The following is a 71101-nucleotide window of genomic DNA, read 5'->3' on the forward strand; positions in this document are numbered from 1 at the left end:
ACAGGCACAAAGAGCTAAACGTTCATAAATATCTGAATTAGCTGTTTATTGTAAACTCAAACTTACCAGGGATTGAGCTTATTTACTTTGCACTTAACTAATTTTTGGCAACAAAATAAAACTAACAGAAAATTGTTGCAATGTTTCAGTCTAAAGCAGAAATTTAACAATAACCCAAAAGTTAAGGTTTTTTTTTTTTTTAAATAATAATACAAATAATAATACAAATGAAACTTTAAAATTGATTAAAAACTCTTCACTCTTGCTCCTTAAATAAACAAATACCAGTGCTGGCCAATTCAAGTTAAGTAACATTCAAAGATTCCAAGGAAGAAGATTTATAACAAGGAATCTCTAGAATGTTCGCCACTCTGTTTGACACACACCCACATGCATGATCATGCAATGTCGTTCAGCCTTTTTAAAAAGCCAGACACATCCTAAAAGATTCTCAAGGACTCCAGCGTGCTGAATGTCGGGCCTTGAATACACTTCTACTGGCACTCGGAGCCGATAAAGGCGACGAGGTTCTCGTTTCTTTGTGCACGTGTAGCGTACGTCATCACGTGTGTCAAGTCAATGACCTTTGGGTTTGTATCTAACAGGATAAAAAGAAAGTGTGACAGGATGTGATGAGCGTTACCATCTTGATCTAGTGCCTTTCCATTTAGTTGTGCCCATTGCTTTGGTCCACCGGTGCTTGTGCTCTGTAAAGAAACGGAGCATGAAGGTTAATACGTCCCTCATGTTTTTAAGTGTGGATTTGAAAAGAACTCTTTACCATGAGAGTGGTGTGTGTTTATCAGGGTTCCTCTCAGAATAATAAACCCCAATAATGTTTTTTATATTAAAAATACAAGATAACGTTTAACCATTGCGCTCTTTAATAATTCTAATGGAGTTCCTGATCACCTTCAAATTAACAGAAATAATATATCGCAGCTCTGTGCACTGTAATGGTTTCATTTTTTACCTCCTGGCTGGCTGCCACTGTAGGCTTCTGAAGATTGGAGACGGATTTCTGCAAAGGCAGCGGCTGCTGCAACTCCGGCGGCTGTGCTGTCAACACAACGGAACTGAAACGGAAAATAAGCAGAGACATGATTATCTTCACCGAGGTGTCGACTCTGCTAATTAGAGGTTTTTATTTACAGATCCATTTATGATCATAAAGCATCATCCGAACAAGCATAAGAAGAAATATCTGACATGAAGGATTAGTAAAGTTTTCTCTATACACACACACACACGTGTGTTATTATCAAAACTCCATATCATCAAAGTCTTAAATTATCTTTCAGTTACTGAACAAACCTGGAGCTGCTGAAGAGAACAGGGCAATTTATCAAATAAATTTAATTAAATATGTACACACATACACCAATCAGCCATAACATTACGACCACATTATGTGAAGTGAATCAGACTGAGTATCTCCTCATCATGGCACCTGTTAGTGGGGGGGATATATTAGGCAACAAGTAAACATTTTGTCCTCAAAGTTGATGTTAGAAGCAGGAAAAATGGACAAGCGTAAGGATTTGAGCGAGTTTGATGAAGGGCCAAATTGTGATGGCTAGACCACTGGATCAGAGCATCTCCAAAACTGCAGCTCTTGTGGGGTGTTCCCGGTCTGCAGTGGTCAGTATCTATCAAAAGTGGTCCAAGGAAGGAACAGTGGTGAACCGGAGACAGGGTCATGGGCGGCTGAGGCTCACTGATGCACGTGGGGAGTGAAGGCTGACCCGTGTGATCCGATCCAACAGACGAGCTACTGTTGATCAAACTGCTGAAGAAGTTAATGCTGGTTCTGATAGAAAGGGTTCAGAATACACAGTGCAGGACGGGTCAGGGCTGTTTTGGTAGCAAAAGGTGGACCAACACATTATTAGGCAGGTGATCATAATGTTAAGCCTGATCGGTGTACATACACTTATACAGTATAGTAAGAGATAGGAGACATAATACACATCATGATAAACAGAACTGCTGTGTTTCATCTTGACACTTAATTTACACCTCCAAAAATAAATCAACATTTCCTTTTCAATGTTTTTCTTCAACTTCAAACCACAGACACGGCTCACACCTTCTGTAATTTTTGATCACAGATGTCTGATCTCCGAAAGCCCATTCTCACAAAATGAACCAAGAGGGCTTTTTATTCATTTGATTCTAGCCATGTAAAACAAAATAAAAATGAAACTAAATTAGCAGGAATAATTGTTTGGGACACATGAACAGCGAGGATGGTCAGATAGTGGACGATGAAAAGAAAAATGAAGGGAAAAAAAATAAAACAGCTCTATTTAAACAGCAAATCACCAAGAATTCTGTCACCCTTCTGAGTTTAACACACCGAATAATGTATATGTTGCACTTACATTTTGCCCTTGAGCTGCCATAGTACATGTCCCCTGACCATCACTCCCATATGTGTTTCTGCCCCAAACTGTTACCACAAAATCTGAAGCACAAAATTGTACAGAATGTCCCTGTATGCTTTTCCCTTTACTGGAACTCAAACCCTGTTCCATCTTGACGCACACAGATCAGGTCCATGAAGACCTGGTGTGGAGGTGAAAGTTGGAGAAAGTGGAAGAACTTGAGTGTCCTGCACAGAGCCCTGACTCTGCCTCAACCCCACTGACCACCTTTGGGATGAACTGGAACTGAAGTCTCCTCAACATCACAGTATGATCTCACTAATGCTCCTGTAGATGAATGATCACTAATCCCCACAGCCATGAAGTAGAGCATATTATCCACTTATTAACAGCAAAGGGGGAAAAACTGTGCTTGGAAATGACTGAAGCATCATCAACTGCTCATGGACCGAGGAAACTGCTTTGTTGACCGGTTAACAGTTGATAAGTAATAACCTGAAACACTGACCAGAAAATTGGGGATGAACTATCTATGCCAACACCCAAAAAACCCCAATACATCACACATCCTTAGAAAAGTTTAGTGAGACACACACTATCACAACTCAACAGTCACACAGCATTACCTTGAGCTTTCCTATTTATAATCTCTCACACACAGTTTCCTGTTCTTCTCACACACACAGAGTGTGGTCCTTCAGCTTGGGGAAATGCTCGCATGATGACGCACCTCGGTTTCCAAACCAAGGACAAGAGAGGAACACACAAACATTTCTGAAAGTATTCTCCATCTTTAGACCCAGCTCTCCATTCATACGTATTTCACCAGCTCTCTCTATTCATATCTCTCTGATTGAAAAAAGTCAATTAGGAAAGCTCAAGAATTTTTGTAAACCTACAAGGGGCAGTGAAAATAAATTAATAAAGATGGAGAAGAAAAATAAGGCAGACCTTCTATATGGAAATAACTCCACTCTACACAGTGAACTAACCTAGTTAGTGAGTTGTTAGTGATAGTGCTACCATTATAGGTTGAACATGGTGTGAGCTGTTTTGTCCGTTAACGTTTAGGGAATTCTCTGGCTAACGCTTTGAGAGAGAGAGAGAGAGAGAGAGAGAGAGAGAGAGAGAGAGACACTGCCCACCTCTTTTGATCGGGTTGTTCCTGCTTGTTCGCCCATCCTGTTCCGTCTTTGGGCACAATAATCACGTTTGGATCGTTTCCTCTGTTCTCAGACTTCAGGCTCGGCAGGTGAGCAGGCGGGGGCATGCGCCGGGCAGCGGCCACTTTACCAAGACTCTGTAAGCCATGTCGAGCAACAACTGCAGTGGGGAATTAAACACCAGTTAGTGACCACAACAAATGAACACAGTGCGCGCACACACACACACACACACACGTGTCAATTAGTTTTTAATGGTATGTTTTAATAATAATACTAATAAAGTGTGTTTAATACTTCAAAATCTTAACATTTGTGCGTTTTTATATAAAGTTTCTATAGACTTGTGTAAACAATTAAAATGCTGACCCAAGTAACACCACAGTGAGAGGGAAAAGGAACCACAAATAAAAAAATTAACAATAAAAACACAAAATCATGTAAAACGTAAAACACAAAATAAATTTAACAATTTAAACCAAGAAAACAAGACAAATGACAAAACAAATAATATAAAAAGTAATAAGTACTAAATGTTAAAATAAAAAAAGCAATAAAATGGGAAAAGACAATAAATATAAATTCTTTTTTAAATAAAAATAACTGAAGATTAAATAATAGGTTTAATAAAAACAAAGTAAAATAAATAAATAAATAAATAGGAACTACAATAAAAAAAAAAGTGTGTAAAAAGAAAACAGTGAATATAAAAATAAATGTGCAGCAAAACCAAAAAAAAGAAAGAAAAGAAAGAACAACATTATAAAAAAAGATAGATAAGACAAAAAATAAAACATTAAAATAATGAAAATGAATAGTTCAGACTGTAAAAAGAAAAATGTAATGAAACACACCAGGTGATGTACAGCAGTGATGTGTACAGTATCCGTGCCTCACCTGTGGTTTTCTGAGTTTCTATTGACTTTCCCTTGTACTTGTCAAATAGGCTGAGCGAGGAATACTTGCTTTTCCCATCCTTGGACTTGGTTATTTGCCCCAAACGATCTGACATTGCGATGAAATGTCATCGAGTATGGAAATTTTTCTCTGCGCCTCTTCCTCTGTACCGTCTGTTTCTGCAGAGACACACACACCGCATTATAACACATTATTAACACATTCATTCTCTATAACAGCAGCTCTAACTCAGATTTAATCCATGTCTCTCTGACTGAACTAAAAAAAAAAAAAAGGATGTATAATTGTCATCGTCCTTCTGAATTCTCCTCATCACCTCACACATGTTAAGGTCTCTCTGCTAGAGAGATAAATACAGTTATTAAACATCAGTTTAGCTCTTTGATGTCTAAAAAATCTAAATGGACAATACTAAAGAAAAAAAAATAAAGGACAGCCTGTGTGTGTGTTCACGAGTTTACAGATGTGTATGAATTTAAAATTTAACGAGTGTTCCTCTGTGTTCTGATGGAAAATCAGGACCTGTGATGTCAGTTTTCTCCCTCTCTCCCACACACACACACTCCGTAACAGACCCCATGCCTGCTCTCTGCCTCGGTGTGGTTCTTTGCACAGGTAAGAAAACAGTAATCACACTCGCTGTGGCCTCACTCCTCTTCTAATAATAAAGTTATTTCACTCAAGCAAATCAAACCTCAAGTGTTGTTTCTGTAAACCTTAAAAATTGTAATTCTATAACTTTTAAAATAATCTAAATTTTAAGCATTAAAGTCTAACATTATTTTAAAAACAGAAGACAGAATCAGGATACCAGTGATATCTCGGTGTAGTGTAACAGAACGTTTCTCATGATACAGACACTACGCTGCCGTATCTCTCGACCCTGCATCAGAACTGGGAAAACAAAACAATCTTTCTGTTCTAGCTGAACGTCAGAGCTTTTCTGCTCATTTTTAATAAAAAGACACGACCACGAGGATGCGCTGCACAGTGATTGATTCTGACAGACACCTGACATCAATAAGCTGGTGCTTGATAAATCATTTGTTAATGATAGAAATGACTAATAACATCCAAAATATCTTTTTTCCTCGATTTAAACCTCCAGATCACTCAGCACTGCTTCAGCTCTGGATGGAAATCTTGCAGTGAGACAAGATCACTTTCTCACTAGGAATCAGACCATGGTCACTTCAATCGGAAGCTCTAGGACCTGCGTGTGATCGCTGTGTTGAGCCTAAAGTACAGCAGAGAACTCATCAGAGCTCCACTGTGAGCAGACCAGAGGAAGTTGAGAGAACAGACTTCCTGAGATAAACCTTAATAGGAGCCACACTGTGAGGAAGCCATCCTCTTCAGGGTGACACCTGATTATAACCCTTTTCAGACAGGATTAAATCTACACAGGAGGTTCTGGGTCATTTCATTGTTTCACTCTGTGATTTTATTTCCATCCAGATTGGCCACGTCAGGGTTTTCCTCCATCTTCCACTGAGAAAAGCGACATAGACATCACATCGTTTAGCTGCTCGTTGGTTTCTTGTATACATTGCGATTTTTGTTTTATTGTATTTTCAGACAGTTGCTGGAAATCTGGTTTGCCCCAACCATGAACGAAGGTCCAGAACCTCTTCCCTCGACCGCAATTACAGAAACACACAGATTTGTAGAAAACATGACCTCCTAGAAACTCTCTCCTCCTGCGCTCATCTTAATGTGAGAGTTTCCTCTCTGAAATATATTACCGCCATCCCTCTGATAAGTTACACTAAACTGAATACAGCTAAACGGAGCTCCCAGAAAATAAAAAATAAATAAAATAAGAAAAACCACATGTTCATCTTTCGTCAGCAAAAATCTAATGGTGACAAAAACACTGACACTAACAAGCCTAAAGTGGATACTTTTTGCAGTAAAACTCATGCGTTTGACGCTGATATTCCAGGCGAAGTCACTTGCTGAACTCACGGACCGTCCCAGCATCCTAAGCGGGAATTCAGAGTTGCCGACGCGTTTTCTTTCTTTAGTTCTATGCAAAATTCCTAGTTACTAAACGCTCGGGTTCCAAGCTCGATGCAGGGATCAGGAAAAGGTTTAACATCTAAATCACTGGTGTAGACGACAAATCAGAGGTCAGTCCGTTAGATTTGAGTGGAGGCGATGTCACTGTTCATCAGACAGAGATACGGGACATGAGAGTGTCTGGTGTAGTGTGTAGGGGGGGAAAAAAGGGAACAGGAGATGTACATAGGTTTGGGACACGACCCTTTAACTCCGTGTAGCCCACAAAATTCTGCTTTGAAGGAGAAATACCATGTGTTTAAAAACCGTAACTTAACATGTTAAAAACCGACTAGTTAAGCTTTATAACCAGGTTTAGGTTAAACACTGAAATATATATATATATATATAAAATAATGTGCTGCTTTTCATTTCAATGCCTAGATTCACATACACTCCAGCTAAATATAAAAAAAACTGTCAAAAAAAAAAAATAAGTTTAATTATTTTCACTTGCTTAAATTTAGTTATAATCTTTAAAGCGGTGTTTCTGTGCTCGAGGCCAAACTGCAGCGCTAATGCTAGCTAGCTAGACTAAATATACAATCACAGACTGAGCACAAACTGGTTAAAATCTTAAACTGGAAAAACGAAATCTTAATTTTTATCGATTGTTTTTAAAATAATTACTCGATCAAACCGACACAAGCTCATCATCATGAATATGAGCTCGAGCTTGCTAATTAGCTAGCAAGGTTTGCTAGCAAGCTGCCAATTTGCTCGAGTGGCAAAAGGAGAGGAAATATTTATACGACTGTATTGTCAATTTTTTAAACAAAAAGAGAGATCGTTTTTAAACAACAAACAGCACTGATCATATTATTATCTCACAATCACAAGCAGGAATGTTGTATGCTATGCTAATGCTGCGTTAGGAGTGAATGTAAACATGGCTAATCACAGGATGCTAGTTAGCATAGCTAGCAAAGGGCTAATTTACCGCGATGGAAAAACAGAAGCGCAGAGATGTGATCTTAACTCTGATTTACATTGTGTTATATACACTCTTCAACATCAAACATCCGCATTACTGACATTGTGAGACTTCATAAATAACGGTCATGCTAATCATCATGCTAAAGGCTAATTTTAATAGATACAGCCCTTTTAGAAAATACAGGACCGTGACTGGAATATAGCGGCGGTGAATAAACACTCGTGATCAATATATATATAAAAAAACCCGGAGAAGTGATGTTTTAATCATAAAAATGGATAAATGTTGCACCTTCACGTCAGCGTCAGTGTGTTTAAAAAACGGGGAGATTAAAGATGAAAGATTCAAGATGGCTGCCGCTCGGAACAAAAGCAACAATAAAGTCCGGAGCTGAAGAGCAGAAAGGGGAAAAAAAGGTTGATTTTAGCATCAAGATGGAGATCAAAACTCACCGAATCAACGTGTCGCGTTCAATTTATATCAGATATTTAGAAATATTTCCACCTGCTGTTAAAATCTAAAAGGATGGATGAGGATTCTCCGGGACAAAATTTGTTAATCTGGGATTTTTTTCTTTCCCGTTTTTTTTTAATGTTGCCTGTAGCTGCGGCTCGGCCTACTGAAATCTGTCGGAAGTGACGTAGTAGCGTGCAGTAGGCGTGCAACAGCGACGTCTGGCGGCTATTTTAGATCATTACACTCCAGCTTTATAATCAGGAGTTTAAGTACTTGGGGTCAACAGTCCAGAGTAATGCAGGTTGGAATGGGTGGAGAAAGGTGTCGGGAGTTCTGTGTGATAGAAAAATATCAGCGAGAATCAAGGGGAAGGTGATACAGGACAGTGGTGAGACCGGCCATGCTGTATGGTTTAGAGACCGTGTCACTGAGGAAGAGACAGGAGTCAGAGCTGGAGGGAGCAGAGCTGGAGATGTTGAGGTTCTCTTTGGGAGTGACACGGTTGGACAGGATTAGGAACGAGTACATCAGAGGGACGGCTCATGTTGGACGTTTGGGGGACAAAGTTAGGGAGGACAGATTAAGATGGTTTGGACATGTCCAGAGGAGGGAGAGTGAGTATATTGGTAGGAGAATGTTGGACATGGAGCTGCCAGGCAGGAGGCAAAGAGGAAGGTCAACGAGGAGGAATATGGATGGAATAAATGAGGATATGAAGCTAGTGGGTGTGTTGAGGATGTAGAAAAGGGATAGGTGGAGAGAGATGATTCACTGTGGAGACTCCTGAAGGGAAAAGTCGAAACAAGAAGAAGAAGACACTCCAGCTTTACAATATATATAGTGTTCAATTTTTAGTGTTCAATTTTTTTTAACATTTTACCATGACAAAAAATATGTATATTTTTCGATTAAAATCTCTGTATCTGTATGTTGACACACAAAAATATGACATTATCACATTAAAAGAAAAGAAGAATCGAAAATTATAGTTGCTAAATAAAATTACAATAAAATAATAATTTTGGTGAAATACGAAAAGTAAATATTTTAAAGCTGCATTTGAGGTTAACAAGCTTTAAACGTGAATTTTATTTTGTGTAGTTTTGCTCCTTTTGTAATATTTTATTTTTCGTACTTATATCAGTATTTGCTCTGCGTTAGCTGTGTTAGCTTTACTGCTCCACTAGGGGGCGACAGACCTACATCAACACACACAAACCTGCTTAATGCTGATGCTATGTGCTAACGTAGAGACTGGAGGCGGTACAACTCACACAGGAAGCTAATTAACGACGGGAAACAAAAATAATTATTTAATGTAGGGTTTATGACATAAATATTAATATTAAGTGGAAACATGTTTGTGGTGGTCTTCTTCAGGGATCAGAAAAATAAAAATATGTCAAATTACTACTGATTACTGATCAATCATCTTTGCAATTTAGCTCCCTTTTGTTTCATTTTTTTTGCTCTGTAAACCTTTGTATGGGTCAGCAGGTGGCGCTGGTGGTCCATGTTGTCCAGTATCAGAGCTGTGATACTCAATGAGAATTTAATTTATTGTTCTTTCAATTACAGGCTCAGAGGCTGCAGCATCTGCAGGTAACTGATTGAAGCTTTAAATGAACCCCATACTGAACAAGTGGGGTTTAATAAGATGGAGATTAATGTGGAGTTTGAGATGTGGTTACTGCTGTGTTACACTGAAATACTAAAGTTTTGTGTACAAAATATTGTGTGGATGACCAGTAGAGGTCATTGTCCCAAAACAGCTTTACAAAAATACATAAATTTGAGATTATACCCTGATCAGGCATAACATTATGACCACCTGCCTAAAATTGTGTTTGTCCCCCTTTTGCTAGCAAAACAGCCCTGACCTGAGGCATGGACTCCACTAGATCCCTGAAGGTGTGCTGTAGGATCTGGCACCAAGATGTTAGCAGCAGATCCTTTAAGTCCTGTAAGTTGTGAGGTGGGGCCTCCATGGATCTGACTTGTTTGTCCAGCACATCCCACAGATGCTGGATTGGATTGAGGGAATCTGGAGGCCAAGTCAACACCTCAAACTGTTTCTCAACCATTTCTGCTTTGTGGCACAGAGCATTATCCTGCTGAAAGAGGCCACAGCCATCAGGGAATACCATTTTCATAAAAGGGTGTACATGGTCTGCAACAATGCTTAGGTAGGTGGTACGTGTCAAAGTAACATCCACATGGATGGCAGGACCCAAGGTTTCCCAGCAGAACATTGCCCAAAGCTGGACACTGCCTCTGCCGGCTCGCCTTCTTCCCATAGTGCATCCTGGTGCCAAGTGCTCACTGTGTATTGTGAACCCTTTCTCTAAGAACCAGCATTAACTTCTTCAGCAATTTGAGCAACAGTAGCTCATCTGTTGGATCGGATCACACGGGCCAGCCTTCGCCCCCCACATACAGTATCTCACAAAAGTGAGTACACCCCTGACATTTTTGTAAATATTTTATTATATCTTTTCATGTGACAACACTGAAGAAATGCCACTCTGCTCCAATGTACAGTAGTGAGTGTCCAGCCTGTATAACAGTGTAAATCTGCTGTCCCCTCAAAATAACTCAACACACAGCCATTAATGTCTAAACCGTTGGCAACAAAAGTGACTCCACCCCTAAGTGGAAATGTCCAAATTGGGCCCAAAGTGTCAATATTTTGTGTGGCCACCATTATTTTCCAGCACTGCCTTCTCTCCTCCTGCACTCTTCCTCTTGGGCATGGAGTTCACCAGAGCTTCACAGGTTGCCACTGGAGTCCTCTTCCACTCCTCCATGATGACATCACAGAGCTGGTGGATGTTAGAGATCTTGTGCTCGCCCACCTTCCGTTTGAGGCCCCACAGATGCTCAGTAGGGTTTAGGTCTGGAGACATGCTTGGCCAGTCCATCACCTTTACCCTCAGTTTTTTTAGCATGGCAGTGGTGGTCTTGGAGGTGTGTTTGGGATCATTATCATGTTGGAATACTACCCTGTGGCCCAGTCTCCGAAGGGAGGGGATCATGCTCTGCTTCAGATTTAAAATTTAACACACCTGCTCCCCATTCACACCTGAGACCTTGTAACACTAACGAGTCACATGACACTGGGGAGGGTAAATGGCTAATTGGGCCCAATTTGGACATTTCCACTTAGGGGTGTAGTCACTTTTGTTGCCAACAGTTTAGACATTAATGGCTGTGTGTTGAGTTATTTTGAGGGGACAGCAGATTTACACTGTTATACAGGCTGGACACTCACTACTGTACATTGGAGCAGAGTGGCATTTCTTCAGTGTTGTCACATGAAAAGATATAATAAAATATTTACAAAAATGTCAGGGGTGTACTCACTTTTGTGAGATACTGTACATCAATGAGCCTTGACTGCCCATGACCCTGTCTCCGGTTCACTACTGTTCCTTCCTTGGACCACTTTTGATAGATACTGACCACTGCAGACCGGGAACACCCCACAAGAGCTGCAGTTTTGGAGATGCTCTATCCAGTGGTCTAGCATCACAATTTGGTCCTTTTGGTCAAACTCGCTCAAATCCTTACGCTTGTCCATTTTTCCTGCTTCTAACATCAACTTTGAGGACAAAATGTTCACTTGCTGCCTAATATATCCCACCCACTAACAGGGGCCATGATGAGGAGATACTCAGTCTGATTCACTTCACCTGTCACTGCTCAGAGTGTTATGGCTGACCAGTGTATAATGTAACAGTATCCCTAATGAGCAAGTCAGAGGTGATGGTGGTGAGGAAAAACTCCCTGAGACTATACAAGGAAAAATCCTTGAAAGAAAGCAGACTCAAAAGGGAAACAATTCTCATCTTGGTGACACCAGAGAGTGTGATTATAAATCATTACTCTTCTATAACTGGGGACTATATGGACAAAAAGTGCAGCAGAGTCATTCCTGTTATAAGGTGAAGTCGTTCATGTTGAAGTTATCAAGTGTTCACTGATATAACAGCAGCCACCACACCATCAACAACCTGAGTGAACACACATCCCAGTTCACCAAAACACACATCCCAGTTCACCAAAACACACATCCCAGTTCACCAAAACACTCTATTCCCATGAACCCTCCAGATCTGCTCCTTTACCAGTGAACAAAACCATTCCCAAAAATCTTGACTAAACAAATGTGTTTCCAGTCTCAGCCTCTCTCTGAGTCTTTCCCCTCTCTAATGGACGACCCCACACTCCCCTCACACACACTCTTCACGCTCCTGCTGTCTGGAAAGAGGTACCGAAGCATTCGGGCCCTCACAACCAGACTGTGTAACAGTTTCTTTCCTCAAGCCTGAAACTATACTAACTCTCTCTCTCTCTCTCTCTCTCTCACACACACACACACACACCTGTGTGACCTGACTCACACTATAAATGTTTACATTTTATTTGCACTAATTTAACCACTGCTACTGTCTTGAAGTTTCTGATTGTGTGTTTATATAGTTACCTGTAGGTGGCACTACTCCTCTGCTTACTTCAAACATAGTGCACACTTCTAAGCAAATGGAATTGAAATGCAATCGAAATAATCTATTATAATAAATATCTTATTACTAGAATCAGACTGTAATAGACATTGCTGGGTTGTTAAAGGTCACTTGTTCAGTGTGTAATGTATGATAATGAAAGAAAAATGTTGTGTGTTATATGTAGGTATGTGCTGATGCGTGGAAGTGGATTTTGGACATGTGAAATATGCTTCACACACTGTCTCCATATGATCCATGAGATGTTTCTCCACAGGTTACACTTACCTTTTCACATGAACACATATCACACGTGTAATTGAATTAACACTCTGGAGTTTCAGGGCACAACATGATGAAATGCACTGTCTAATGTGTGTTTTTTTTTGTTTTTTTAACATGATCACATGTTCATGATTCACCTTTAAGAGTTTTTTTATCAGGGTTTAGACTTTGTAGAATCGCTCTCAACCTGTGAATCGTATTCTCCAATACGATTAAGAGAAGAGAAGAGAAGAGAAGAGAAGAGAAGAGAAGAGAGGAGAGGAGGGAAGGGAAGAGAAAAGAAATGTGGAGAAGAGAAGAGAGGAGAGGAGAGGAAAAGAGAAGAGAGGAGAGGAGGGAAGGGAAGAGAAAAGAAATGTGGAGAAGAGAAGAGAGGAGAGGAGAGGAAAAGAGAAGAGAGGAGGGAAGGTAAGGTAAGAGAAAAGAAATGTGGAGAAGAGAGGAGAAGAGAAGAGAAGAGAAGAGAAGAGAAGAGAAGAGAAGAGAACAGAAGAGAAGAGAAGAGAGGAGAGGAGGGAAGGGAAGGTAAGAGAAAAGAAATGTGGAGAAGAGAGGAGAAGAGAAGAGAAGAGAAGAGAAGAGAAGAGAAGAGAACAGAAGAGAAGAGAACAGAAGAGAAGAGAAGAGAGGAGAGGAGGGAAGGGAAGGGAAGAGAAAAGAAATGTGGAGAAGAGAAGAGAGGAGAATAGAGGAGAAGAGAAGAGAGGAGGGAAAGGGAAGGGAAGAGAAAAGAAATGTGGAGAAGAGAAGAGAGGAGAATAGAGGAGAAGAGAAGAGAGGAGAGGAGAGGAAAAGAGAAGAGAGGAGGGAAGGTAAGGTAAGAGAAAAGAAATGTGGAGAAGAGAGGAGAAGAGAAGAGAAGAGAAGAGAAGAGAGGAGAGGAGAGGAGGGAAGGGAAGGGAAGGGAAGAGAAAAGAAATGTGGAGAAGAGAAGAGAGGAGAGGAGAGGAAAAGAGAGGAGGGAAGGGAAGAGAAGAGAAGAGAAGAGAAGAGAAGAGAAGAGAAGAGAAGAGAAGAGAAAAATGTATAGAAGAGAAGAGAAGAGAAGAGAAGAGAAGAGAAGAGAAGAGAAGAGAAGAGAAGAGAAAAATGTATAGAAGAGAAGAGAAAAGTAGAGAAGAGAAGAGGGAAGGGAAGGGAAGAGAAAAGAAATGTGGAGAAGAGAAGAGAGGAGAATAGAGGAGAAGAGAAGAGAGGAGAAGAGAAGAGAAGAGAAGAGAAGAGAAGAGAAGAGAAGAGAAGAGAAGAGAAGAGAGGAGAAGAGAGGAGAGGAGAAGAGAGGAAAAGAGAAGAGAGGAGAGGAGGGAAGGGAAGAGAAAAGAAATGTGGAGAAGAGAAGAGAGGAGAATAGAGGAGAAGAGAAGAGAGGAGGGAAAGGGAAGGGAAGAGAAAAGAAATGTGGAGAAGAGAGGAGAGGAGGGAAAGGGAAGGGAAGGGAAGGGAAGAGAAGAGAAGAGAACAGAAGAGAAGAGAAGAGAAGAGAAGAGAAGAGAAGAGAAGAGAGGAGGGAAAGGGAAGGGAAGAGAAAAGAAATGTGGAGAAGAGAAGAGAAGAGAAGAGAAGAGAAGAGAAGAGAAGAGAAGAGAAGAGAAGAGAAGAGAAGAGAAGAGAAGAGAAGAGAAGAGAAGAGAAAAATGTAGAGAAGAGAAGAGAAAAGTAGAGAAGAAAAGTGAAGAGAAGAGAAGAGAAGCGGAGAGAAGAGAAGAGAAGAGAAGAGAAGAGAAGAGAAGAGAAGAGAAGAGAAGAGTGACAAAGAAAAGTCAAGATAACTTGAAATACTGCTGTTACATTGAATACAGAAATACAACAATATGTCTGAAAAAAAGATGTTCTTAGTCATTTTTTAAATAATGAATAGCTTCTGGTTATGACGTGGCTGTAAAGGCTGACAGAGAGAGAGAGAGAGAGAGAGAGAGAGAGAGAGACAGACAGACAGGGGTCTCACACCTCAACACTAAACTCAGAATAATGAATGCGGCATGGTGAAAAGAGGCCACGACAGTTTGGCCATCTCTGCAGCTCATGACTAATTCCCATATAGAAATGTGACGGAGGCCTATTTAACAGCAGCCAAGCGCACGTGATCACTTCAGAAAGACTTCAATGGCACCGAGGGTTCAGAGGTGATACGAATTGTTTAACTGTGTTCAAAAATCAATCAAGGAGGGAATTTAGAAACGTACACGACTCAAACACTGCTGCTGCTCAGCTTCGGCCAGGATTTAGAGACTTAGAGACTGCTTCTTTACCAGAGTCAACACTTCTGACTTCAATATTCCTCCTGCCCTTAACATTACTGCAGATGCCCCCCCCTCTCGCTCTCTCTCTCTCTCTCTCTCTCTCTCTCTCTCTGTATCATGCTGAAGAAAATTTCTCAACATCAGAGCATCTGAAATTATTCTGCATTAAATAATTATCCCAGGTTAAACCTGCACATATTCATTTAAAGCATTTATCCCGGGAATAGAAACAGGTGCAAATTTGCATATTTATGTTACTCACGTGTATCAGCATCAGCAAAAATGTATGGCATTTTGGCATTATATTATAAAACCTGGCAGCCTGCATGCCTGTGACACGTGAACATTTTGTCTCACACACGTTTCAGCATCAGTGTTCACAAACCCTCATAATAGCATATTTATGATTTTAGCTTTCTGCATGATTATTCCAGGTTTCTGTATATTCTTTTTACATGGTATAATTATACCAAGCTGAATATCTGTGCCATTTTACACACTAATTATCCTGATTTAATTTTGCATCATTATCACACTGAGTTTAATCACAACTGTCATGTGACATTATATGCTAATTTAATCCTGCATTAACTCTGGATGATTAAACCAGGATAAACTACACAGTCTTGTAACACTATTCATTTACAACAGTTTATTTAAACCTGTATTTTTGTGGTACTAGGTAAACTAGGATTTTTTTAAACTAGGATTTAAAAGAATTATTACTCATTTAAACCTGATTAGTTTAGTAGTTTAAAGAGGGATAATATCTATCTGTGGTAGTGGATGTTAAACCTGTATATAATTTATATTAATTATATTATGTAATTAGACCAGTTTAAGGTCACCTCTACAGTCTAATGATATTATATAACTGTTCCAGGATAAAACTGAAATATTTGTGGAAGTGGAAAGTTATACTAGAACAAATGTGCATGGAAGTATGATCCTGGGTTTTACACCTAGATGATCTTTTATCCCTGAATGTTTATGATCATTTAAACCTGCATGTTGCTGGTTATTACGTCATCGTGTAATGATACAGGAGTAAACATTGAGCATTGAGTTATGGAGTCATGTTATTATTCCAAGGTAAATCTGCATGTTTGTGGCACAACAGCTTATCCTTGCTAAGTTTTATGTAAATAAACTGCACGGCTCGAAATGTATTAGATCATCACAGCGCGTTAAGCATGTAAATCGGTTTATGTGTTTTTCTTTGGGAGTAAACTTGAGTAAAAAAGCAGAGCAGTGTTGCTGTGTTGTCGGGGTGGCCCAGTGGAAATCTGGGGGTGGAAATGCACTTTTTTTGGACAAGGTCATGATCGATGCCTCCACCCTGTCGGGATGGATTTCCTGACTGGATGCGTCTCCACAATCAGCGCTGAAAAGAGGCTTCGCTTTTCCACACCCAACTTACTGAGATGGAAAGGGGATCGTATTAAACAGCGGCGAAACGGCACTCTTTAACAGGTTTCCCACCGCTAAAAGACGGGCTTAGAAAGCAATTCGGCCAATCCGTGACAAAATCCTGTTTATTACTACAAAACCCACCTCACAGGCCGCGCATTTCTCTCCCACTTTCAGCCACTTATTAGCGCCAGCGGCCGCTGCTCCTGAAATGCGTGACGCTCTCTGGTGTGGAAATAAAAAAAATACATTCTCCATGAACTTGGCACATGCTACAGGCTTCAAACTTCACATAGAAAATGATATTATTTCAACATGAAGAGTCGTTGTGCATGATGGGAAAGGAGATATCTATGCCTAAACGTTCATCCAAAACATACTGTCTGTTTAGGAACTACAAACACTAATAAACTAATAAAACACACACACACACAGACACAAACACACACTAAGAACAAGAGAAAAAGACATCTTGTCTTAAAATGAGACGCTGTCAAAATATTTACAAATATATTTCATTTTTATACACGTAAACATCAGTACATCAAAACAGCAGCAACCTCCGTTTATATTCTTAATATTTTAATGAGTTAAAGTTAAAAGTATAAAGTTACCTACTTTAAATTTTTGCATCTATGATTTCAATTTCATTTAAGCTTTTTTTTTTTTTTTTTTAAAAAAAGAATAAAAGTTTACATTCGTGTCTTGTTTAAATTGTTAACAGGGTCAAGCAAAAGATCCCGTCTCAATTTCCATTAAATTACTATTTAAAAATGATTTAATTAAAAAAAAAAGCTATTGTTGAAGAAAGTTTGTTTTTAGTAAAGTGTAAAAAAAAATAAAGTTTAAAGCATGTCTGAAATGTGTATAGTGTGAGCTGCCACGCGAGTTGCAGGCGGCTCTCATTGAGAGGCCACGTGTGCGTCTCCAAAAAGCCTCTCCAACTTCAACCACCTCCATTGTGCGTCCAACCCACATGGACGGCGTCCCTCCACATAAAGGGATTTGCAATTTCAAGATATTCCAGCTTAAATGTTTTTGACAGTTCCCTCGCTTTTGCCTCGGCCTGCTTATTTTAACTGTGCCAAATGGGTCACCTTGGGTAGCTGCTCCGCGCGCAAAGGGGCCTTTTTGCGCGCATTCAGCCTGAATTATTTTTTTTTTCTCTCCCCCAACTTACTTTCCTTGACGGGGAAACCAGCTGCTGGTCGTGAAAAGACGGCTTATTAATTGTCCTTTGTCATGCAGAATTGCTTGATTTCTAAAGAAACGTACAAAGGCTCCTTTTTTTGCCAGGATTCAAGTATTTTGTTTCGTGCGCCATTTTCAAAACCCCATCGCATCAGCTGCACCGTCTACCAGACTCAGGTACTGACGGGCCCTGCCTCTTTTCTTTTCTTTCCTTTTAATGCTCTTGTAAATCGGGCAGACTGATTTGTTACAAGCTGCTCTTTTAAATCCGATAGATAAGAGACGAGTCTAAGAAAAGCCGTAAATGAAAAATTTAGTTGGAAAGAAAGGCGAGGGCCGAGTCTGCTAGATGGGAGCCCTGTTGACTCGAGGGTCACGTCAACAATTCGCCTTTCTTCTCTTAGAAACTACACTGTAGCCCCCTTCTTTTGCCTTCAATGAATTGATCGGCACAAAATTAAGAATAAATAAATTGAGCATTTTGAGCAGCAGGCTTATATTAAGCTCTCCCTCCCGCCCCGCTCCCTTTGCAGGGCGCATAGCCGAGCCGGGGGCTGCTGGACGGATAAAAGGACGCACGGAGCAAAACGGGACTCTATAGTGCAATTAACAAAATGCTCTAATCCCATATCTTAACAAATGCAAATATTGGAGTTTGGTTAAAAATGTTTAAGTGAAGAATTAAAGGAGAGTTTACAAGAGCGGCCCCAGCATGGCCAAAGGCACAATAACTGGAATAATTTAGCTCCTAAACGTCCTCAGTGGGCTCATTGTTGTCACCGAAGGCTGATGATAAATTGCCAGAGGAGTAAATACCGTTTAAATCCCATTTCAATAAATTAAATAAAGTTTTAACGCTATATAATGAACAGAGGGCTCGCTGCGAACTGAAACGCGGCGCATTTTTTGGGAACCTGCTTGTTTACGTGGCGATCCCAGACGCGCGCGCGCAACATTTAATAAATGCCTTTAATCCCTCTTAAATGTTCTACTGTACATCAAGGTTTCTTAAATGAAGCAATATTGCATTTTAGATTGTTTTTTTCCATAATGAAAAGATCTAGTGTATGCGTTTTAGTTAAAAAAAAATCCAGCGTCTCCAAATCAGAACATTTTGGATTCACGAAGTACTCAGGCTTCATGTTTATCTCAAATACGTGTAGATAAATAAATTTCAACCGTTTTACAAATTGACTGAAATTTCCCCCCAGTTTCAGTTAATCCCTTTTAAAGTGATATATGACATAGAGCACATTAATCGTATTGTAATTGATTTCCCCCCCCAAACGAAATAGAAATTCAGAGAGATGATTGCAGGACCTCGCCAAAGCGCGCGCTGCAATCCTTTTAAATAAATTTAAATATCAACATCGATTAATCTGTCCCATTGACTAGTATATTTTATTCATTCGCGCATTATGATCGTCCCCATGCATTAATAAACTGTGCGGTTTTACAGGGAGGGGGATTATCCTGCGTCCCTGGGGAAAAAAATAAAGCCACCGAGGATGAAAAAAAACTTGCCTAAATATGCACTTCTGCTCGAGACTGCTGGATGCTGATTGTTATCCGCGTGCGTGTTGTTGACGAGTAATAGAGTGTGTATAGAGATGCTATAAGACACTTAAGGCTCGCCTGACCTCCACCCTTTTCATTGCAAACACTTGACTCTGATTTTATCGCTTTTAAACGAAACGATACTCGGAGCGCGCGGATATCCGTCTGTTTTCCAGAAGAAGGGTTTAAGTATTTTAGAAATACTGGCTAGAAATTCACCCAAAGCATCATGATCCAAAGTTATAATATGGCTGTCTTTTTTTAAAAGCTCTTTAAGGTTGTAAAATGTTGCTAAAATCACATGATGTATATTAGATGCAATTTTGTTCTATTATTAAATTATCAAGTAATACATTCTTTGTTTCATACATTAATACTCTCTCTCTCTCTCTCTCTCTCTCTCTCTCTCTCGCTCGCTCTCGCTCTCTCTTTCTCTGCGTGTCTTTACCTCCGTATGTGGCTTTAAAGACTTTTTAAAAGCAGGTCGTGTGCGCGCCACACGCGCGTCTCCGCGTCTTCCCACTGAATCCTTGTCTTTGGAGAGAAATTCACTGCTGCGCTTCCACATGTACTGCTGAAATAAACAATAAAAGTTTTCAGTAACACACAAACACACACACACACATACACACACACACACACACACACAAACACTCACTATAAGGATTTCAAGAATGATCCAGCTGGGTTTTGGTGCGTATGTGTAGAAACAGAAAATATTCTTGCGCGCCTTTAGACGCGTCTCAGTACCGTTTAGTGTTAGATACACCAGATAAATCTGGGAATGAAATTAGCACATGGATGACAAGATCTGTCTCAACTGATATACTGATATATCAGTGTGTGTGTGTGTGTGTGTGTGTGCGTGTGTGTGTGAACAGAATTTGAACTTTGGATGAGGCGCGTGAAACTGTATCTTAACCCACATCACAGCTCATATAATCGTGTAAATGACACAAGTTTGGGCAAATTTACACACAACGTAGCTATAGAGCTAGAGAAATCGTCTAAACATGCCAAATGTATAAAATTATCATATATATTTATCCCAAATAAAGGTTTATAATGATTTTATGTAAAAAACTGGAGCCCTTTGGGTAGATTTTGGTAGCATAATGTTGGGATATTGTATTATTATTATTATTATTATTATTATTATTATTATTAAAGTGAAGTGTAACTTCACGTGCAGAATGTTTTTTGTCTTGCAAAACTGACACACAGAGCCACAACATATGACTAGAAAGAAATATTCTTTATTTTCAGTGATATCGTTTTAAATAAATAAATATTCTCATGACACCAAACATACAATCAGAGGTGGCGAGATGCTGAGAGGAAGAAACCTTCAGCCGTCACTCAAACATCTCGACTGATATGAATTTACCAAAAAAAAGTAAAAAGATAAATCAGAAAGGAATAAGGACAGACTATCTTCCATTTTCGTACAGATATCAAAACCTTTTGGGCGTACGTTCTTTAAAGAAAAAAATGAACTACAATCATACAACATCATACAACATGTATACAATTATATACAGCAGGATTAATGGAGTCGCTCGTGCGAGCCCCTAATTTATATAAACCTCTTTTTTCTCTCTCTCTCTTATTTACAGACTTTAGTACCTACACACATACAATCACTTTTTTTTATTTATATTCAGGGAAATATGTTATTAACTGATACTCCTCCTGAAGAGAAACAGAAAATCAGCATCATGGCTAATATAACAACTAGCCACTTTTCTTTCTTGAACTTCAGGAGGGTTTTGGTCATTTTAGCCACAGAATCTGTGAGGTAAAACCCTTATGTAGCTTCTCACTTAATTCATAAAGTTTTTAAAATGTTTTGGCACTTAGGAATTTTAAGAGGATGAAGTTAAGAAAACAGAGACATTTTGAATCAGATGACTTTGAGTCGGTCAGTTCGTAAAATTAGCAAGAAGATCTGAGTAGGTGAAGTGATTTAGCGGGCTTTTATATCTCTTGCTGGATGATTTGAACTTTTTCTCCACATCTAGTCCACAACTAACCTATATACATCTGACGCCATACAATAAAACTAGCAAGCAGAATTTATCTCAGTGCATCAGGAACCTTAGGAGAATTTTTAAATTGTTATGTGTATGATCTTCCAAATTAATTGTCCGGAATTTGTCCATACAGAGACGAAGAGCAGCCCACTATCAACTACACTCTCAGAAATAGCCTAATGGTACTAGAGTGTACTGTTACCTGTCACTGTCATGGTGCCATCAGTACTTTCGGACCTTAAGAACCACTGATGTAGGTTTATATATACCTTTAGTGTGAAGATACACACTATAGGTACAAAAGATATACCCTTGATGGTACTAAACCAGTGACAAGATAACGTACAGGTACAGGTGAGATTTGTACCAAACCAAATGAAGAGACAAGTTAGCTATTTTCATCCAGACAAGCCTAAACTATCTGACTATGTTTTCAGACATGCTAACGTTTCTTGTTTCTGGAGCACAACCCCGGCACACTCCAGCTCCAAGTCAAGCTCCAACCCCTAAATCTTAGCACCTGGTTTGGCTAATCAAAGAGCTAATTAATAACTCTGCAGGTGGTTTGCTATGGAGCAATCCCTGTATATTTATTTACTGAGAGTTCACGGGCTAACAGAAAGATCAGCGTCCTCCTTCCCTGACGATGAAGGTGACATAGGCGTGTCGTCCTCCTCCTCGGAGCACCGCGCGGACGAACACTTGCAGTGCAGAGAACCTGTTCTGTGGGAACCTCCCTTGCCTTCTTTCTTGTGCTTGACACGTCGGTTTTGGAACCAGATCTTGACCTGTTTCTCGGACAAGTTCAGGTAGGTGGCGATCTCGATGCGCCGCAGTCTGGACAGGTACATGTTAGAGGTGAACTCCCGCTCAAGCTCCAGGAGCTGCGTGCTGGTGAACGCTGTGCGCATGCGTTTGCTGCTTTGGAGTTGGCTATTGCTGTTATCTGTGAAAAAGATGGAGAAAGACACTGTCATTAGAAGGGCTTCTTGGGACAGTAGATGGTAATACCACAGGGTTCTTCAGGAGGTTGATGGTTTTATAACGTTACTTAAGGGTTCTTAGGGTTGCTAAAGTTGTCCTGGAAGAGAAACCCCATGTTGTAGGGTTCTATACAGACGTTTTTGAGGTAACAAACTTGTCACTTTATCACTATTTACTTTTGATACATAATGCTTAATAGATAATACATAATGATTAAGATATTAGTGTATATATTTATATATAAATTATTGATATAAACCATATAAACGAGTACTCACCGAGAGACATGCAGTGGAACTGCCGCGGGTCCGCGACCGGGTACGCGCTCTGGTAAAGTCCCGCGCCGGGGTTCACGTGCACGCCGCTGGAGGGCGAGTGTTGCCGCGAGAGCGCGGAGGGGCAGCACTGCGAGCCGAAAGCCGCTGGGAACGAGGCTGCCGCGGCCGCCGCCTTGAGCAGCGGGAGCGCCGGGGGAGCAGGGTGCAGCTGCTGAGACGCCGCGGCCGCCATGCACAGCGGACAGAAGCACAGCAGGCCGGCCTTGCGCGCGTGGCACGACGCGGCCGCCGCCGCCGACAGCCCGTGGAGCGCGTGCGATGGGTGCACCGTGTACGGCAGTAACGGCGGGGGCGGGTTGTTCTCGTTGCCTTTCTCGTTGGTCTCACGCAAAATCAACGAGTCCACAAGAAACGACCGTGGCATCTTTCTTTTTCTTCTTCTACTTCTTTAAAGTGAGAATTATTTTTTTTTTAATTGCCAAAAGTTTTTTTCTGCACGCGGATGAATGCAGAAAGTTTTTCAAAACAGGTCCAGTCTCTCCAGTGATGGACAGCAGAGTGATGCAGCAGAGAAACACCGAGGCTCTTAAATAAGTTCCAGACCACGCATCTCTCTCTCTCTCTCTCTCTCTCTCTCAATAGGGTTTTGTGCCTTTTCTCTGAGCATTCACACTGCACGCTTCCCTATTATTTCACTTGTTAACTAAATGAACTGCATAATGTAGTCCATTCTTGTCAGCCCCACCCACACCGCGAGACGCGGCACTGCCCCCTTTTTTGTTTTGTTTTTGTTTTTTCTTTTAAGTCCGCCTCTTTTTTTTTACAGCCTACTATTACTCTTTTAGTGTCATTTTAAACTTTATTATTTTCACCCCACCCATTGATCGCATGGACACTATTGCTCTTTTAATTTCGGATTCATTCACCTGGCCATGAGCTGATTTGTGGGAAGTCTGAAGTGAGACGCAGGGGAGGTTCACGCAGATGCACCTGCAGAAAGACAAACACGAGACGAAGTGTTTAAGTGTCAGTCAGCATGAATTTCAACAAAACACAAAGACTTACTCAGATCAGTCACAAACAATGTCCTGTCTTTAAATAAACCACAGCCTGTGGATCAGCAGCACGGAAACTTTATTTCATGAAAATAAGCGAAAAATATTCATTTTTCACATATTATAATATTCACATATTAGACTTGTTATTTAAATGTGTACAGCAGTATTCTGGCTATTCGCTTGAGCTGTAGAGTTTTCTCTTCCTATTCCTTGGACAAAGGTCCATTTATTAATTATTACTAATTATTAATTAGTTTTTGAGTTAATGAGATCCATTCCCTTCACTCTACTTCATGGAGAATCAGGTCTCTAGAATATGTTTATACTCAAAAGGTTTCATCAAATAAAACCAGAACACCAACATGCTCATGAAAATCTTCAGTTCTGTAGAATTATATAAACGAATTAACACCTGTGGTCAGTCAGTGCTCCTGTAACTCTTAGAACTCTTATAATGTTGTGTTATAAAGCTAAATTAACACAGTCACACAGGTTGCAGAGCTGAATTTAAATATATTCTGTTGAAATTCTACCCTCTGTCTGTACAAACTGAACACTGTGTAGAATTAATTCCTAATGAATGAATTGAATTATCCAAATCAATGACACTGTTTGTGAACAATAAACTCTGTCTGATTAAAGTGGAGTTAGTTAAGTGAAGCCCTTGGTTATTGGGGTTTGTATACAGAACCCCAGGGTTCTTCTAAAAGGACAAGCTCAATAAAGCTCTCATGGTTCAACCCTCTCCTGAATGTAGGTGTTTTTATAATCCTATGAAAGCTAACAAGAATTCAGCACTAGAAAACTGCAGTCAAAAGTTGTTAATATGATCCTGGGGATTTTATTCTGTGATTAAATACTTTCTAAGATTGTTTATAAACACTTAATTAAAATTCAATCAAAACAAACTGGATAAAAAGCTCTGACGAAGTGAACACTGCCCTTCTTCCTCACCAGGCATTTGTCTGAATATAAAATGATGAGAACCGGACGAGTGTGGCGTGTTGCTTCTGCCCAAGACCGCATGGTTGTGTGAGGCCGCGCGGTTAAACCGTGGTGTTTAATTCGTGCATGCGGGCCCCCACCGGCCCCAGGAAAGAATATATAAAAATAACCAGGTTTTCACTGCCTTCGGATTGAATTGAATGTCATTGTAGGGAGTCGTGAATGCCAGAGAAAAGAGGCTCGCATTAAAGTGTGTGACAGCGCAGGACGGACACACACAAAGGGGCAGAACACCCCACCCCCCTCCCCCCACACTACAAACACATACACACACACACACACACACACACGCACACACACACACCAGCCTGCCTTGCTCTAATTCAATTAAGCAATAGGAACATTTTCTTTCAGTTTAACGCCAACAAACGAGATTTTCATAAGGAAGAGAGTGAAAAACAGAGAAAGAGATTAAATGCTTTCTCACACTCACCTACAAATAATTAACAACTTATATAACGCTCCTGAAAAAACTGTCATTAGTTTACACTTGACAGTTAAGAATTTCATAAAAATGAAATTCCTGTCCCTCATTACGCAAATGTTTATATTTATTTATCTAAACAAAAGTTGATTAGCATATAATAAATGACACAGAAATGTTTGTAAAGGATCGTGTAATTCAGTTTGAATCGATTTGGCCTGGAGATACTTAAAATTAACAAATTATGTAAAATTTATATAGCATAAAGTGACTTAAGTGATCACACTGGATGGAACTTTTATATAATTTATTTATTTATTTATTTTTGGAATTTTTTCAAGTGGTAAACTTTCAACAGACTGACTAAGCTCAAAGGAAAACTTTAAATAAATAAATACATAAACAAACAAACAAATAAAGCTAATTATATTTTAAAGAACCCCATCATGTAATCATAGATATTTTTTATAAAGCTGTGGACGAATAAATAATTTAGAAGAGAAAGGCTTGGTTTGATAAGTAAAAGTGCGGAAACAGTGTGGAATAAACGGCCGACTGACCAGCGTCCTTTACGCCTATCGCCTCAGTGGTCATGCTTCAGTGCTGATGTAAGCCATGAATCCTCGACACCTTAAAAGAACAGTCCGGCCAAAAATGAAATGTCCACAATGTCCCCTTTCACCCTAAACGTCGATCAGCCAGGACGTGTTCAGTGTCTGAAGTTTGCTTCCTCTTGCTTTGCACTGCAGCTACCAGATGAGGGTGTTGATAATCCGGGTATGCTTGATGCTAAACTGCTAGCTGTAAGTGTCCATTATTAGCTTGCATTTCCAGCGTAAAACTACAGAAACAAACTTCAGACACCGAACATGTACACTGATCTACATTGATGTAAAAAAAAAAATTTATTCGAGAACGAAGCGAAGTTAAAAATGGATAAGGACGAAAAATGCAGACCCGCAGGTCCACTTCCTGTTCGGCTGAAATGACAGGAAAGTGGTGGAAAATATTTAGAGTGGAGAGATGCATGCTGTTAACATGCTTTAGCAGCAAAAGCTTTAGTAATGGCATTGAATGTGTGCGCACACACACACACACACACACAGACCAAAATCACAGTGGTGTGTCACTACAGTGCTCCTCATCAGTACGAGTGTGTGACAGTGTTTCCCTGGTGCTGATGCTAGATGTTCTCACTCTCACACCTGACTCCTCATGAGCATAAAACAAGTGTGTGTGTGTGTGTGTGTGTATGAGTGTGTATGTGATAAACACCTATAAAACAAAATTAACACAAACCAAAACACACATTATAATATCTAAGATTTAAATACCTATCTATCTATCTATCTATCTATCTATCTATCTATCTATCTATCTATCCATCCATCCATCCATCCATCCATCCATCCATCCATCCACCATCAATCCCAGAATAGTGTTACACTATCGATCTATCACAAATTCCTTCATCAAACCATCAATTTGTGTAGATCTGTTTATCTCGGATAAACACTAATATGCCTGATGATCACAGACACACACAAACACACACATGCAATTTTACATACACACATTTTCACACACAATCACATACTTTCACACATATGTTAACACATCATGTGTGTGTTAATGAGTGGATGAAGCAGGAGACACACTAAACTATAAAGTATTGGGGAAACAGTAGCTCAAAAACACACACACACATTCTAAAACACACACCTGTCTGACAGCCCCTACAATTAGGGCCACAGACGTTCTCTGGTTTTGCACACGATGCTTTTTCAGCGCAGAACCGAGAACCACTGTGTGCTAATGGCTCATTGAGTTCCGAACCGAGCCTTGAGCAGGTAATGGACTGCGAGACACGCTACAGCCATTTGCTTTATTCACTGAAAATGACCAGAGAACCCCGGCTATATCCAAGCGTCCATCCATCCACCCATCTACCCATCCCTCTGTCCATCAGCACATGGGGAATCACCACTCCACTCATAAAAGGGTGTAATTTGGTCGCAACTTTGCTGCGTCACATAATAGCAGGTCTTTAGCTGACAAATTAGAAGCAATTAAACCCTTAAACAAGCAGCAAGCAGGTACAGAGAGAGAGAGAGAGAGAGAGAGAGAGAGAAGAAGAGACTAAAGAGAATCAGAGAGAGCTGATACTGAGATGGTCAGATATGGAAAGGCAAAAACCGAAAGAAAAAGATAGGATAAAAGAAAAAAAGAGAGAGGGAGTGAAAGAAATGGAGAAAGAGAGAAAGCAAAAGAAAACTAGGTGAAAAAGATGTTAAAATGGAGAAAGTATAAAGAGAGGAGGAGAAAACAAATAGAGTATACAAAGAAAATAAAAGCAAAAAAAATAAAGTGAGAAAAATAAAGTGTGGAAGACTGAATGCAATGAATGAAGGAAAGAGAGAGCTGGGGAAAAAGAAATAGGAAGGGAGATGATAAGATTTAAAAAAAGGTATAAAAAAAGATCATCAAGAGAAACAGAGAGAAAGAGAAAATATGAGCAAAAGAAGACAAAGAGATAGAGGTCAGAGCAAGAAAGAGTGAAAGATTGAGAGATTGAGACAGGGAGAAGGGAGAGAATGAGAGACAGATAGAGAGAGAGAAAGATGGAGAGAGTGAGACAGGCAGAAGGAAGGGAATAAAAGACAGAGAGAGACAGATAGAGAGAGTGAAAGATGGAGAGCATGAGACAGGGAGAAGGGAGAGAATGAGAGAAAGACAGAGAGAGTGAAAGATGGAGAGAATGAGACAGAGAGAAGGGAGAGAATAAGAGACAGAGAGAGACAGAGTGAGTGAAAGATGGAGAGAATGAGACAGGGAGAAGGGAAAGAATGAGAGACAGAGAGAGACAGAGTGAGTGAAAGATGGACAGAATGAGACAGGGAGAAGGGAGAGAATAAGAGACAGAGTGAGTGAAAGATGGAGAGAATGAGACAGGGAGAAGGGAAAGAATGAGAGACAGAGAGAGAGAGAGACAGAGAGAGATAAATAGAGAACATTAATTTCAATGCCTTTGATTACAGATGATTACTTTGTTTACTGGAGAGTGAGTCTGTGTGAGGAAAGAGGGAAATGGTTCAGTCCGGCCTCAACCACTCCAAACACTAATTTACCAACAGGTTTTAAAGGTTCATTTAATCAAATCATCCCTTCATTTGGATTTAAAGTTAAACTGAATAACAAGCGTGAATATAGGAAAGGAGAGAAATATGAAAACACACACACACACACTGAGAGAGAGAGAAAGAGAATATCTGTGAAAGAGAGTGTGAGGTTGAAAGAGCTCCAGGAAGCTCATCCTCATTTGTTCTCTCAACTGGAGGCCAACAAATAGCTTTGACCTTGGCGAGGCCCAGGGACACTCTGCCCTCTAGAGGACAAGTCAAACACAGCAGATTTACCGAGAGGGAGGAAACGTCCAGCTAAATGTTTAGACACATATAGATAGATAGATAGACACATGAAGACACAAAATAGATAGATAGATAGTGAGAGAGAGAGAGATAGAGAGAGAGAGAGAGAGAGAGAGAGAGAGATTGAGAAAGAGAACAGGGGGAGACAGAGTGAGAATAAAGTATAAAGACAAAGAAAGAATAAAGAAAAGTGAAAAAAAACAGTGGAAGTGGATATATAAAGTGTGTGTGTGTGTGTGTGTATGTATGTGTGTGTACAAGTAATATACAATAGTAGAGAAGTTATAATGTCACAAGTTATGTTATAAAGCTCAGACCTTTGTACATTCTATATATTATGCCTAAATTTTTAGCTGTTTGTTGCACCATGAAGTAAGTTTCTAAAAACACAGACACACTGTGCACACATTGTAAGGGTCGTGAATGTTAATGGCTTAATCCCTTAACGGCTAGTTGCTTTGTATTGTTTGTAAAGCTGAAATCATTTTCAGACAATGAGTATAAAGACAGAAATTAAACAAACCTTACTATTAAATAAGGCATGTGAGGTGTGATGAAGGAAGGGATTTCAGATTTGAATCCGAATTTACATTCTAGCACCTAATGTTCTTCCACTGGAGTCTGCAGAGAGCGTGAGTGTGTTTGTGGCATGCCGCTGATCTGCTCTGCTCTGTGCCTGGAATGCAATTCGCCTGATTTGGGAGTCATTTGGATAAAACAGTGCCAAATATCAGTTCAGCAGAGCGCAAAAGCTCACATCCGACACCTTTCATCAACACCATGTAGGAGAAAATGTATCTCATTTACCAACTATTTACACTAAAAAGGTTTAAAATGAAGCCAAGATTTACAAAGAAAAAATCAGTAAACTTTAATTTATAGTTAATAAAGTGAAAAGGTAAAAGTAAAGGTTTCAGGTTATCTATTAATGTGTTATAAACTATACTACAATTAGGCAATATTTCTTAATTTTAACTCTAAATTAAAAGCTTAGCATTGCACACTTTATAAAATATACAAATAACTATCTAATTAATTAAATGAATAAATAATTATTGCAGCACTATTTACACATTTATTATTTCTATTTTTTTTTATTTTGTTGTTTGGAATAATATATCAAAATGTATTATTATCATTATTATTATTGTATTTTTTATAATAATAATTATTAATTATTAATAATAATTATTAATTATTATTATAATAATTATATCACCTTTAATTGTTTCAGCAGCTGCTATCAGACAGTCTGAAAAGCGAGTGTAAACGAAAATGGAAATTTAGACACTTTACATTCTATTTCCATTCTATTAGTAAGCAGGATGTAAATTCCGAGGTAATTTGAGAGTGAAGAGTCGGAGGTGATGGCAGAGCAAAGATACAAATCAGTTTTCTCTGGAAGTGGTGGCGTGATGAAGCGATGAAGGGTGTGTTTTATTCTTTTGTTGTTGTTTTTTTCTTTGGAAAGAGAAACGATCTGAGGCCCTGATCTCTATATATCTTTATAGATCTTTGTACATATTATTGGTTAGAGTTATTAAATGATTTGTTTTTGTTTTTGATTCTCACATCTTCTGCATTCTTCTCAACAGGATGCTGCCTGAATAGGAGGAAGGATTTTTGCACATCATTTGTGATAAATCAAATAGCTGCCTGTGGGATAAACCCATAAAATATCAAATGAAAATAATGTCAACAACTAGAGTAAATGCTGAGCGTTTATTTTTATCCAATGTAAATTCTGTAGTTTTTATTTTTAACTAATGTAAATTCTGTAGCTTTTACTTTTATCCAATGTATGTGATGGAGGTTGTACTGGGGTTTATGTAAATGTTTGCATGGTTTATGTAAATGTTCCCTGAACCTGTAATACAGTTCAGAGGTTTATATTCAAATGTATTTTACTGCATTATATTGCTGCAAATAACGTCAAACCGAGTGGCATCTATCTTAAAAGTTACCACAAGCTCACTTCTCATAAAAAAAAAAAAAAACAGTTGTGGTGAAAGCTTCCACCAAGTTTTAACCAAAAATACATTTCATAGAGCATCAAAAGTCTGATTCAGTTCTTCACTGAATCCCATTTTGAGATGATCTACAGACTTTCAATCAGGGCCTTGGGGAAGGTTCACTCAGGAAGAGGCTTGGAGAAGATTCCTTCAAGAAGAGGCTTGGGGAAGATTCCTTCAGGAAGAGTCTTGGGGAAGATTCCTTCAGGAAGAGGCTTGGGGAAGATTCCTTCAGGAAGAGGCTTGGAGAAGATTCCTTCAGGAAGAGGCTTGGGGAAGATTCTTTCAGGAAGAGTCTTGGGGAAGATTCACTCAGGAAGAGGCTTGGGGAAGATTCCTTCAGGAAGAGGCTTGGAGAAGATTCCTTCAGGAAGAGTCTTGGGGAAGATTCCTTCAAGAAGAGTCTTGGGGAAGATTCTTTCAGGAAGAGGCTTGGGGAAGATTCTTTCAGGAAGAGGCTTGGAGAAGATTCCTTCAGGAAGAGTCTTGGGGAAGATTCCTTCAAGAAGAGTCTTGGGGAAGATTCCTTCAGGAAGAGGCTTGGGGAAGATTCCTTCAGGAAGAGGCTTGGAGAAGATTCCTTCAGGAAGAGGCTTGGGGAAGATTCTTTCAGGAAGAGTCTTGGGGAAGATTCTTTCAGGAAGAGTCTTGGGGAAGATTCCTTCAGGAAGAGGCTTGGAGAAGATTCCTTCAGGAAGAGGCTTGGGGAAGATTCCTTCAGGAAGAGGCTTGGAGAAGATTCCTTCAGGAAGAGGCTTGGAGAAGATTCCTTGAGGAAGAGGCTTGGAGAAGATTCCTTCAGGAAGAGGCTTGGGGAAGATTCCTTCAGGAAGAGGCTTGGAGAAGATTCCTTCAGGAAGAGGCTTGGGGAAGATTCTTTCAGGAAGAGTCTTGGGGAAGATTCTTTCAGGAAGAGTCTTGGGGAAGATTCTTTCAGGAAGAGGCTTGGGGAAGATTCCTTCAGGAAGAGTCTTGGGGAAGATTCCTTCAAGAAGAGGCTTGGGGAAGATTCCTTCAAGAAGAGTCTTGGGGAAGATTCCTTCAGGAAGAGGCTTGGGGAAGATTCCTTCAGGAAGAGGCTTGGAGAAGATTCCTTCAGGAAGAGGCTTGGAGAAGATTCCTTCAGGAAGAGGCTTGGGGAAGATTCCTTCAGGAAGAGGCTTGGAGAAGATTCCTTCAGGAAGAGGCTTGGAGAAGATTCCTTCAGGAAGAGGCTTGGGGAAGATTCTTTCAGGAAGAGGCTTGAGGAAGATTCTTTCAGGAAGAGGCTTGAGGAAGATTCTTTTAGGAAGAGGCTTGGGGAAGATTCTTTTAGGAAGAGTCTTGGGGAAGATTCTTTTAGGAAGAGGCTTGGGGAAGATTCTTTTAGGAAGAGGCTTGGGGAAGATTCTTTTAGGAAGAGGCTTGGGGAAGATTCTTTAGGAAGAGGCTTGGGGAAGATTCTTTCAGGAAGAGGCTTGGGGAAGATTCTTTTAGGAAGAGGCTTGGGGAAGATTCTTTTAGGAAGAGGCTTGGGGAAGATTCTTTTAGGAAGAGGTTTGGGGAAGATTCTTTCAGGAAGAGGCTTGGGGAAGATTCTTTTAGGAAGAGGCTTGGGGAAGATTCTTTTAGGAAGAGGCTTGGGGAAGATTCTTTAGGAAGAGGCTTGGGGAAGATTCTTTCAGGAAGAGGCTTGGGGAAGATTCCTTCAGGAAGAGGCTTGGAGAAGATTCCTTCAGGAAGAGGCTTGGGGAAGATTCCTTGAGGAAGAGGCTTGGAGAAGATTCCTTCAGGAAGAGGCTTGGGGAAGATTCCTTCAGGAAGAGGCTTGGGGAAGATTCCTTCAGGAAGAGGCTTGGAGAAGATTCCTTCAGGAAGAGGCTTGGAGAAGATTCCTTCAGGAAGAGGCTTGGGGAAGATTCCTTCAGGAAGAGGCTTGGAGAAGATTCCTTCAGGAAGAGTCTTGGAGAAGATTCCTTCAGGAAGAGGCTTGGGGAAGATTCTTTCAGGAAGAGGCTTGAGGAAGATTCTTTCAGGAAGAGGCTTGAGGAAGATTCTTTTAGGAAGAGGCTTGGGGAAGATTCTTTTAGGAAGAGGCTTGGGGAAGATTCTTTTAGGAAGAGGCTTGGGGAAGATTCTTTTAGGAAGAGGCTTGGGGAAGATTCTTTTAGGAAGAGGCTTGGGGAAGATTCTTTTAGGAAGAGGCTTGGAGAAGATTCTTTTAGGAAGAGGCTTGGGGAAGATTCTTTCAGGAAGAGGCTTGGGGAAGATCCATTCAGGAACAGGCTTGGGGAAGATCCATTCAGGAACAGGCTTGGTTCTCCTTGGTTCATTATCCTGCTGAAGAATCCACTTCTGTCACTTGAAACATTTCTTCACTGATTTTTGCAGGTTTGTTCATTATGGCATCAACCACGGTAGTTAGAACAGCCCCAGAATCCTCCAGTCTTTATCTTATTACACCTTCATGCCCTGAGTGCAGTTTGGTTGGAAATCTTCTTCTGGTTTTCCCAACACAATCCCTCTACCATCTGAAACTTAGAAAGGAATGGTTTCTGCTGCTTTACTCTTGCTCTGGACTCATGCTCTTGATCCTGTTTTGAATAGCTTGTGTGCTACGTTGTATCTGGTCATTCTCATGGATGTCTGAATCAATCATTTCTGCTGTTTCTCATCTTACTCCCATTTATCCTGCCCACTCTGATAGTGGTCTTTCTCTGTGTCCTAAAGTGGCTTTTTCAGTCAAGTCCTTTATCTTGGAAATTTGGAAAAATCTTTTATAACCAATCATGAAGGAAGGAAGATTGATTTATTTTTGTTGATCAGGTGAATAGAGTGGCCTTCTTTGGGGGAAAAGATGATGTTAAACCTTTGTTTGCAATGACTTTTAACCGGCTTGTAATTTATATGGATGTATAAAATCAATTACATTCAATTTCATCCATGTCCCAAGTAGTTTACCACATAAACTATAGATTAACTGTGACAAGCAGAGTGACAACGTGTCCAAAAGCTTTTTTTTGTCTAATTATAGTCCAAGTATATCTATTATTTTTTATACTCAAACATAACAATGTATTTTGAGGAAATTACTTGCTTGAAAAGTGAGCTTGTGGTATCTTTCTTTAAACCCAAATACCACTTTGATTGCTATTTACCAATGCAGTGATTTAAGTGTCCAGATTTTTCTTCATCTTATTATGGATAGTGGGCAGGGTGCATTATTATTATTGCTATTATTTTTAAGTTTAAGTGTCTAAATAGTTTTGGGTACAATATAAATCATATAATTATATAATTACATTTTATGTCTGAACATGTAGAAGACAGGAAAAAGAAGACAAAAAATGAAAGAGTGAAACAGAAGAAACAAACAGAAAGAGAGAGAGCGTGCAAGAGAGATAGCGAAATAAATATGTACAAGAAGACAGAAAAACAGCGAAAAAGTCTGAGAAAAGAAATACAAAGAAAGACAGACATTATTTTCACGCCTCTGTATTTTGTTGTGACTCTGTTGCATTGCAGCTGCTTCTGTCTCACTTTCTGTTGGTCTCTGTGTCTATCGCTCTCCCTCACACACACACACACACACACACACACACGGTTAATAAAATGGAATTAAGTGAGCTCTGTGTTCATCGCTTTTGGGAGTCAATGGTTTCCGTATGGTGTAAATTATTCATGGCTTCGGGACTCTATGGCAGTGCGACAGGTTGAAGTGCGCTCTCTATGGAAAGGTCTGTTGTGTAACGGGATTTAAGGTCCCACTGGGGCTGGACACGGCGGTTTGACCGGGGCCTTCGATGGGTCCCCCTCCTAATCCTACCCCGGGGGCAACGGCACAGATTGCAGGTTCCCCCTCTTTTAGAAGATTGAACGCTGAATGGTGCTGATTATCTTTCATACGCTGAGCAGCCACCAGCCTCGGCAGATGACACTGTTACAGCCATCACGACTGGTGATGTATTAAGCGTCAAGTGTGTGTGTGTGTGTTGGGGGAGGTATTAAGGGTTTAAGTGCTTTACAGCTTCAATATAACTGGATTAGAGTTTGGAAAACAGTCAGTTAGAAGGTGTGAAATATGCTTTTGGACTCACATTAAAGATGATGTGCATCACAGCTCCAGACTGGACCAACAGGTCTGAAAGAAAGCAGCTCATGAGTTGTGGCACAATTCTGCTGTTTCACAATATGATGGAAGTGTAACAGATTCTTCTCTTAGTTAATTTCCCAAAATGGTAAAGTGAAAGGTTGACAATCCTGAAGGTTCTGTCTCGTTTCCTCTGTCACTGTGTCTTTACATGGTCATGGTGACAACAGTGAACACATTCCATTATTTCTAAGCAAAAAATTTTTTTAAATATTGAGTCAGTGATCCCTCCAGATGCTGGTCTGACTATCCACCTTTTTTTGCAGACACGTTTAAGGGGCAGAATCAATAAAGAATAAATAAAAAGCTAGCTAGTTTGCTAACATTCATTTAATAGCTAATTCAAAAATGTTAAAACAATTCCATTATTTCCATCATAAACTTTCAGAACTGAACATTTAAACAGTGTAAACAATCCTCATGCCAGGCAGCTCAGTGGAACGTCATGTTCCTAATGTTCCTGATCGACTTTATTTCTGATGGTGATTACATTTATTATAGTTAAAGATGGAATCTTTCAGGAGTCTGATGGGAACCTGTGATGTTTTTTCCACGTCATTGAACTGGATGTTCTCGTTTACTTCATTTACAGTGCTAGTCTATAAATATGAGAAATTTATGTGGAACATAAAGACATGAAACCCGAATGCTGAGACACTGAAGTGACTCACTGCTGCCTTAACGCCAGAGGAAAAGGCAGAGGTAATTTTACTATTAATGCTTACTTTTATGTTGCTTAAAACACGATGAATCATGCAAAGCTCTGATTGAACACACTGCTTTAACATTTTGCGTCTTTACATCGACTTCGTATGCAATAATACACTATAAAACACACAGCTTGTCATGTGACTGAGAAGCTGCAAAGAAGTGTAAACTCCTCTGTTACAGCTTTACCTTTGACATAATGTATGAGAACGAGTGCATTAGTATAAACCTCATTCATTAACACTCAAGTCTGTTGTACAAATGCAATCAGCCTAAACACTGAGCTTTCTGATTAAAGAAACGAAGACAGTGTGCACTTCAGTATCTGGGCCAAGGTCACTCTGACTCCTGGAGAGTTGCGACTTTTACGGTCCATGCAAAAGAATTTCCAAAAGCAAACGTCTCTAAAGTTGACTTATAACCTCGGAAGCCAAAGCCCCGAGCGCTCATTAGCTCGTCCGGACTCGTGAGTCTGCCCGGCTGATAGATGAGCCTCAGAATGCTTAATATCATATTGTGCATCTTGAATTGGCTTTTGATGTGAATCCATTGGTTATGGTACAGAAACGATTGAGAAGTCGCCCTTTTTCTCCCTATTTCGCCATAAAAAGCTTTGACGTTCTCCTCAAAAGGGGTTTGTCCTCCCTCTATGGAAGTTAGTTTCCAATTCAGTGGACTTTTTGGTCTTTCAAAAACGCTGGGTCAAACTAATGAATTTAATGAACTCTCCCCGACACAAAAGGCACCGTTTTGGCATTTGAACTTTCCCAAAAGCAGACGGGCAGGTCAGCAAACTCTTTCAAGCGGTTTGTACACAAATGTGACAGAGTGTTTAGAGCGAGGCTCTCTTCAGCGTACCCCTACTGACAAGTTTGTTCAGAGTGTTGCTCCTCACAGCTATTGTTCGCCCATTCTCAAGCAGTTCCTCTTTCACTCCCCAACACACTCCCTAACAACAAAAGTGGAAGAATGTGAGCACATTTTCACCAACTTTTCACACACACACACAACTGCCTGCCGAGAGCTGGCCTGGCAGTGTGTTATTGCTTTCTTCTCCTTCCTCTTTCCTCCTACTCTCTGTCTATACCTTTATCTACATCTCTGTATTGTCCCGTTCTCCATCTTTGCCGTCTCAGTCTCATCCGAGAGGGGCGGAGAGAGGGTTAAAAAGGAGAGAAGCACAAGACAGGAAGAGGGAGGGATGAAGGGAACAAGGCTTGAAGCACCTGCTGTCTGACGTCTGTTGCTTTAATGAATCAATTTCACTCGCTGAATCAGAAGAGGAAAGTCCGAGCAAACAAGCTCCTCCCAGCGAGACGCCAAACTCATCTCTTCAGTTTTATTTCAGCAGCCAACTTCTGTACATTTCCTGAATACTGTACATTTTACTCTTAACATCTTAAAAGAAAAGACATTTTAAATAAAAATAAAACAATTTCTCCTCCTTCTTCATCAGCTGTTTATTTATACCCTTCTTCTCTATTTCAACTCTTCTTTTTTTTTTTGATCATTTCTTTAAGTGTTTTTCTCTCCTCCATTTACAATTTTTTGATATTTCTGTCATTCCTTCTATACATCACTATATTCTTTCTTTCCTTATACCTTTCCCTAATTTTCCCTATTTTTTTTTCATTCTCACATTTTGTCCCTCTATTATTCCATCTAAATTCCTTCCTTCTATTTTTCCTTTCATTTTGTCTTACATGCCCTATAAAGAAGTGGAAAAAGTTCCAGCCCTTAAAAACCCTTAACTACAGCAACATGCCTTTTTTCTAAGATCAAACATCTCTTCATCATTTCTTTCTTTTACTCTTTCTTTCATCTATTCACTTTTTAGTAACATAATGATCTCAACTTTTTCATACTTTCAACTCAACTCTCTTAAAATCAAATCAAATTTTCTATTGCTAAATTTAGTTATGGAAAATCTTACTACTACGACAATACACAGCATTTTTTTTAAGTCTTTTTTAAAGATATTAAGTGTAAATCTGACATGGTCTTTGATGCTCAAGCACACACACACACACACACACACACACAGTAGAGTAAGCAATAATAAAGCCATCTGTGTGTTTGCACTTCATCAATAACACATTTATTCCTACTTATTTAAACATTTAGTCACCGGGATTCCAGCTGTTTGATGTTGACATCCAGGTCACAATTAATGAAGATTAATGAGTCAGTTTGTATTGAGAGCATCTGACTGAAGCGCTAACCGCATTAGCCTTTAGCATCATAAGAGCGCGGTGGGCCGAGTTTGGCGTGAGAGACTGTACTGGCACGAAGCGAAAGAAAGGCAGCGTTGTCACAGTGAGAACTACACTCACAGGGTGATGAATAAAAAAATCCCCCCCAACTCTGAGAAAAAGGGTGCATTTGCATGTGCAAGAGAAGCGGCCTGAATCATTTTCATAACCCAATATCCCCTTTTCTTCCCAAATCTCTATGGAGTGCTTTGTGTTTTGGGGCTACCTTTTGTTTAAGTTTGCGTTTGATTTTCTTTTTTTTTCTTTCTTCCTCATTCAATCTTGCATCTGACTTCTCTCTCTTTCTCCCCCCTCCATCCTAATGACCGGGTGACCGTTCTCATTCGCTCTCCCTCTGTCTTTGTGTGTGTGTGTGTGTGTGTGTGTGAGACGTCAGTCAGCTGAGGGCACTGTGCTCAGGGTATAAAATTTGTTGGGTGTGTTTTTGTGGATGGGTCACTGGGCATTAACGGCGGCTCCCAGCCTTCCTGCAGATGCAGCTCTATTGAGACGGACGACACGCGGCGGGACGTATCCCAATTCCCCCTCCTTTCCCTAACTACGCACCCTAGAAACCAGCTTTATACAGAAGTCACTGCTGGTGCTGTGTTGTATATATATATACATATACATATACATATATATATATATATATATATATATATATATATATATATATATATATATATATATATATTTCCAATACAACACTTACAGTACCGTCCAGTCTGCTTGTAATGCCTCAGCATTACAGTCAGTAATGACGGGCCTAATAAATTGAACCTGGACTGAACCACCTCAGACGTCCACTGTCCCGTTTCGACTCGATCTGTCTGACAAAACAAGAACTGCTAGGTTTTTATAAACAAATGGAGTGCCCTGCTGGTGCCACTCCCACGCCAAGACCACAAAAAATAAAAACCCAGAGACCACAGAAAGAGAAAGAAACGCTTAAAAACACCACATGCAAGTGACAATTACAATTACCATTGTGCACTGATGACTCTTAACACATGCAAAAAAAAATACTTTCGAATTTTCCTTTTAATAGCCATGATAAGCTAATCCAGTTTAATGTCACGCATTTATCACTTTATTCCTGAATAACTGCAGATAATAAATAATAATTTAACAAAGCACAGGAACAAACTACAGTGGTGTTAGAGAGTTAGACAGGGTGACGGTGTTGGAAGATAGCAAGGTATTATCTTGTATAATTATAATTATACAACTATTAAAAATGTGAATGTTAGAATAAATTAAAATAAACTGTTATTGTTCTTAGTTACTTTTAGTTATTCTTGTAACATGAATAAATTTACATGTAGGGAAAGAGTTCTACTCTTTACATTTCCATTTCAACTTTCCAAACACTCTGTAAACATCTATTATATTTTTTATATCATGCTTGCACAGGTTTCTGACGATTTATGTTAAGGATTTTCTAAATCCTGTGATAATAATTCACGTTAGTGTTCGCTCTCTTGTCAAGAGATCATGAGATTGGACCCTGGCGATGCAGCAGCCATCAGTGGTTGGGAACCAAAGGAAACTAAAAGACAGAGGGCGGGTCTTTACTCTCTGTCCCACTGTCAATCACAGAGACACCCATCAATCGTGTGCATCTGTAAGCTTGTGTGTGTGGAAGTGGACAGATACCGCTTTTGTTCTAAGTGTGTTACACAGCAGTTCTAAAACATTAGCGGCTAGTAGCCGTCGTATGGTAGTAGAGAGCTGGCTTTTGGAAGGGAAACTGGCAGGTGACCAGTTGTGGGAAGAATAAAATCAGTTACAGTTTACTCACTACCTGAGAACAGGTGACCCGGAGATTGCATTCAAAGCTCAGGTTACTGGCTTTTGGGACCTCCCCAAACATGGTGGTTTTGATGGATCAGCTACACTAAATTACCCCTGGGTGGGAATGTGATGTGTGTGAGTGTGTGCAAGTGTGTGAGTGTGTGCGTGAGAGAGCATGGTGCTATGTAATGGATGGGCGTACCATCCAGGGTGTATTCCTAGGATAAGCCTCAGATCCACCAGCACCCTGACCTAGATAAAGCGCTGACTGATGATGCTAAAGATGAACGGATGGACGTATATTATTATGAGACACAGATGAACACATATGTATGCTTTACCTCTACTGTGGTGTTCTTCGAGGTCAAATAGTCAGAGAGCAGCATTTCTACTCCCTTCTAAACACACACACTCCCACACACTCACAGGCCAGGCAGGTGCAGCCCCTGGGAGAGACGGGTGGAGGCCCCTCATCTCTCCCACCTCTTCACGCTGTTCAAGCTCAGAATAAGAGGGGTGTGAAAGGGTGCTCTCCAAAAAAGCTATCACCTGCTCCCTGCACACACACACACACACACAGCTGAACAGTCAGTTAATCACATACATCAGTTTATCCAAATCCAAAGCCAAGACAGTGTGGCCAAGTTATAGACACACTTGTGTTACTATCCTTATGAGGACCTTTCACTGACATGAACACGGAGAAGCTGTGCTAAACCACAATCTAACACAAACATTAACCTCAATAACAACAAGAAGTTTTCTCTGCAGGTTAAGCTGCAAGTTTTCCTCATGGGGACCAGCAAAGTCTGATATTTCTATCCTTTGTTCCACAACAAGATATAAAAAGACAAGCAAACACACAAACACACACATAAAGTGTGGCCAGGAAAAGACAATATCAGGACACACAGACAACTGGGTGCAATTAAAAAGCTGCGTCAGCTTTTATATCATTCTCCAAAATTTTAAGCAAAGAAAAAAATGACACAAAAACAAAATGAAAAAGAGAGAGAGAGAGAGAGAGAGAGAGAGAATGCCTCAGGGAAAGAAAAAGCTGCGTTTCATTGCTGGCCTGCACGCTTTGAGTGTCAGAAACCGACATTGGTCATGGCCATAGAGAGCAGTGAATTGGCCAGGGAGTGTGTATTGATGGACAGAGAGAAAAGAGAGAGAGCGTGATGACAGAATGAGCGAGAGAAAGAGAGGGAGAGAGAGAGAGAGAGAGAGAAAGAGAGAGAGGAAAGTTGTGTGTCGACTCCCTGCCCCTCCCAGCACCATTGTGCGCCTGAGTGAGTGTGTCCTCCGCAGGAATGTATCTCCTCCATCCTCCTGATGGATGAGGCCTTGTTCTTCACTCCTCCGCCCCTCCCTCTGAATGCCTCTTTCTCTCTTCTGTCTCTCTTTTCGACCCGCTCCTGCTTTCATCCCGTCCTTTTATGGCTGCACCAATAAAAGTCAACCATCCTTCACCCTTCTTCTTCTTTTTTTTTTGTTTGTATGTATGTGTGTGTTGTGGGTTGAAGATGAGAGAGAGACAGGGAGTTGAGGGAGGGAGAGGGAGGGGCAATTGTCTGATACGACACACACACACACACGCACACGAAAGTTATTCTATTTAATAAACTCCAGGATGTAAAAAACTAGACAAAAAAAGGCTTTGTATACACTGTGTGTGTGTGTGTGAGAGAGAGTCAGAGAGAGAAAGAGAGAGAGAGAAAGTTGTCCACTTTGACTCTGCTTTGTATCAGAAGGATTGATGTACGTGATTAAAGGAGCTTTCACACCTACTAGTCCGACTGCTGAGTCTGAACCAGAGAGAAATGTTATACTTTTGATTAGTTACTTTCTCGTTTCTCTCTCTCTCATTTCTCTCTCTCTCTCCTTCTCTCTCATATTCTCTCTCGGTCTCATTCTCCATCTCTCTCTCTCTCTTTTCTCTCTCTCTCTTTCATTCTCTCTCTCTCTCTCTCTCTTCAGTGTGAAAGGCTGTTGATTAGTTTCTTATCCCAGCAGCTCAGGCATGGGTTTATATCGAAATTTGTTTGTTTTAAAAAGTTTACCATGATGATGATGAGGAGGTGTTTATGTCATGTTTATGGAAAGAGTCTCCAGTATCAGTGCTTTGTTATTTTAAATGTTCCTCTAAAAAAAGAGCAAAATCAGATACTGAGAAATAAAACAATTCTAATCGTTGGTAAATTGCAAAAACTTGGGGACATGCTGTTATAGAAAAATCTATAGTCTCTCCAATTCAACAGTAAAATGTTTTCATAAGAACATCACCACACAGAGTTAGTTTGTCTCTGTGAGGGAACAGCGAGGTTAGTCGTGTGGTAAGCGACCCTACGTTTATGTTGGTATGAAGTGGTTTCTTCAGGCTGGAAAATGCTCATAAATCACAGCTCAGCGCTGCTTTAATGCGCTGCAAGTGTTTTAAAATGCTGTTTTATTGAACAGCGTGTTCGTTCTGTCTGTGTGGAGAAGTTTAGAGAGCGCTGTTTAAAAACTATTATTAGAGAACAGTTACACAACATGGCGCTAACGCTAGAGACCTTCCTGCCTGCGTGAAATCTCACTGAGTCACAGCAAACACACACACACACACATACACACACAGAGAAATATGACAAGTTAAAAGGGTCTAATATGTCACGATTTAATTCTTAACCCTTTACTGGTATTTAGTACATCATTAAAAGCTAATTCTCCAGCTGTACCATGTTAAATTAAAAAGATGTTTGCGTTTCCATAGAAACCACTAATTTCCAAACATGAGGAAATGAACAGCTCAGCGTAGTAGTACCTTCTTTACCAATTCTTCTGGCATCACAGGTGGGAAACACAGTGAACCATGGATGAGGTTTCAAACTAAAAACTCAGGCTGGTAACTAAAAGTACATTTTGTTAATTTATTTATTCCATCTTAAACATTTTAACAATGGTTGTGCGTTTGGCATTTTCAGGCTGTGAGGTTTTTATAAAGCTTTTAAAGTTTCATTTAAAATAAATGTAGTCATTTAACCCCCCCCCAACACACACACACACACACACACACTTGTCTGAATCTGAATATCAGATAGAAATCTAACAAGCTAGTAATTGATATTAATCCCCACAGATTATGTAAATCTAAATGGCTGTGTAAATAATTACATTACCTTCAGTTACGTGCGGCTCGTATTAATAATCCTACAGCATCAAATTCGGCGCGAGTCAAGTGGCCATCGCTAGTGCGAGAGCAATCACGCTAGAAATGTTCGAGATATTTTATGAGAGCGCAGAGTAAAGCGGAGAGGGTTTTTTTTGGTAATGTGTCCGATTTAAATGAAGTCTCAGTGAAAAGTGGGGAAATTCCTGCAGTCCTTTACATAATCACTACTACCAGCTTTGTAACGACTCTTTCCATTAAAAATTAATTGCTTTAAATAAATAAATAAATACATAAATACATACATGAATGAATGAAATTTCTTCTTCAAACAACACTAAAATTCTTGTTGTATTTTTTATCATCAAAATACATTTAACATTGAAATTTAAAAAAGCTGGGAAATATATATATACTATAAAATATTGTGTTGTGGATATACTATAAAATATAAGTCAAATTCTTTTTTTTAAGTCATGGTCTTTAAACTCATACCGTCATGACTATATAAAGTTATTCGTAGCTATGTTTCACTAATTCTGAAAGCTATTTCTTTTCACAATAATTCATATACAATCGGATCAAAGGAACAGACAAAACTAAAATGTCCTGTTTGCTCCAGATGGATTCAATCAGTTGAGACATGTATGTATGATGTGTGAGATTAGTTTATATCTGTTGAGGTTAACGTAGCTAACAAGTGATCATATGAACTAATAAAAGGTCTTTGTTTTATCAGAGTGCACTATGTGTTTGATATCAGACAGGTGGAGATTGAATATTAGAACTAATCTGTCTTATAATATAGCTAACAACTTTAGTCACATAGATTTGTTTTTATTTCTGCTGTAATGAATTCTGCAATGTTTCTGAAAAAATTTCAAAATAAACTAAAAGTATTACCTGCTGCTGATAAACTACATTTTGATTTTTTTGGCTGTTTTGGCCGCATCTCTGAATGACTCTCTGAATGTTTATTGCCGGCCATTTTTAATGCACCAAACTTTCCCATTGGAGTCTCGCTCCACATTCCAGCTGAATTTAATTACATGACTCTTGGCTATATTTTAAAAAGCCACTGGGCTAAAAACGCTACCTCCCGTCTGCTCTCCATGCTGCTGTATTGTTCCGAGGTCGCTCTCGGTGCCCGCCGGGTTCCACCGCTGCTGGCTTCCACTCCTACGGTGCATAATGAACAGGCAGTTAATTAGATAATTAGCACTATTACAATCTGCATTAAGATTCAATGGCGGTGCAATTAGACCAATTAAACAGCTCATGGAAACATGTTATATTTTGCATGTTGCATTGATAACACAGTGATTATGGTTTTTGGCAGAGAAATTAAAAATACTACAGGAAATGACTAGAAAATATTTTGTAGCTCGTTCTATTTAAGGAGGGAAAAAAAAATTAAAAGTGAGTCAGGATTATATTTCACTTCTTTTTCGAGACAGGATTCAGGTGTTTGGATGGTGGATTAACATACACAAATGGATGTACATACTTGGCTGCTTAAATATTTGCATTATGCATATTCAAGGCAAGAGCCTTGGAACACAAGCGCTCAAGACAGGTGATGTACCTTATCCATCAGCACAACAACAAACATAGCCTGTGTGTGTTTTTGTTAAGGTTAAAGCAGTCAGGAATTCTATAACAATATGGATCAACAATTACTCATCAATATTATTTCCAGTACACTAAAGGAACAGCAGTAATGCTAATCTAGCTAACACATTTTTATACATAGCTGCTTTACATCATCATTTTTTACTCCACAGATATGTCTTCAAAAAATGTACACCACATTTACACATTTAAGTTAATATTCTGAGTATTCCTTAAACTGTATTACTCAGGCTATAATCAGTTATCAGTTACCAGAATAAATTAGAAAAATGTTTATATTTCCTATATATTTCAAACCTAAAATAATAATAATAATAATAATAATAATAATAATAATAATAATAAAGAGAAAAAAGCAGGAAGTTGTTTTTTCCAACAATTTAAACCAGCTTTTTTTCAAGATATCCAAAATACATTTATGTGTTTTAAGTTCTAAAAAGCTTTTAGCTATAAATTGACCCTAAAAGCAAGAGAAATTGATTAATTGATATCATGTCATGTCTGTCCTATTCAACTAAATTTCCTGAGGTGAAATCAGCAAGTCTTTTATAAACATCCACATAGTACATTTCACACTAAAGAGCTAACAAGGCTTAATGGTTTGAGAGACCTGGTGTCATCTTATAGCTCTTTACTGAGAACAGGAGAGTTTAATAGCCAATGTTTATTAATAGTAATGAATTAGAGGTTTGAGCAAAATGTTCTCTAACTAAATGCATGAAACTGATTTATGCGCTCACTCTCTCTCTCTCTCTCTCTCTCTCTCTCTCTCTTTCTCTGCGTGTGCGTGTTTTTACATGAACAACTGGATGAAAGTGAGTGCTGAAGCTGTTGAAGTGCTGCCCCCTATTGACACTTCAGAGAAGCAGCTGCAGAAGTTTGGACACTAAACATTCGCCTTACAACTGATCCTAAATCAGCTTCAGGTTCTGGTTTTAGTTTTAACACAAGGCTGAGTCAAAAGAAAAATCTTAAATCCTTAAAAAATTGTGATATATGTTGGAGAAAAAGTACATTAAATCTGTAGTTGTAACACCAACCATTTTGTAAACCAGTTCATTCTTTTCCATTACCCCTTGTCACTGCTACACTTGTGACACCTGTTTTCAATAAACGATGGGAAAAATAAGATTTTCATTCAGCTGACCCTCTTATTTTAATAAAAATGTTATGGTCAGGTTAAAAAATACTCCAAGGGGAAAATCACAACATCCCTTTTTAGCCGAAAAATATCGATCAGCTCAGGGAAGAAATGTCTAAGTACCAGACACCCATCTCACACAAAACAGCACTTGGTTAAGACTTATGTCTCTAAAACTGAGAATGTAGGTGAGCACTAGAACATCATGATGGCATGCATGTCGGGCAAACTTAATTTTCTTACTTTTTATATTGCTGAAATCACTCCATCCTCAATGTTCTGACCACGAGAACATGAAGAGTTAATTGGAATGGAGACCTAAAAGTGACTCATTTTAGACACACTGGACGGTGCAAACTTCCATTACTTTAAATATATATCCAGTCCAAAACTCTACTCTAATTTAGAGTCTAACTCTAACTTTACATCTGAATGAGATGTGCTCAGTGACCTGTGCAAATAGATCAGCAAATGAGCACCTGCAGATGTGTCTGCTTGTGTACCTCTGTCAGAATTCATATTATAATACATATATATGTGTGTGTGTGTGTGTGTGCTTTGCATGACTGTACAAGCATGCATAATGTGTGTTTCTGAACTCACTGGTAGGACGAGGAGTTTTGGTCCTTGTGTGGCCACTCAAATCCGAGAGGAACAGACTGCGTGTATTAGAGACGTAAAAAAAAAAAAAAAAAAAAAGGCAAAGAAGGGCAGTAATGAATTTGGGGCGAAATGAGTGTTAATGGCACTGGCATTACTCGTAGTCCACATAACAAATTATTGGAAATTTGACAAGCACACCAATTTATCTCTTGATGCCCGGTGGGAGCGCGCTGGAGTCCTCTTGTGCTCGCCACGGCAAGACAATTTCGACTCATTTTCCTATTTATAACAATAGAACCAGCCATTAAGACAAATTAATGTCATTATCAAGTCGCCATGAAAATGACAACTAGCGGCGTTTCGAGCGGGCTTTAGTGGGCCATTCACCATAATGAAATCCGCTGTACAGCAACTGAAAAGAAACACTCCAAGTAATTATTTTCTAGTAGCTTGTTTGTCTGCCGGCCGTTCGTTTGCTTTCAGCCCAATTATGGAGCGAGCCGAGCCGCGGAGGCGCGCAGAGAGGCCTAATTGGGCAATTAGCGGCCCGTTCCAGGGCTTTTAGCTCTGGTAGAGTGGAGAGAGAGGGAGAGAGAGAGGGAGAGAGAGAGAGAGAGAGAGAGAGAGAGGGAGAGAGGGACAGAGATGCTGGGAGAGAGAGAGAGAGAGAGAGAGAGAGAGAGAGAGAGAGATGGTGGGAGTAAGGGGGGAGTAGCAGAAAAGTGTTCTACAGAGCTACACATACCTGCTCACTCAAACACAACACTCCATTACACACAACACACATGTACAGGATACACACACACACACACATATAATCAAAAAAACAATCACAAAACCACAACCACACCACACACACTAGTGGCCAAATGTGGCTAGTGACCAATCAAGCTAAAAACTAGTTTAGAGTAGACAAGCACTTCTTTACTGCACCGTGTACCTTAAAGTTATCAGGCTGCAAAATAATGAATGATTAAGACACACAGGCTGACTACAAGCAGAAAATAAGCTAACTGCTTGCTAAATTTTTGAAGAAATCAATTACTTACATAATTTATATATACAATACATGCTGAAATACTGAAAGTTTTCTGAAAGGAAATGTTTATGTAATGTTTACGGATAGAGTCTCCAGTTTGAGTCAGCGGTAAGAGCTGTCAATTCTGAAATCTTCTGGACAGAGGAGTTTGAGGACAGAAGATTTTGAGGACAGAGGAGGTTGAGGTCAGACAAGTCTGAGGACAGGATTTTGAAGACAGACGATTTTGAGGACAGGAGTTTGAGGTCAGAGGAGTTTGAGGACAGGAGTTTGAGGACAGAGGATTTTGAGGACAGAGGGGTCCAAAGACAGAGGAGTATGATGACAGAGGTGTTTGAGGACAGAAGTTTGAGGACAGGAGTATGAGGACAGAGAAGTTTGAGGTCAGAGGAGTTTAAGTACAGAGGAGTCTGAGAACAGAGGAGTTTGAGGACAGAGAAATTTGAGAATAGTGGAGTTTGAAGACAGAGAAGTGCGAGGACAGGAGTTTGAGGACAGTGGAGTTTGAGGACAGAGGAGTTTGAGGGCAGGAGTTTGAGGTCAGAGGAGTTTGAGGACAGGAGTATGAGGACAGAGGAGTTTGAGGACAGGAGTATGAGGACAGAGGAATTTGTGGTCAGGAGTTTGAGAACAGAGGAGTCAGAGGACAGAGGAGTTTGAGGACAGGAGTTTGAGGACAGAGGAGTTTGAGGACAGAAGAGTTTGGGGACAGAAGTTTGAGGACAAGAGTTTGAGGACAGGAGATTGAGGACAGAGGAGTCTGAGGAGAGAGGAATTTGAGAACAGTGGAGTTTGAGGACAGAGGAGTTTATGGACAAAGGAGTCTGAAGACAGAGAAGTTTGACGACAGGAGTTTGAGGTCAGAGGAGTTTGAGGACAGAGGAGTTTGAGGACAGGAGTTTGAGGACAGAGGAGTTTGAGGACAGGAGTTTGAGGACAGATGAGTTTGAGGACAGAGGAGTTTGAGGACAGAGGAGTTTAAGGACAGATGAGTTTGAGGACAGATGAATTTGAGTACAGAGGAGTTTGAGGACAGGAGTTTGAGGACAGGAGTTTGAGGACAGAGGAGTTTGAGTACAGAGGAGTTTGAGTACAGAGGAGTTTGAGGACAGGAGTTTGAGGACAGAGGAGTTTGAGGACAGAGGAGTTTGAGTACAGGAGTTTGAGGACAGAGGAGTTTGAGGACAGAGGAGTTTGAGGACAGGAGTTTGAGGACAGAGGAGTTTGAGGACAGAGGAGTTTGAGTACAGAGGAGTCTGAGGACAGGAGTTTGAGTACAGAGGAGTTTGAGGACAGAGGAGTTTGAGGACAGAGGAGTCTGAGGACAGAGGAGTTTGAGGACAGAGGAGTCTGAGGACAGGAGTTTGAGGACAGAGGAGTCTGAGGACAGGAGTTTGAGTACAGAGGAGTCTGAGGACAGGAGTTTGAGGACAGAGGAGTTTGAGTACAGAGGAGTCTGAGGACAGGAGTTTGAGGACAGAGGAGTTTGAGTACAGAGGAGTCTGAGGACAGGAGTTTGAGGACAGAGGAGTCTGAGGACAGGAGTTTGAGGACAGAGGAGTTTGAGTACAGAGGAGTCTGAGGACAGGAGTTTGAGGACAGAGGAGTTTGAGTACAGAGGAGTCTGAGGACAGGAGTTTGAGGACAGAGGAGTTTACAGAGGAGTCTGAGGACAGGAGTTTGAGTACAGAGGAGTTTACAGAGGAGTCTGAGGACGGAGGAGTTTGAGTACAGAGGAGTCTGAGGACAGGAGTTTGAGGACAGAGGAGTTTGAGTACAGAGGAGTCTGAGGACAGGAGTTTGAGGACAGAGGAGTTTGAGTACAGAGGAGTCTGAGGACAGGAGTTTGAGGACAGAGGAGTTTGAGGACAGAGGAGTTTGAGGACAGGAGTTTGAGGACAGAGGAGTTTGAGTACAGAGGAGTCTGAGGACAGGAGTTTGAGGACAGAGGAGTTTGAGGACAGAGGAGTTTGAGGACAGAGGAGTCTGAGGACAGGAGTTTGAGGACAGAGGAGTTTGAGGACAGAGGAGTTTGAGGACAGGAGTTTGAGGACAGAGGAGTTTGAGTACAGAGGAGTCTGAGGACAGAGGAGTTTGAGGTCAGAGGAGTTTGAGTACAGAGGAGTCTGAGGACAGGAGTTTGAGGACAGAGGAGTTTGAGGACAGGAGTTTGAGGACAGAGGAGTCTGAGGACAGGAGTTTGAGGACAGAGGAGTTTGAGGACAGGAGTTTGAGGACAGAGGAGTCTGAGGACAGGAGTTTGAGGACAGAGGAGTTTGAGGACAGGAGTTTGAGGACAGAGGAGTTTGAGGACAGGAGTTTGAGGACAGAGGAGTTTGAGGACAGGAGTTTGAGGACAGAGGAGTTTGAGGACAAAGGAGTTTAATTGCTCTTTTTTTATTAACTGTATGTTGTCTATGTTGATTAATTAATTCACAAATTGTATTTATTTATAAATTGTAATCACTGATAAATTATTGAACACTTTAAGGTTTATATAATAAAGCTACTAAAATAAACACTAGTGTTGATTATTTTTCTATAGTGGCATATACTGCATTGTTTTATTCCTTTTTTTCCCTTACATAACACAGACACGGTGCGGCGAGAACTGCTCGGCTATCTGCTAGTGGGTCCAACAAACTGTGAGTGTGTTTGCATACTGAATTACACATGCAGGAAATGTTTTGTGTTCAGCTCACCTTTCTACCCTTCACCCCAAAGCTGTCCATCTCTCTCTCTCTCATTCCCCCATTTTCACATTTCCTCTCCATTGCCCTGCCTCTGCAACTACCCACTCTCTCTCTCTCTCTCTCTCTCTCTCTCTCTCTCTATTCCCCCATCAAACACACACACGCGCACACACACTCGCTCTCTCTCTGGATCATAGTGCATGTGTTAATTAAACACTCTTTCAGATCATTCCCTCTCTCAAGTGGCTGCAGAGGCAGAAGCCATTAGGCAGAAAGCTCCGCTATCTGCATTTCCACGCGCAGCTCGCCGTGTATTAAAGTGAAATTCATCCCGTAATTATCCGCCTCTGCGCCTGCCACCTGCCCCAGCGCGACACCTCCGCGCTGTTTCCCATCATGCCACAGGCCCAATTAGACCCTGATGGACCCTGCTAATTACGTTAATACAAAAAAAATCGCGCCTGCCTACGAAACAAGGGTCGTTATGTGCAAAATATATGGTAATGAAACATTAGCCTTGATTTTATTTGGATTAAAAACAGTTAGAGGCATGCTGAAGTGATAAAGTGACGATGTGTGTCACTGAGAGTGTGTGAGTGCAGTATGTGGGGCCTTTGTTCCACAAATACAGTGTGGTGATGCTCAAAAAAAAGGAATTTTCGTTCAGGAAGGACGGAAACCACAACTAACAAGACGATTGTTATGAGGAGAAAAGCCTGGCTAGGGTCACAATGGAATTGGAATCTATCCTGGGAATACTGGGTGTGAGGCAGGAATACACTAATGCCAGTCCGTCACAGGGTACTAACACACACACACACACACACACTAGGTGCGAAATAAATTGTAAATTAAAAGTAGGACCATGAAAAGTTGGCAGAAACTAGTTATTCCTATATGAAGTATATGCAGCATTGTTATTAATCTAACCTCAAATCCTACAGTAAAAAGAGTTCCTTCTTGAACTTGGACCTCTGTTTACATCCATAATTTTGTAAATTTTTGCAATTAAGAATTAAAGTTCACCCAAAGAAAATTGATCTGATGAATCAAACTGAGCAGCATTTCAATGCTGAAGCAAATATTTAATGATTTGATACCATACACCATATCCAGGCTGATGTCTCATTTTTTTCCGAATAAGAAAATCGAATTCTTTTCATTCACAGTGCTTATAATCTGGACTTAACCCGTACATAGCATTTATCATCGGAAACATAATTACATAACAGTCGTACTTCACTAAATTCCTCACCGAGGCTACACTCGACTAGAAGGACTGAAAATCTCCTTCACTAGCAAAGTAAAACCTGCAGTTAATTATTTAATTAGTTCACCATGTCATGTAGGGTGGAAAAAACAGTATTATAATTATTTCATGAAAGATGTGTAATTTCACAAGATGACATTTAATAGAAAATGACTTCTCAGATTATTGAACAATTTCCATACCTCACACTTCAATGTCCAGTGCTTCAGGTGTTCCAGTGATGCTTCCTGTAACCTGAAATTATTTAGTGTTAATGGATTTATAGAAACGTAAATATACTGAATTAGCTTGAATTCCTATAGCAGTTGATGAATGACTGACAAATAAAAATCAGTTCAGGAGTTAGATTTCTGTCATTATATTAAATGAAACAACCAAAACTTCATTTAGATAAGATAAATATATCACTGTAAGGCTAAGAAGGGATTTATAAACTATAAACTGTATACTTACCTCAAAAACTTACCTAACCTGCCTCATAAAAGTAAATTATTGAAAATTATTTACTATTATAACAAAAAAAAACATTGTAAAATTCAGTTAGTTTCAGAGAGTTTTAAGACGATTTTAGTCAAACTGTGCTGTAATGAATTAGCAGCTGTCAGTCAAGCTACCGGCTGATTTACTGTCTCACAATGAGGAAGAAATGTCTTTACAAACAGATTAAATAAAGATGAACAAGTGAAACTGCAGGGGAAAAGAGAAATGCTGTTTGGAGCTGTCAGTCAGTGTCTTCTAAAAAAGAAAACAGTGTGATTTATCGTGTGCTAAGTTAGATTAGCTTAGCTCTTTCTTTCCTGTCAGGTCGGCGGGGTGCCCGCGCGAGACAGAGCAGTGTCCTCGCGCTAATTAGCAAACGTACTGAGGAAGGTCGGGGGAACTGAATGCTCTTTCCGCGAGCGCTTTCTCTCTCTTTCATCGCGGTCAGTCAACCGTGTACAATCATCCACCTGCTCCAAACAAACGGTGCGCTTTTCTATCCTCTTTTTTTTTTGTAAAAAAAAGAAAGTTATTTAAATGGCGTTTTTATTTACTCGGATCATGACCCCCTCGCGCGCAACCTGACCAAGGTCTCGCGCCTGGCGCTGTAATGAATGGGCTCGAGCTCTGTCATTACGCAGTTTAGCTATCATTGTCGGTGTAATGGCCTCCCACGCCCGTAGCATACAAGCTAAACAGGATAAAGGAGGGGAAAAACCCGAAAGAAAAGAAAAGAGAGGCTGCAAAGCGAGGCTTGTATTTAAAACTGCATCTCTTTATATAAAGTTATTGAGAAACGGGGTTATTTTATACACATTGGGACAGTTTTGTTTCCTTGCTGTAATAAATCACACATTTCTGCAATAAAACAATTTCTAAAAACTGACTGAAAGACATTTTAATTAAGTGTTCACTGAAATTTGTGCCTTTACTTTCATTCTCAGTGACATTTCAGTGAAACCTCAGTGGTTCAGATGTTAAGGTCTTCACCTCCGTGGTTAAGATGAACACTCCACGGTTAAGATGTTCTGGAATTCTGATCAGAAGTTCAGATGACCACGCCTGACCATCACACACATATGTGCATGTTGAACATCTAGATTTATTCTCCTCTTTCCAGATCTATTTTCTCCTTGCTGTTCTTCTAGAAAAGCTTTCCACTAGACTAGGAGTGTGTCTGTGGGGATTAGTCTTCATTCAGCTACGAGAGCATTAGTGAGATCAGACTCTGATGTTGGGATGTTGAGGAGACTCCAGGTCCAGTTCATCCCAGAGGTGTTCAGCGGGGTTGAGTCCGAGTCAGGGCTCTGTAGAGGACACCCCAGTCCTTCCACTTTCTCCGACCTGAACCTCCACACCAGGTGTTCGTGGAGCTGTGTGCACAGGAACCTCTTCAGGCTGGAGCAGCGTTTGGGAATTGAAGTGAAGCTGTGCTTCTGAGTTTGTGGCAACAGTTTGGGTATGAAGCATTAATATAAATAATATGCCTTTATTGCCCTGATTTTTAGGATCTTTCATGAAAACACCATTCAACACACAGAAAATCTGTTCATCTAAATCCATGCATCCTTCACTCCTCTCCACAGACTGTAGGTTTAGTCTGCCTCAAATAACCTGAACCATGTTTGGTGATTTTGAACAACATGTAAATGATTCAATTATGTACATGACTGGAATTTAACAGTAAGATATTTTGTGTATAAATGCATTATAAATATGTGGAATGAATTCATTTTCTTTATAATCTTATTAAAATACTAAATAAAACATGTCATTTTTTCCTGCAGTAGGCTCACTAACATGTGTTGAGTTTCATTTATCAGAGCGTACTGTCCCATTTTACCTGAATCCATTGTATATTAAGTGTGTGTGTGTTTGTGAGAGAGAGATCATTATCACAGCCTAACCAAGATTTTTCTCATTATATATGTATTTTATGCTTTACATTTAATTGATAATATCCTTGTGTGTTAGAAGTAAAGGTCATCTCTCTCTCTCTCTCTCTCTCTCTCTCTCTGTCTCTCTCTTACACACACACAAAACACCACACACACAATAGTGTCAACATATCAAGTCTTTCTAAAATGAAATTTCTTTTTCCTCTGTGAGTTCACACGGTGACTGCCTTCGCCATGACCATTGACCCCTGCCTTTTCCTGTTCTGGTGGTGGGGGGTGGTCAGAGGCACCTGTAGATGCAGGCAGGTGACACAGAGACAGGGAAACACAGTCGCATCTCTGTGCTTCTGGGTAAAGGCCATAGAAGAAAGCACAGATTAGGGCCTCTTTTTATCTGTTAGCATTAAACAAATTAATCCATTGCTGCTCATCTGAGTGTAAAATCTCTAGGTTTACTGTTTCTATAGAAGCGAGGGCTGAGGTCACTCACACTGCCTCACCCTCTAAAGCCTGAAACATATTTTAAACCCTTTATTATTGCTTAATTATGGAGTCTATGGAAAAGGAGATTGTGCTTTGTGAAGGCGTGGGCAGCATGCCAGCAAGGGTCAATATAAACTCCACTGGTAAACATTACAAAGAAAGCAAACAACAAAACACATCGTCGCCTCAGACTCCGGGCCTTTAAGGGTGGCTTCCTCACACGGATGCTCAAAAGCACTTTTGTGCAGTAGTGACTGAGCTTTTTTATTTTTTTTGTTCATGGCTAAGCCTCGGCTAAACACACTAAGCAGATAAAAGAGTCTTTTTTAGAAGAAAAGCCAAAGTTCCCTTTAGAGAATAATTCAGGATCAAAGCAGCAAATTATATTTTAGGATTATTAATAATGGTAAAGTTTGGATACATATTGAACACATTATGCAGCAGGAGACTTTTTTATTGATTATTATTATTGTTATTATTTAAGAAATGGGCGGGGCAAAAGCAGGCCACAGAGCCACACGGTTCAGGTCAAACTGTGTCAACTCGAGTTAGGTACAGATGAGCAGCTTCTCTAAAACCCAACCATGCAGCCCCATGTTCCTTTCATGTCATTATGCTTCTGATTGTTCCTAAATTGAAAAGCTTCGAGTTTAAATGTATTTCTTTAGCAGGTTGTGCTTCTTATTTTTTAGTTTCATGAGAAAAAGTACAGACTCTGAAGTATCTTTATGTTAAAATGAAATAGAATTAGGTGTTAAATATATATAATTCTCACATTGTAGACATATAATATAATTAAATATAATAGGGATATAAATTAATTTATTAAATCAAGTATGTATACAAGTCACATACAAACAAATAAATAAATTAATTAATTAATTAAATACTCCATTATTTTTTAAAAAAATTTTCGTTTTTATTGTAATAATAAACTTTTTTTGTTTTTACAGCGTTAGTTTTTGTTTATATATATGTATATATATACATATATATATATATTTTAAATTTGCGACGGATCTGTAGTTCGGAATCTGTTGAGAAAACTACAAACGCAGAAGCAGCCATATACTGACGTCATGATGCTACGTCATCAACACGCGCCGATTGGCAAAATTCTCTCCAACCGAGAAGGTTCATGTTTAAAGACTGATTTGTTTTGCAGTGAAGAGGTTTGTGTTCTTCAGTTTGGTCATTTTTTAAAAACAACATTAATGTACTTCTCTCTTTGGAGTGTTTTATTGAGCAAATCGGTGGGTTGAACAACTTTCTAGCTTGTGTTTTGACAGGCAGAATTCAGCAGCAGGCTTTAAAACAGCGTGAAGACTCGGGAGTTTTGTTTACCTGGAGAGTAGCTTGGGATTTTTTTTAAATAGCAGTGGTAATAACATATACGTGTAGTTATATTAAAGCATGGAATTCTCCTCTCTTCTTTAATGCTGAACATTGGCTTACTTTATATAAAAAAAACTCATTTTCATTTGAATTTATTTCAAGTCTTGCTCCTTTTTTCCTCCACAGAATGTCTTTAGGTTGTCTCAGGCTGGCTGTGAGCCGTGCAGTGAGAGCCTCGTGTTCCTCCACAATCCCAGTGACGCTCCTCCTCCTGTATAAACCCCAGTACAGCAGAACCACATGGAGTTACCTGGGTATAAAGCTCCAGCAGTGGACGTTGTTCTCCACCGTAGCAGGTGACGATGGAGACGCTACCGACACTAACGAACCACCGGAAGGGAAGAAGAAGAAGAAAAAACAGGACCCAAAAGCTCGAATAACTATCAGTAGTGTGGGCAGGAAGATCCACCAGCGGCACCTGCTCCTGCTGGATGAGGAGGGCGAGAGCCTGGGGACCGTGCACCGGGCCGACGCCCTGAGGCTCATGGATGAAAAAGGGCTGAAGCTCGTGCCTGTGAACGAGAAGGCAGAGCCACCAGTGTACCGGCTCATGAGCGGGAAACAGATTCACGAGGAGCAGATGAAACTGCGGGAGAAACAGAAAACCAAGGCGACAGGTGAGTGTTGAGATCGGGGAGATCATTTTCATAATGACGCTCGAAAAATATATTTAAGACATCCAGTGACAGTTTAGATAGATTTCAGTATAAAATGTGATGTCCTTGAATCTGAAAGGCAGAGAGAACATGTCTTCTTCAAGTGGGTGGAGACCAGCATGCAGGAGGGACTTATACTGCAAATGGGTGGGGTTAGGTTCGTGTCTTTGTGTCTTTGGAGCTGGCTCCAGGCTGTAGATACATGTCTCCCATCTGTCTTCACTGACACATCTACAGGCCACTCTTCCTTCACTGGGACACACACAATGACCACAGCTCCTTTAGTAATACAGCCAGGCACTGAGAAGTGTGGTGAGACAGTGAGCTTCATCATGCGAGTGTGTTTCCTCCCGCAGGTGTCGTCCAGGTGAAGGACCTGACTCTGTCCTCTGATATCGCGCTACACGACCTGGACACAAAACTGAAACAAGTCACGAGCTGGCTGGAGAAAAAGCACCACGTGAGACTGATGCTGAAGCCGAGACGAGACCAGAGTGACCAGGCGCTGGTAATCTCACACACTGACCTCCTTATTACAGCTTTATCCATGCAATCTAACACACTGACCGTTATTACTAACAGCTAATCATGGGGCTATTATTAATCTGTACATCAAAATGACAGAAGAACCTACCAGACTTGGTAACAAAGGTTTAAGCCTTTTAATAAATAGAACTCACTTACTGGCTGAATTATTAAATAAGAATAAAGTATTTTATTTGTGAATCACTTTATTATAAACTGTTGAGGCAGTTACAGTTTAATACTGCATCAGTATGGAGTTTCCAGATTCGTTATTATTAGTTGTCTGTCCTTAAACTAGGGTATAAATAAACACGATCATAAAGCTTAAAGCAGAAAAGTAAAAAGTCTGTATGTGTAACCAGCTAGCTACAGGTAAAGGTGTACAGCAATAAAAAAAAAATCCATGATGTGAAAGTGTGAAGTCAGTAAAGACACTCGTGGGATCTTCTCTCTTCACGGTCACAGGACTCGATCCTGGACGAGATGGTAGGGAGAATACCGGCTCCGCTCGGCTTCGTCAACAAACCCAAACTCATCCGCGAGGGTCGAGCGGCCAGCTGCGTCCTGCGTCCTCCATCTGCTAAAGAGCTGCAGGCGCAGGGGACGCGCCCCGCAGCACACACTTCCTCAGACTCCCCCAAAGCAAACCCTGAGAAACAGGAATCTCCACCCGAGCTGGACAGAGACTCTCAGCAGCAGTGATTTGATGAGGATGAAGTGTTTCTCTCACACACACTCAGGTGGAGTCAATGATCACAACCAAAACGGTCCATTTAAAAACTTTAGCGAGATCAGGAAGGAAGCTGAAGGGACTCCGATCCTGACCAACCTCCTGACTTACCTGTTCTTGGGGAACACATTTTCACGGTCAATCGTTTTTCCAGACATTTTCCAGGCACACTGCTATAGCAGCTGACCGTTTGCCCGACTCTGGGGTAGATGAAGTTATGAGTAAATAATTGAATGCAAAGCTCTGTTGGTGTGGTGGTTATTTTCTTTTTAAATAAGAAAAAAAATTGGTAAAGATGTTGCGTAATTTTACTTTATTGGAATCTGACTGGACGACATACACAGAGATCTGGTCAGTTATCAGATGGTCAGATCTTACCGACATGAACAGAAACAGTTACTGATCTGAAATTTTAATTGGCTGGTCATGACGATAAAGAGATTGGCTGAATTCTGATTGGCTGGTTTCTACAACATTATGAAATTCCCTGATTTCTGACTGACAATCAGCTGGACTCTCAAACAGAAGAGGTTCTAATACAAGAATAACGGAACTCTCAGACATCCCCGGCTCTGATCGGACCGTTTCAGATCCATCAGACACGACCGGGTTTGTTAGGTCATCTTTAACAGGTCCTGATGAGATTGCCGTCTGATTGTGGTCCGATTTGGACATATCTGATTGGCCGGTCACAGGGTTAGGAGATTCACTGAGGTCTGAGGTTTCTGAGCTGGGTTTTTTCGGCACTTTGTAGCCACTCAGACGAGACGCAAGCGATCGTGTTGGACGGGGTTTCTTCTGAAAAAGAGAAAAAAAAAATAAGCAACCGATCACTACAGATTTGTCTGCAGTGGGTGTGGCCTCTGAGCTTTTGTTAAACTAAACTTGTAGTGTTCTGTGTAAACGGCACACAAGAAATCTAGAAGAATCTGTTATTTAATAATGCTAAAAACCCAAATGATGAAACTCTGCTCTTCAGTGTATAGTACTGCCTTACTGAGGCAGAATTTCAGTTCAAATGATTTATCATATGAAATGTCAATTTCCAGGGGAAAATATTTAATCAGTTATTACCTGTTTCTTTCTCTCGGGGTCATGAACCACTGAGTGACGCTGTAAACTTTGCTGCGTGGGAAAAAAAAAATTATTAAAAAAATATATATATATACATATAACATTAACGTTACTTCTTTACCAAAAAGCACAACAATAAATGAAACTTGCATCTGTTTTTAAAGACTTGCAGTGCCGTGGGGTTTTACTGCGTTTTAACTGTAAATAAAAATAAACAGATAGTTTAGCACTAACTTTGTGAGCGAACAAAACAACAATGTAAACAGATAAAAGATTTCAATTCTAATCTTTTAATTAGAAACGAGCTGCATCTAAAAAAAAAAAAAAATCACTTTTAATAATAGAATATTTTACTGGAAGCATTAAGATTTTATGTCTAAATAATTTTTTCATTAATTTCATTTTACATTTTCCCAATTATATTTTTGTCCTTTTTATGAAACAAATACAAAAACTATATTAGATTAATTGTCCATTAATCATTAATTAAATAACGGTTATATAAATAATTTTTTCTGAAGGAGGGAACATGATTTATTTTGTGAAATAAGCATTATTTATTAGTAGTAGTATTAGTATTAATAGACAGAAGGAAAACTGAGTATGATGAAGACTAATAAATCAGGTCACCTTCATGGAGAAGGTTTTCGAGCAGCCGGGGTGTGTGCAGCTGAAGGCTCGCTCCTGCTGGTGGAAGGACAGGATGTGGCTCTGCAGGTTGAAGGCAGTGGTGTAGGAGCGACGACAGCCGTCTCTCGGACACAGGAACACCAGCCGGGATTCGGAGTGAACGTGCTGGTGCTGCTTCAGGAACCACCGATCTCTGAACATCTTCTTACACTCGTCACACTGCACCCTCACTGCACACACAACACACACAGTTTAATCATATTTACAGAATAAATCCTTGTATTTTTGGAGGTTTTGCTGTTTATTTGACCTTTATGCTCTTTCCTGTGCTTGGTGAGTTCAGTCCAGTTCTTCGCCAGGAACGAGCAGTCTGTACACGTGTAACCTGCTCACATCCATCACCACCAGCACCGTTAAAGACACACATGAAATTTGAGTAAAATGAATTAAATATCAGCTTTGACATGCCACAAAAATAAAACCCAATTTAAATAAACAATACAAAAATCACATCTACTATACCAGTACAAAATTATTATAATTATTTAAAAATTTTTTTATAAAACACCACTCCATGCTACTAGTGATTTATTTTCAGAATACATTTTTCAAATCTATTAATTTATTCAGATTACCTTAAACCACTACAATATCAAATTTACTTCCATACTGTCTATCAGATGCGTCTCCGAATCAGAGTAAAGTAAAATGTACAGAACAGTAAACAGAGCGAAACCGCGTGAAACGGATTCATCAGATTTGTTTCCATCAATCTGGAAGTTAATGGAATTTCATATCGGGAATATCCGGCGCTCACCCTTGTGCACTTTCTCATGACGTTTTCTTTTGCTGGGATTCAGGAAGCGTCTGTCACAGCCCTCATACGTACACCTGAAAGAAGAACCGGTTCTTAAAGAAAGCACTTTAACAGATTCACACGCACAATGAGAGAAGAGTCCACGGCTTTACTTTCGTTCTTCAGATCAGATCTGACTGGGTCTGTGAAGATTCTCGGTCATCCAGCTGCAGTTATCTGGAAGCTCAGTCACTGGATTTATTTCTTGCAAGTTAAAGAAGCTGATCAGATGAGTAGTGAATCGTTTCGATAAGATCTGAATATATCTGTGGATTTCTTAATACTCTAGTGTGGAGACATGATGAACGTCATAATAGTTCGACTCGACGTCATCAGATGACTATAACCAGATTCTTCGTATTTAAGTGTAGTTCAGTATGACTCCACCCACAACCTAAGCCCCGCCTCCCACTGTAACTATATTTCTAAACCAAGTTTCCTTAATGTGAACAAACGCAGAAAAGAGGAAGAGTATGAGCCGTGCTTACTGGTACGGGAGCTGGTGTGTGTGTGTGCTTTCATGAGACTTCAGCAGATTGTTCTTCTTGAAGCTTCTGCCACATCCTTCAAACGGACACTGAAAAATGAAATGAAACAGCCTTTATTTGTCACATATACATTACAGCACAGTGAAATTCTTTCTTCGCATATCCCATCCTTGGAGGTTGGGGTCAGAGCGCACGGTCAGCCATGATACGGCGCCCCTGGAGCAGAGAGGGTTAAGGGCCTTGCTCAAGGGCCCAACAGTGGCAACTTGGCGGTACTGAAGAGACAAGAAAACACACAAACCTGAACACACACACAGCTGGAATCTTATATTATCTCTGTACATAACAGCCATAGTCAGCAAACTTTTCAGAAGTTATCACAATACTACAACATTCAAAACATTAATATACTCCGAGCGACTCACGGTGTAGAGCTTGGCTTCCTGTTTGTGTTTGCGTGAAATGTGTTTCCTCAGGTTAAAGTTCGTGGTGAAACTTTGTGTGCATCCGTGCTCAAGGCAGCTGGTGGAGAAATAAAGCTCAAGATTATAACGAGCAAAGGGAGATTTAAGCGTGTTAAAAGTGCTCAGGTGTGTGTGTGCGCGTGTGTGTTACCTGAAGGGTTTCTCTCCGGTGTGTGTGAGCTCATGACGAGCCAGATGAGATTTAGTGCAGAATGATTTGCTGCATCCGGCGTACTCGCACCCGAACGGTTTCTGAAACACAGATCAACACGTTATCAGGACCTTCATCAACACACACACAAAGAACAGGAAACCTTCTTTACATCTGTTGATGCTTTTGTCCAAAAAAAAATGCAAATGAAACAGAATCTAATTATTACACCATCACAATGTCAAGTTCATTTATGACTAGTATAATTTGTGTGTGGTTTGTAATACTGTTTAGATCACGTGTTTGTAATACTGTTTCACATGTCAAATATATATTCTTTATTTGCAGATTTAATAAAGACTAATTATGGATGAATTATGAACACTCAATACATATACATATATACACGTGTGTGTGTGTGTATATATATATATATATATATATATATATATAACACTATATTGCCAAAAGTATTCGCTCACCTGCCTTGACTCGCATATGAACTTAAGTGACATCCCATTCCTAATCCATAGGGTTCAATATGACGTCGGTCCACCCTTTGCAGCTGTAACAGCTTCAACTCTTCTGGGAAGGCTGTCCACAAGGTTTAGGAGTGTGTTTATGGGAATTTTTGACCATTCTTCCAGAAGCGCATTTGTGAGGTCACACACTGATGTTGGACGAGAAGGCCTGGCTCTCAGTCTCCGCTCTAATTCATCCCAAAGGTGTTCTATGGGGTTGAGGTCAGGACTCTGTGCAGGCCAGTCAAGTTCATCCACACCAGACTCTGTCATCCATGTCTTTATGGACCTTGCTTTGGTCACTGGTGCACAGTCATGTTGGAAGAGGAAGGGGCCAGCTCCAAACTGTTCCTACAAAGTTGGGAGCATGGAATTGTCCAAAATGTCTTGGTATGCTGAAGCATTCAGAGTTCCTTTCACTGGAACTAAGGGGCCAAGCCCAGCTCCTGAAAGACAACCCCACACCATAATCCCCCCTCCACCAAACTTTACACTTGGCACAATGCAGTCAGACAAGTACCGTTCTCCTGGCAACCGCCAAACCCAGACTCGTCCATCAGATTGCCAGATGGAGAAGCGCGATTCGTCACTCCAGAGAACGCGTCTCCACTGCTCTAGAGTCCAGTGGCGGCGTGCTTTACACCACTGCATCCGACGCTTTGCATTGCACTTGGTGATGTATGGCTTGGATGCAGCTGCTCGGCCATGGAAACCCATTCCATGAAGCTCTCTGCGCACTGTTCTTGAGCTCATCTGAAGCCCACATGATGTTTGGAGGTCTGTAGCGATTGACTCTGCAGAAAGTTGGCGACCTCTTCGCACTATGCGCCTCAGCATCCGCTGACCCCGCTCCGTCAGTTTACGTGGCCTACCACTTCGTGGCTGAGTTGCTGTCGTTCCCAAACACTTCCACGTTCTTATAATACAGCTGACAGTTGACTGTGGAATATTTAGGAGCGAGGAAATTTCACGACTGGATTTGTTGCACAGGTGGCATCCTATCACAGTTCCACGCTGGAATTCACTGAGCTCCTGAGAGCGACCCATTCTTTCACAAATGTTTGTAAAAACAGTCTGCATGCCTAGGTGCTTGATTTTATACACCTGTGGCCATGGAAGTGATTGGAACACCTGATTCTGATTATTTGGATGGGTGAGCGAATACTTGGCAATATAGTGTGTGTGTGTATATATATATATATATATATATATATATATATATATATATATATATATATATATATATATATATCATACACACACATACATACATACAAATATATATATATATATATATATATATATATATATATATATATATATATATATATATATATATATATATATATATATATATATATATATATTATATATATAAATATACACATACATATATATACATACATATGTATTTATATGTAAACACATACATATGTTATATATATATATATAAAAACAAAAAGCCCTATTGGCTTTCTGGGTCTCACTTTGACGAGTCCCGCCTCCTATGTAGGGCTTGTGCTGGGATTGGCTAAGAGCCTTAACAAACCGGAAAATGTTGTCCAATCAGCGCGTCTTAAAGGAGGCGGGATTTGTCAAAACACGAGGAGAGGAAAAAACGCCGCTTTTAGCTTGTTAGCCATGTCAGCTATCAATACTTACCACTCCGGTGTGTTTACACAGATGCGCATCAAGCTTCCACTCTTTATCGTACGACTTCTGGCAGTCGGGAAACGAACAGATAAACATTCCGGAAGGCGTTTTATTAATGTCCCGCATATTAAACAAGAAAATTGTTGCCGCGTTGAAGACACCGTGGCTACTGAGGCGCCATGTTGTTTTACGTACGTTGCGTCATTTGGAAAGTACCATTTGGGGAGTGGATTGGGGGTGTTCAAAATATACCCAGATTTCTTTTCACTCTGTAACTGTTAACATTTAGGCTAGTTATATATTAATATTTAAAAAAAAATTTGTTTTACATTGGGTTTTGTAGGTTTCTTGTGCATTATTCTAGACATCCAGGTGAGTCCCCCTTTATCCCCTATTAGTGTGGGTGCAGGTTTTCATTCCAACCGAGCAGAAGCCACAACTGAGTCTACAGAAAGCCATGGTCAGTTAAACAGGTGGGATCAGGTGTGGCTCCTGCTTGATTGGAATGAAAACCCGCCCCTGCACGGCCCTCTGTGGATAAGACTGGACATCCCGGCTGTAGACAGACACCTGCTTTCACACTGGATTCTGAACATCTCTCTGTGTTCCCCAGACACCATCTTATTCTCCCACTGTGCCATCTCTTCATCCTGAATGAACGCGCACACACACACACACACGTGCTGGTGTGCCACTGTCTTAATCAGTGTCTCTAATCCTCTGTGCCAGTGTTGTGAGCTCACGTGAAAGGGCATTTTAGCCAGCGTGGGACTCTGCAGGAGGTGGAGGAGTGTTCTCTGTGCTACTGTAAAGCTGTAGTGAAGACAAGATGGAGCGCATGTAGAGATAAAAGCTGAGTTGATAAAGAATGATGTTAAAAGCTTAAACATTTTGTCTGGATTGAAAAATGACACAAGAGCCAAAGCATGTTTTCAGTTTTTCAGCCAAGGAAAAAAATACAGATAGATATTTTCTCCAAATTGAATCTTTAATGTTTGAAGCTTGCAGTTTTAATTATGTACTGGAGCTATGAGGCTAATGACGCTAATTAGTAGTAGAACCTAAAAAAACACATTTTGCTCATCAGGAATTTCATAAACTAGCAGAATTGATCATGGATCTTGCTTTAATGGTTCAGTTGTAGCTGTTCTTGAGATCTGAACACACAGATCTGAGAACGTACTAGTGTCTTTAGTCGTTCATATCATGTTCATTTAAATATTCATCAGATAGACTGTTTGCCGAACGTGCGGACGACCAACATCGTGATTTGTTTTGAGTTCACGAAACCGGCATGGTTTCATTTTTGGCCTTTTTGAAAACATAAAAAAACCAGCTCCAAAAAGTTCCATTGTCCTGGAGATAACATGACCATCAAACTTCAGAGTTCATCATCATGAAACAAATACACCCCAGAACACCAGACCTTCAACTGCTAAAACCACAACTGTAGTACAGCAACACTCGGCTTTTCAGGTTGAATTTCTGTGTTTTTATTCACCTGTGTGTTAGTGGACTAGGTGTCAGGTTATTCAACTTTTTTTACATCATGACCAAATTTGATGTGATGTGATGATGGAAATTGGTTTGATTTTAAAAAAAGTGCTTTTCTGAAACTGTCATTATTCTTTCGTGGGAAAGTTTGTGATTCCTGCTGTTCTAAACGTTAGAAACTGTTTCAGGAGAGAGAGTTCAGTGTCCATTGTTGCATCGCCTCAATCTAACCAAGCACCCTATCTTTTAAGTGACACTTTATCCCCTGCCCTTTGGTGCCCCCTTGCCATCCTGGATGTGTCCCGGACCACAGGAGCTGGGCTAATCACATTAAAATGAGATGGGAAGTAGACAGCGGTGTGAAAAACCCGGGGATCGCACTGGCACGACTAATCCGGTTAGGATGAGGATGACAAAGCAGCCACGCTGTCTCTCCTCGGAGGAGCTGAGAAAAGAATCCCTCCCTTTCCCAGGAGCGTGTTCACCTGTATGATAACACAGATGCCAGCACAAGTTGCCATTTTGATGCTTATTAACGAGGAGACAATTGGCACTTGGCACGTACCATCCTGTTTTTGTTCAGCTTGCTTTTTTCACACCAGCATGACACCCCTACTCGCCCCCTCCTGCCCCCTGCTTGGCACAGATCCACTTACCCCCTGAGCAGTGCCACGTTATTGTGGTCCTCAAAAAAGAAGCAGCAGACGAGTCAATGGCATTCCGTTAGATCCCGATCCCGAACCGGAGGGAAAGAATGAGCACAAGGACCAAGATATGTTGTGAAACATACATACATACATACAATCTGAATTGCACACAAACGTAAATCTAATCAAATTTTTGAGTTCATCGGTTACACTACAAACCTAACATGACTAAGACGTAATGGAGGTTAATGGATTCCATTCAGTCTCAGACTCACTGGTGTGTTTCCTGACTGTATGACACACTGATCTCGAGAACAGTCACATTTCAAATCTCTCTCTTCCTCTCTTCGATCCAGATGTGTTTTACTGTTTCCAAAAATCTCTGGTTAAATTGTCCATGTCTGGAAGTGACTGCCTTCAGAAAGTCTTTCCAGAATTCCAAAAAAAGCTTGGTGCAGAAAGGACAAACCTCTCACACACACACACACCTGTTTGACTTGCTCTGTACACACCTGTGGGAATTGAGGAACTCCTCAGATCTCTGGAAACGGTGGGAAAACCAGCCGTCAGAACAGATCTGTCAAGAGTTTACCCTCGATAATCTCACCCACCTCCTCCTTACACACACACACACACTCAGCCTCTCTCTCCCCCTCCCTGCCTCTTTATGGTGGAGTTTTGTATAGGCTGAGGATTAAGTCGAGTGGTAAAACAGTGATTTAATAATCTTAGCATGGCTGCGTGCACCACTTTAACCAGCAGCACAAACAACTCCCAGTCTGTAGGAGATCACGATGGGAAACTCTCAGAGATCTCCGTCTGCGTGAGTGTGTGTGTGTGGAAAAAAAACAACCCTTAGGGGGTGGGGAAGAGGAAGGGTAGAGGGGCAACACCGGCACTCGATGTGGCCTGAGTTTTTTAATTCCACTAAAAAAACTATTTACATTTCTTGGAAACAACAGGAGCCGAGTGTGAGAAAGAATGTGAAAGAAGCCAGACAGACGACCAGGTGCAGTGTGTGTGTGTGTGTGTGTGTGTGTGTGTGAGTAAATAAACAGCGTACAGAAACATCCGCTCGCCAGATTGTGTTTTTGAGTTTGTTCTTCTTTCATCAGTGTTTATTAGACAGCTCATGTACAGCTGCGTGATATAAAAATATTCAGATCCAAACAGCAGAATGATGACGATGTGATGAAGTAAAGCAACTGTTACCCCCCTGGATGGTTTCTTTATCCATTTATAGTTATATCTCCTGTGCTGTGACAGCAGTCAGTTCCTGTTCTGCTTATGTTATAGCAGCTATAAACGCTCCTTCCCTCACCAGCTCCTCTTTAATCCCCTTTAAGATAATTTGAGAAAAAAATAACAAAACACAAAAGACATGTCCTGTTACAGAGCAACAGTGTAAACTCTGAAGCTCTGACGCTGGAGACTCCTTCCTTTAATCATCAGGATTGAGATTAGTTTTAAACGAGTGCCCTTGTGGCATGGCGCTAGCAGGACGTCGTTAACCTCTCTCATTCAGGACAGAGCCTGAGTGCGTCTCAGAGTCATTATTCGATTTTAATTCTCTCTGGCTTTTGTGTCTCCGTGTGTCTCCATCTCGAGCCGAGAGAAATCTTCAGCATTCTGTCTCCTGCCTCCGTCTTTTCCAGATACGTAAATGAAACAGATTAGGGGATTAGATTAGTGTTAAGTGTCGGTTAAAGCGTTCGGCACCAAGCGGCACTCGAAGTGTGACTCGGAAACGAAGGCAGGTGGAAAAGGTTCTCCATCGAGGAACTGACTTTCCCAGACGAGCGGAGCAAACTGAGAAGGTTCCAGAATGACACAGAATCTCCAGACTCTTCTGTTTAACACACCGGTGGAGTCGGACAGGTTTAAAAAAGAAATGTATTTTACAGAGTTAGACATCAGGATCAGACGCTACTGAAGCTGTTCAAGTGAAACATATCATTATAAAATCTGTTCGATCACAGATAAAATCTACTTAAAAAACATGTAAATAATGTCAGTCAAATAAACACACAGGTAGATAAATGAATATTTTGGACCTAAGAGTTGAATTATTCTTATTAAGTAAGTAAGCAGGTAAACAAATAAACAAACTGGAATCGGAGAGTCGGAGTAAAGCAGCTAGTGTTAGTATCAGCTCCGTGTACGGGGAAATTTCTTTCTAAATTTCTTTTGATTTCTGAACCTAAAATATAAAAGAGTTTTATTTAATCTTTTCTTTTTGTCTCTACATTATTCTGTAGGACAGATTCGAAGGAGGTGAAGGAGAAGATCCTGAACACTGATATGATCCTGATATGATCCTGAACACTGATATGATCCGGATATGATCCTGAACACTGATATGATCCTGATATGATCCTGAACACTGATATGATCCTGATATGATCCTGAACACTGATATGATCCGGATATGATCCTGAACACTGATATGATCCTGATATGATCCTGAACACTGATATGATCCTGATATGATCCTGAACACTGATATGATCCGGATATGATCCTGAACACTGATATGATCCGGATATGATCCTGAACACTGATATGATCCTGATATGATCCTGAACACTGATATGATCCTGATATGATCCTGAACACTGATATGATCCGGATATGATCCTGAACACTGATATGATCCTGATATGATCCTGAACACTGATATGATCCTGAACACTGATATGATCCTGATATGATCCTGAACACTGATATGATCCGGATATGATCCTGAACACTGATATGATCCTGATATGATCCTGAACACTGATATGATCCTGATATGATCCTGAACACTGATATGATCCTGAACACTGATATGATCCTGATATGATCCTGAACACTGATATGATCCTGATATGATCCTGAACACTGATATGATCCGGATATGATCCTGAACACTGATATGATCCTGATATGATCCTGAACACTGATATGATCCTGAACACTGATATGATCCTGATATGATCCTGAACACTGATATGATCCTGAACACTGATATGATCCTGAACACTGATATGATCCTGAACACTGATATGATCCTGATATGATCCTGAACACTGATATGATCCTGATATGATCCTGAACACTGATATGATCCTGAACACTGATATGATCCTGATATGATCCTGAACACTGATATGATCCTGAACACTGATATGATCCTGATATGATCCTGAACACTGATATGATCCTGATATGATCCTGAACACTGATATGATCCTGATATGATCCTGAACACTGATATGATCCTGAACACTGATATGATCCTGAATACAGGGTTATCAGGAATCAGGGTTAAATGGCAGATTAATTGTATGGGAACTGAGTTGATGAAAACATGTAAATGAAATGAAAAAAAAAAAAAGATTTTAATACATATTTGTTTTAATAATTAGGTCATGTGGCTACTGACTTCTGAATAGGAAGCAGAAAAGTATTAAAGTAGTAGGTACTAAACTAGAATAAAGGTAAAGATAAAGTTTCAGTGACTGATTAAATTAATAATGAACTCTTACTGATTTGTGCTCGTGAACTGAAATACACTCCTCACTCATCCCCTGCTTTCTGCATCTGTCCTGCTGGACACTCCTTCAGCTGAGGGACCTAATGACCTTTTCCTCCAGTGCTGATAACTGGATTGTTAAGAGAAGAGAAGAGTTAAACGTCTTAAACCCGAGCAGTGTTTCAGGACCGGACCGCGTCCACTGGTGAAGTGATTCTGCTGCAATTAAACCTTATTATAGTGTTGAATTAATTTTAATCTCATAATTACAGTCATGCTGTGTGCCAGGTTTTCACACACACACACACACACACACAATGTTTAGATTCTAAATTATTTTAAATCCCAAGACGACGTAGATTAAAGATTATTTTTAATAAAACAGTAGAATAATCTGGTGCGACAGATGATTTGAAATGTTGTGCACAGCGCCACTTAGTGGCCAGTGCGTGTTAGAAATACTTTTTGTGAACGTGTGTTATAATATTTATTATATCTCTGAAATGAAGCATATTATTGTATTAAAGCTGCTACATGAATTCAGAATGTCATTAAAAGCTGTGTATTTGGTGTAAATATAAATTTTATTTTTGCGTAGCAGGTTGGGAAGGAAGACAGAACATAAGAGAATAAATTAATAAGAATAAATAATCCATCACGCTGTGTGAGTGTAGTCCATCTGAGACGTATCTGCTCACCGCACTGTTCTTGTCCATGGATGAGTAAAAGGGGTGCCAATACTTTGTGCAGCGAAGCAGTCTGCAGATGAACACAGTTTCTACTGATGGCAGTGTGAGGGTTAGAGCAGAGCGCCACATTCTGGAGAACCTGGGCAAGACATGATGCATTACTGCTTTGACTGTGTGTGTGTGTGTGTGTGTGTGTCTCAGTCGGACCACTCATTGACGTCCAGCTCAGACTCGTCCTCGGAGTCGCTGTACTCGACGGCGATGCGTCTGGACAGGATGGAGGCCACGTCGTTTTCTGAACATTCCCTCATCACTCGCTGTTCCTGCTGCTCCTGAACCTTCTTTAGTTGGATACCTGAACACACACACACACACCACAACATAACATAACATAACTATAAAGCAAAAATAAATCTGCAACCCTTCTGTAAAACCCACACACTCACCCATCCGTATAGCTGACAGCAAATCATTGCGCCCGTCTGTGATTGGCTGAGACTCCTTGCTCCGCCCCTCCCCTGTTCCCATCAGGTGAGACGAAGCAGGAAGTATAGGTGGAGGCCCTGGAGGGGGCGGGGTTAGAAGTGGCCCAGGAAGTGGGACAGGTGGGAGGGGGTAGGATAAAGCAGAACTGGACGGTCCAGGATTGGAAATGGGTGGGGCTGGAATAGTAGGAGGGTGAGAAGGACCAGAGCTGGCATAATATTCCATCAAACTGAGAGAGAGACCGCGAGAGAGAGAGAGAGAGAGAGCATCAATTAGGTATTAATTAGTTAATAAAAGTTAATACACATATGTATAATTTCTCTGATGTTTCTTATTACCCATAGTCTACAGGTGGAAGGGTGATGTCACCATTAACCCCGCCCCCAGTGGCCATGTGCACAGAGGAAGACGGATTTAACCTGTATCCAGTGGAAACACTATCAGCCACGCCCACTGGTCCACCAATGCTCTGGTACTCGTGCTCCGCCCCTTCACTGGAACTGGATGAGGCATGATTGAGCAAAAAGTGGGCATGGTCTGGAATGTTTGGACAGTTCGCTCTGCTGTAGAGAAAACAAGTTTTACTGATTAAATGATTCTTTATATCAGTTAACATCATTACACCTACTTACCCTGAAGCTCTAATTTTTGTACATGATGATCACTAAGATGAAGTGTGTGTGTGTGTGTGTGTGTACACTGTCCCACTGATATAAACTGTATACAACTGTATTATTTATCTACATGATTGCTTTCCTTGTGCTTGTGTTAATCCCTCTCCTCCTGATTGTCTACAATGTGTGTTTGTTTGTGTGTGTGTCCACTCCACCTGGCTTCAGGAGACAGTGAGCTATCAGACAGCGCCCCCTGCTGGACACTGTAAGGATTTCTGTGATCTGGACGCAGCTCTTTATCAAGTGCCATCATGTTCCACTCCTGACGACGATTCTGCGCCTTACGCACTTTCCGGACCTCTCGCTGTAATGTTCCATCCTCTACACTCCTCTGTTCCTGAGAGAGAGAGAGAGAGAGAGAGAGAGAGAGTGAGAGAAGAGAAAAGAAGAGTAGAGAAGAGAAAGAAGAGAAGGGAAGGGAAGGGAAGGGAAGGGAAGAGAAGAGAAGAGAAGAGAAGAGAAGAGAAGAGAAGAGAAGAGAAGAGAAGAGAAGAGAAGAGAAAGGAAAAGAAGAGAAGAGAAGAGAAGAGAAAGGAAAAGAAGAGAAGAGAAGAGAAGAGAAAGGAAAAGAAAAGAAAAGAAAAGAAAAGAAAAGAAGAGAAGAGTCTCACTCTCTGTCTCCTCCTCTCTTTCCTCTTTTCCTCTGTGTCCTGAAGCATTTTTTCCTTCCAGAGGTCAAAGAAGTAAGATGGATCTGTGTAGAACTTCATTCCGTCTACATGATCCTCTCTGTGGGGAAAAAGAGAAATCGTCCCTGTGATTAAATGATGATGATGATGATGATGATGATGTGTGTGTTTTTTTATTCTTACAGTAATTATACGATACTGTTTACTGATAGAC

The 71101-nt window shown here is 40.3% G+C and overlaps 5 protein-coding genes across 14 annotated transcripts in view; 1 reads left to right on the forward strand and 4 right to left on the reverse strand.

Moving 5' to 3' along the window:
- Positions 1–8099, reverse strand: part of prrc2b (proline-rich coiled-coil 2B) — a 20836-nt gene extending 12737 nt beyond the window's left edge. For 6 of the 7 annotated variants that reach the window (XR_009203889.1, XM_058382764.1, XM_058382762.1 and 3 more), the window contains exons 1-5: positions 7919–8099; positions 4448–4626; positions 3533–3710; positions 974–1076; positions 644–707 (exon numbers count right to left, since the gene is read on the reverse strand). Coding sequence is in view for 6 of the 7 variants with exons in the window: in XM_058382764.1 (XP_058238747.1) it covers positions 644–707; positions 974–1076; positions 3533–3710; positions 4448–4562 (460 nt within the window). In the remaining variant the exon portion in view is untranslated. The remainder of the gene's footprint in view (positions 1–643; positions 708–973; positions 1077–3532; positions 3711–4447; positions 4627–7918) is intronic. The other variant, XM_058382763.1, reaches the window with a different exon arrangement.
- A 12245-nt stretch (positions 8100–20344) lies between these two features.
- gsx1 (GS homeobox 1) lies at positions 20345–51048 on the reverse strand. Its single transcript, XM_058382655.1, has 4 exons — positions 50930–51048; positions 43466–43548; positions 22406–23395; positions 20345–22089 (listed from the first exon to the last, which is right to left on the reverse strand). The coding sequence occupies exons 3-4, from the start codon at positions 22827–22829 to the stop codon at positions 21749–21751; spliced, it is 765 nt and encodes a 254-aa protein (XP_058238638.1). The 5' UTR covers positions 22830–23395; positions 43466–43548; positions 50930–51048; the 3' UTR covers positions 20345–21748.
- A 3638-nt stretch (positions 51049–54686) lies between these two features.
- mtif3 (mitochondrial translational initiation factor 3) lies at positions 54687–57154 on the forward strand. 2 transcript variants are annotated; one of them, XM_058383796.1, is made up of 4 exons: positions 54687–54780; positions 55130–55620; positions 56016–56167; positions 56650–57154. In XM_058383796.1, the coding sequence occupies exons 2-4, from the start codon at positions 55131–55133 to the stop codon at positions 56884–56886; spliced, it is 879 nt and encodes a 292-aa protein (XP_058239779.1). In that variant the 5' UTR covers positions 54687–54780; position 55130; the 3' UTR covers positions 56887–57154. The 2 variants fall into 2 exon arrangements, with proteins under 2 accessions (XP_058239779.1, XP_058239780.1); XM_058383797.1 differs by having other exon boundaries at positions 54724–54861.
- Positions 57155–57173: 19 nt separating this feature from the next.
- gtf3aa (general transcription factor IIIAa) lies at positions 57174–62944 on the reverse strand. Of its 2 annotated transcripts, XM_058383794.1 has the most exons (10): positions 62761–62944; positions 60578–60678; positions 60388–60484; positions 59963–60051; positions 59436–59509; positions 58929–59003; positions 58619–58848; positions 58139–58186; positions 57989–58039; positions 57174–57712 (listed from the first exon to the last, which is right to left on the reverse strand). In XM_058383794.1, exons 1-10 carry the CDS (start codon positions 62875–62877, stop codon positions 57311–57313), a joined length of 1284 nt encoding a protein of 427 aa, XP_058239777.1. In that variant the 5' UTR covers positions 62878–62944; the 3' UTR covers positions 57174–57310. The 2 variants fall into 2 exon arrangements, with proteins under 2 accessions (XP_058239777.1, XP_058239778.1); XM_058383795.1 differs by lacking the exon at positions 58139–58186.
- Positions 62945–68973: 6029 nt separating this feature from the next.
- The window catches only part of wasf3a (WASP family member 3a), a 3217-nt gene continuing 1089 nt past the window's right edge, over positions 68974–71101 (reverse strand). Inside the window, exons 4-8 of one of the 2 annotated variants that reach the window (XM_058383678.1) lie at positions 70870–70987; positions 70414–70595; positions 69923–70144; positions 69545–69813; positions 68974–69453 (exon numbers count right to left, since the gene is read on the reverse strand). In XM_058383678.1, the coding sequence (XP_058239661.1) occupies positions 69296–69453; positions 69545–69813; positions 69923–70144; positions 70414–70595; positions 70870–70987 (949 nt within the window). In that variant the 3' untranslated portion in view covers positions 68974–69295. Of the gene's footprint in view, positions 69454–69544; positions 69814–69922; positions 70148–70413; positions 70596–70869; positions 70988–71101 lie in introns of both variants that reach the window. The other variant, XM_058383677.1, reaches the window with a different exon arrangement.

The sequence above is a fragment of the Hemibagrus wyckioides genome, linkage group LG28 (genome assembly GCF_019097595.1).
Source record: "Hemibagrus wyckioides isolate EC202008001 linkage group LG28, SWU_Hwy_1.0, whole genome shotgun sequence".
Classification (NCBI taxonomy): Eukaryota; Metazoa; Chordata; class Actinopteri; order Siluriformes; family Bagridae; genus Hemibagrus; species Hemibagrus wyckioides.

Coding starts and splice junctions, on each gene's coding strand:
- gsx1 (XM_058382655.1), bottom strand. CDS start 22,829: ATGCCACGGTCGTTTCTTGTGGACTCGTTGATTTTGCGTGAGACCAAC. Junction 22,090..22,405: donor GTTCCACTGCATGTCTCTCG/GTGAGTACTCGT, acceptor TCTTTTTCACAG/ATAACAGCAATAGCCAACTC.
- mtif3 (XM_058383796.1), top strand. CDS start 55,131: ATGTCTTTAGGTTGTCTCAGGCTGGCTGTGAGCCGTGCAGTGAGAGCC. Junction 55,621..56,015: donor ACAGAAAACCAAGGCGACAG/GTGAGTGTTGAG, acceptor TTCCTCCCGCAG/GTGTCGTCCAGGTGAAGGAC. Junction 56,168..56,649: donor ACCAGAGTGACCAGGCGCTG/GTAATCTCACAC, acceptor TCACGGTCACAG/GACTCGATCCTGGACGAGAT.
- gtf3aa (XM_058383794.1), bottom strand. CDS start 62,877: ATGCGGGACATTAATAAAACGCCTTCCGGAATGTTTATCTGTTCGTTT. Junction 60,679..62,760: donor TGTGTAAACACACCGGAGTG/GTAAGTATTGAT, acceptor TCTGTGTTTCAG/AAACCGTTCGGGTGCGAGTA. Junction 59,510..59,962: donor ACACACCAGCTCCCGTACCA/GTAAGCACGGCT, acceptor TTCTTCTTTCAG/GTGTACGTATGAGGGCTGTG.